General features: G+C 34.0%; 6 protein-coding genes across 7 annotated transcripts; all 6 read right to left on the bottom strand.

Annotated features, from left to right (window-relative positions):
- Positions 1-3,723: 3,723 nt before the first annotated feature.
- On the bottom strand, positions 3,724-7,583 carry LOC133700669 (squamosa promoter-binding-like protein 16). The gene is made up of 4 exons (XM_062124264.1): positions 7,050-7,583; positions 5,718-6,200; positions 4,703-4,836; positions 3,724-4,559 (listed from the first exon to the last, which is right to left on the bottom strand). Exons 2-4 carry the CDS (start codon positions 5,924-5,926, stop codon positions 3,961-3,963), a joined length of 942 nt encoding a protein of 313 aa, XP_061980248.1. The 5' UTR covers positions 5,927-6,200; positions 7,050-7,583; the 3' UTR covers positions 3,724-3,960.
- Positions 7,584-12,950: 5,367 nt separating this feature from the next.
- On the bottom strand, positions 12,951-19,101 carry LOC133700986 (probable DNA primase large subunit). Its single transcript, XM_062124732.1, has 19 exons — positions 18,857-19,101; positions 18,582-18,747; positions 18,401-18,482; positions 18,249-18,308; positions 18,058-18,115; positions 17,217-17,239; positions 17,056-17,139; positions 16,902-16,966; positions 16,592-16,640; positions 16,449-16,496; positions 16,268-16,357; positions 16,026-16,085; positions 15,688-15,747; positions 15,317-15,391; positions 14,906-14,991; positions 14,467-14,560; positions 14,271-14,378; positions 13,620-13,670; positions 12,951-13,372 (listed from the first exon to the last, which is right to left on the bottom strand). The coding sequence occupies exons 1-18, from the start codon at positions 18,996-18,998 to the stop codon at positions 13,620-13,622; spliced, it is 1,401 nt and encodes a 466-aa protein (XP_061980716.1). The 5' UTR covers positions 18,999-19,101; the 3' UTR covers positions 12,951-13,372.
- A 1,311-nt stretch (positions 19,102-20,412) lies between these two features.
- LOC133702409 (uncharacterized) lies at positions 20,413-26,982 on the bottom strand. 2 transcript variants are annotated; one of them, XM_062126760.1, is made up of 14 exons: positions 26,602-26,982; positions 25,335-25,408; positions 24,581-24,667; positions 23,887-23,962; positions 22,895-22,959; positions 22,467-22,568; positions 22,249-22,338; positions 22,097-22,171; positions 21,954-21,986; positions 21,711-21,791; positions 21,584-21,622; positions 21,207-21,269; positions 20,866-20,910; positions 20,413-20,770 (listed from the first exon to the last, which is right to left on the bottom strand). In XM_062126760.1, the coding sequence occupies exons 1-14, from the start codon at positions 26,642-26,644 to the stop codon at positions 20,588-20,590; spliced, it is 1,056 nt and encodes a 351-aa protein (XP_061982744.1). In that variant the 5' UTR covers positions 26,645-26,982; the 3' UTR covers positions 20,413-20,587. The 2 variants fall into 2 exon arrangements, with proteins under 2 accessions (XP_061982744.1, XP_061982745.1); XM_062126761.1 differs by lacking the exons at positions 25,335-25,408; positions 26,602-26,982 and adding an exon at positions 25,207-25,310.
- A 3,121-nt stretch (positions 26,983-30,103) lies between these two features.
- LOC133701385 (probable WRKY transcription factor 75) lies at positions 30,104-32,450 on the bottom strand. The gene is made up of 2 exons (XM_062125285.1): positions 31,986-32,450; positions 30,104-30,533 (listed from the first exon to the last, which is right to left on the bottom strand). The coding sequence occupies exons 1-2, from the start codon at positions 32,285-32,287 to the stop codon at positions 30,362-30,364; spliced, it is 474 nt and encodes a 157-aa protein (XP_061981269.1). The 5' UTR covers positions 32,288-32,450; the 3' UTR covers positions 30,104-30,361.
- A 13,116-nt stretch (positions 32,451-45,566) lies between these two features.
- On the bottom strand, positions 45,567-53,376 carry LOC133700396 (ABC transporter G family member 28-like). The gene is made up of 13 exons (XM_062123910.1): positions 52,836-53,376; positions 52,655-52,731; positions 51,782-52,057; positions 50,603-50,666; positions 50,362-50,508; positions 50,096-50,204; positions 48,995-49,908; positions 47,838-48,134; positions 47,195-47,674; positions 46,857-47,005; positions 46,312-46,601; positions 46,006-46,139; positions 45,567-45,903 (listed from the first exon to the last, which is right to left on the bottom strand). Exons 1-13 carry the CDS (start codon positions 53,075-53,077, stop codon positions 45,747-45,749), a joined length of 3,336 nt encoding a protein of 1,111 aa, XP_061979894.1. The 5' UTR covers positions 53,078-53,376; the 3' UTR covers positions 45,567-45,746.
- An 863-nt stretch (positions 53,377-54,239) lies between these two features.
- LOC133702184 (RNA polymerase I termination factor-like) lies at positions 54,240-57,363 on the bottom strand. Its single transcript, XM_062126443.1, has 2 exons — positions 57,142-57,363; positions 54,240-56,614 (listed from the first exon to the last, which is right to left on the bottom strand). Exon 2 carries the CDS (start codon positions 56,545-56,547, stop codon positions 54,454-54,456), a length of 2,094 nt encoding a protein of 697 aa, XP_061982427.1. The 5' UTR covers positions 56,548-56,614; positions 57,142-57,363; the 3' UTR covers positions 54,240-54,453.
- Positions 57,364-59,979: the final 2,616 nt, after the last annotated feature.

The raw sequence follows: 59,979 nt of genomic DNA, 5'->3' as shown, positions 1-59,979 counted from the left end.
AACTTAGTAATAGGATTTCATGTTAAAGATATAACATAAATGATCATGATTTTGTACTTTCTTGTTTTATTATGAGTAAATCTTAATCTAATTATATGAGCAATACATTTTTCCCCTTATCACTACACCACACTATCTAAATTTAAAAATTTAAAACATAGAGTTGGTTCAAATAATATATATAAGTACTGAATGTGTTAATCTCTGACATGAGAAGGGGCTAGCTTACCTTTTTCTTCTTAATTATGTAATTATATTTCTAGTGTCAATCTATATCGAGGACTGCAAATTTACAGATATATAAAATTATCCATAATAAGATTCATATATAGATACAAGGAAGGATGTAAGATACATAATTTATTTATTTATTTATTTCCATATAAGTATCTTTTATCTTTTTGTGAAAAAAAAAAAAACAAAACAAAACAAGTTGATCAGTATCTAACTCTGAGTGAGTGATCAAAGGGAGTAATTCATGCTTACACCTTACAATGCCTCGAAATCAGCTCTTTCAAGCTTGAATCGCTCTCGAACATAGGAAATGTAGGTTGCAGCTTTCATGTCTACATTTTCGTCACCCCCAGAGTCTGGAAAACTTCTCAACTTGGTCGTGGAAACCTTTTGGAAGGATGGAGGATTTGCGTAATAACTCTGGCGAGTCGGAAAATCTACGTGAGTACCATTTAGGGTACACGGGCTAGGAATGACCTTGCTACCAGATTGCACTGGCTTCGAAGGCTTGGTGACTCGAAACAAAGACTTGACCAGCTTACCTCTCACAAACCCACGAATTGATCCCCGGTGTTTTGCTTCCATTTCTTTTTTCTTTTGTTAAGATGGTGAAAGCTAGGAGGAATTATGTGGCTGGATATGGTAGCACTTAAGATTATAATTCTTTTGCCTACGTCCATTCCGAAGACGCATTTGAGCTATATATACAGATGGAGCAAGGGGCGTCCGAATCTAGCCATTTAAAACTTCAAATATACCCCTCCAATATCTCCAATATATGTAGATAGGATAATTGTTCCTTCTTATGATGATTTGGTGCCCCTTGATTGGGTATTAAATGACCGAAATACCGATAATTGGAGCAAATTGTAATCCAAGGGCCTCGGTGAGAATTGGAAAAGAGTGGTTTCGATAAACATGAAACATACTGTTGGCCCACCGCCCCTTACGATCCAAGATTTTGAATGGATAAATTTGAGATGCTTTAATTTGAACTGTTTTCCTGAGATACGGATGATGGATAACATAGTGTTGATACTTCCCTACCAAGGCACATAACTATTAAGAAGATACGGTTCCCTTTCTTCTTCTTTTTTTAATCTATTATCCGTGATTAAAAAAAGATATTTGAGAGTGTAATATTTACAATTATTACGGTTTAAAAAAAATTTTAATTGAAAATATATTAAAATAATATTTTTTTTATTTTTTAAAATTTATTTTTTATATCAAATCATCAAAACAATTTACAAAAAATTAAAAAAAAATAAACAAAAATAACTTTTAAATTTTTAAAAAACCTGGTTTCGACCGCCATGTTCCCAGAGACTGTGAATGTATTTGTTTATATAGCTAAAAGATATAGAAATTATGAAAGAAAATAGAGTAAATAAGACATTCTCATGTGATTGGGGGCAAGTAGGATCTTTTAAACCAAACTTTTGACCCCATTACTGTCCTCCAAATTATAAAAAGCTCCAAAAGTTATGGACATTATTACACGCTACGATGGAGCATAAACCATCCTTGGACGGTCCAAAAGACATATGAACGTGAATCAACAATACTATCAGATTTGTGTTTGGGCATGAAAAACGAATTTCTCTCTGATGTCTTTTGACTTGCAAAGTGCCAACCCAAGGACTCAGATACATGGCAAACCTTTTGTGGATCCACGGTTACTCGCTTAACCGAAAGGAGACCGCCCTCGTCTCTGCAACTGCAAGCCTTTTCTTCTTGATGATTCAAGAACCATCGCATAATATCTACCTGTTTTTCATGCTGTTTTTTAAGGTTCTTTCGTTGAAGAATTTCACAAGCGAAGAAATCATTGCCATTGCTTGTTCAAGAAAAAGAAAAGGAAGTCGCCAAGGTTTCCCGTGCTAAAATAAACCATAGTAATTGATGTACAATTTGATATAATGTGTGTATTTTTACTATAAATTAATTTTAGAATTGGCACGGTAGAATATCCTACAAAACCGAGTCTGATCTAATTGTCAAATAAAAAATTACACTTATTTTATCGTGGCTGAAGTTAACAAATGGCTGTTGCCTGTTGGGATTTCCAGGTTAATTATATCGGGCACATCTATCATGGTGGCTGAGTTAGAAGCTATCATACAAGGGAAGGGCTTATACTTGCTTGAGACTTTGGTTATCAGCAAGTTGTGAAGGAGTCGGATTCCCTCGAGGCAGCTCGCACTATTTCCTCTGGTGTTCTAAGGACCCATCCCTCCTTCAGTATCATTTTTCGATATTCAACATCTCCGTCAGAGGGACTGGTCTTTTCTTTCCATCGTGCCGCTGATTGTTTTTGTTTATGTTAAAAATAATTTTTAAAAAATAAAAAAATACTTTAAAAATAACCTTTTTTTCACAGTTACAAACATTAATTTAATCAAAGAGATTTGCTTTTGTTCTTCTTGTGAGAAGGAATTAAAACGGAAATGGATTGGATGAATGCTGTACTGTTAATTGGCCCATAGAAGTAAGGTAATAGCTTCAAAGGTTGACCCAAATGACAACTCCCTATTAAGGTTCTTGTTCTGTACGAAATGTCGGGCCAGGAGGGTCGGCTCCAGTATCATTTATAACAATCTGGAACCTCTGGAACCTCTGGATTTCTTTTTTCTTTTAATTTCAACAATATTCTCATACCAATTTTCAGACATTAGGAATAAGTTTCTCCTGTTTGAAAACTCCCATATTCATGTTAATTTTACTAAAAGAAAATTAACTTCTTAAGTTCTTTGTAAATTTTGAATTTTCTAAAACTCTGAACTTTAATAACACAGTGAAACAACTTTTGGTAGTCAAATTAAACATTAAATCCCCGTTTCTTAAAAAAAAATACTTTTTCTAAAAAACCACTTTTTTTACTTTTCAATCTTTAATAACCTGAAAAACAGTTAGTTTTTGAGAATATTTTTCAATCAAATAAAAAATTAACCTTAGAAAAAAAAAATTATTCTCTTAAAAAAAAACCTTTTGAAACTTAAAAAAAATAATGAAATTTAAAATTTTATTATTCTTCAACTTTTTTATCTATCATATTTGTTCTCTAATCTTTTAATTTTTTTTTTGAAAAAATTTTAAAAAAAATTTAATTTATTTTTCATGAAAGAGTATATTAAAGGGATGAGCTAAAAGAAAAACAAAACAAATTTTTTTGTGGCATTCGAGATGTTGATAGGATTATAATTAATGCCAAATGAATTAAAGTTTCCCTGGACAATTGGGGATGATTCATGAGGCAAAGTTGAATTACAAAGCATTCTTTGGCAAAATAAAGAGTCACAGCATTTCTATCCCATCCTTTTTATCCTTCGTTTTTTCTTTTTTATTAAGCATCTGGAGGTCTCTATAACTTCGGAATCTTTCCTTGGGTATCACATACTATACATGAGATACACACCCAGCACCTGATAAAAGGATGGCAACAATTTCATCCTCTAATGATCTCTACAAGAATGACACTGGGATAGCTCCATTGATCATGCTTTTTTGTTTTTTGGGAGGTGCATAGATTTAATTCCTATGAAGAGAACATTACATGCGTACATATTACAATATTGTAGAATCTTAAAAATCACCAGAGTTGTTTGGAGTGGTGATGCAAACAAAATGGAACATCTTAAAAGTTTCAAAATTAAAGGGCAATAAACTCTTTCATTGATCAGATTTAGATCAAGAGGGGGAGATTAGAACTAGAAATGGCATGTACTACTCCCACGAGAAGGAAAGTGTCTGGTGAGATCCATTTGCAGATGACCCATCAGGTTCGATCTGAAACATATGCTGACCATTGAGGTTGGCATTGCCACTGCTGCCATCAGATACCAAAATAGATCCTGCTGGTTCACTTTCCATTCCAAGAGCACTATAGTTCAAGCTTGGGATCAAGGACTGAGCAGGAGAGTTCAGGTCTGGCTGCATCATGTCGCTCAAACCAATCTCCCGAGTCTCAGATGGTGGAGATGACAGAAGAGAGAGAGCACGGTTGGAGTCTATGACTCGGTTTAGCCCATCAGAGAACATTTTCTGGCTGTTGCCACTGTTTCCTAACGTTGAATTGGCATCTAGATGGACAGAATCTCCAGGAATTGTGGAACTGGTGCCCTGTAAGAAAGAGAACTGCTTTCCTTCTTTATAGTTGCAAGACAAGGAGCCAGGAAAAAGATTTTTTCTGCCACCGAAGTTCATCGAGGATTGACTAGTATTCAGCATTGGATCACTCTCAGCTTTTGCAGCTCCAGTCCAAACAGCGTTCATAACACTGGTTGAAAATATTTGAGAGCTACCAAAATGTAGATATCTAGTACCTACAATAAAGTAAATTTATATGATTCAACAATATTCAAAGTTGTGGTGTCCTTTTGAACTCCTTTGATGCAAGAAGACAAACTGAATGGTGGGAAAGAGACAACTCTCCAAAACACAATTTTATTGAAGTTAGAATTCGAACCTTGGTTGGAAAATATCCTTCCAGAATTTACTGAAAGTGATTCTGGCTGGGACTTTCTTCGCCGCCGATTATGTCCGTCAAGACGTTTTCTGCAGCTTCGCTTTCCCTCATCAAACTCGCCCAATGAATGGAACCTATTTGAAGGGGCATTTAGTAGCAGTAATATTTCGCACTAGCTAAAGAGAATTGTGGCCAAAAAATTTTCTTTCTAGAATGCGTGATTGATCTGCTATATGCCTAAAAGGACATAGGCGCTATCCCCAACCTCGGGGGAAAGGAAGCGGGTAAGAAAAATCCAGCTAGAAGCCTAGAACTGTATGGGTTATTAAGCTGCCATGCACTATCGACAGCATTTTGCGAAGTCATCCAAAATAAGGAAAATCTTAGATCTTTTCCCTCATTTTTACTATATCGTATCGCAAACATTTTCCCAATCAATTAGCTAGGATCAACTACACCTTTCTCGACCAATCTGTTTTCTTCCACAACTTGCGTTCCATTTAGACCTCTTCATAACAGCAGAGTGGCATTCATTGGATCGGCTTAGACAATCATAGCAAAGCAAACTGGTTGTACCCAAACATTTTGTAAGCCAAAACTTTATTAGAAGGAAAATAGGGAGCCGATATTCTGAATTTATAGTGAATGAACCTTGTGTAATGCAAATAATGATGGACAATCAATAGAGTCTCACTTGTTGAAGATAAGAATGTGCGTTAAACCCCATGATAGTGTTGTTCCAAAGCTAATATATAGTCATGTAAGTTTATGGATTTAACAAGAGAGTCAGACTCAACAACCAAGAGCTGGAAACAAATCAAAAACAAATAGCAAGGAGAACATGCACAGAGAATTTAAACAATTCCACAGCTGTGAGCATACAGCAACTTCGACAAAAAGGATGCTGCACTCCATTTTGTTCAATTAAAAATTAATTCTAATTAGCAAAAAGCAAAAAGGTGAAGTAGCTAGAATTCAAACAACTCTCTACATTCACAAGTATGTCAGTTCTTACCTGCTGCACTGCTGGCAAAACCGTTGTTCCTGACCTTTAATAAAAACCTGACGAGACTTGGAGTGGAGCTCACATACTTTATGCCGCCTGTGGTAATCCCTACATTTGGTAAGGTCTGAAGTGCATCCATCAACCAAGCATGAGGGGACTCGGGTTGCATTTTTAAGTGTCCTGGCTCTCTTCAAAGATCCAGAAGAAGCTGATTCCATTAAAGAGTCCCTAGGATCCTTACACTTGTCCCTGAAATCACCAGAATTGCCCAAGCTTCAAGTCTACTGAACAATACCCTGTTGCCCGAGGTACTCTTAAACTGCTAGGTACAGTAATTTGAGTGAACTGAGGACTGCTTTGTTATTCCAATTCAGCTAATTCCCAAGGAGTCTTAAACATAGAGCATTCTTGTTTTGCAAATCTATTTCTCTCTTTCCCACACTACCATTAAATGCTTCTCCAAGTGATCCACCAAGTCAATCATTGCACAGTCTGCAAGAACAGCAAATAATTACCAGAATAAAGATCAAAGAAAGCAAGAACTGTCAAGCATTTTGTTTTTGAACTTAATATACCCGGACAAAGAATTAGTTGGTGTTTTGCTTGTAGATAATGCGATAGCTTACACCTCTTTATCCAAGTTACATGACAAAATATCCACATATAAATGCAGTTAATAGGATAGAGCAATAGTATCTGAAGGAAGGAAAATGAGTAAAATGGGCCACGACATTCGTTGCACTTTAATAATAAAGTGCACCCTTCGATGCTATTCAAAGACTGGATACCTGTCACATCATGGGAGTCAGCCCTCTCATCCCAGCCACAAAAGGCCTTGAACATATTTGTTTTCATGAAAAAACAATTTCCCATATCATTTTTGCTTTCAAACAACAAAAGTAAACTTAAGTTCGTTAATGAACAGAAATACCTTGTTTGAATGGGTTAGCCCGTTAACCAAGCTGATTACAGGCCAGAATGATTGCATCTAACTGGGACAATTATTGCGGGAGAGGAGCATGCCAAAAACTTTCTCTAATTTAAACAGACAATTTCTTTGCTTGGCAAAAGCTGCCACCACCCCTTTATTCCACATGTGTCACTGGAACTTTTACTGTTTACAAGTTACTATTGTAGGGTGTACCTTCTTTCACAAAAAATTATCATCATCGCAAGCGACAGAGAGAGATAGAGAGAGAGAGAGAGAGAGAGAGAGAGAGAGAGAGACACACACACACACACACTCTTAAGCTATGCAAATTATCCTATTACTGAATAAAAAATTAAGGCATAAAATGATCGGCTCAAGAGAAAAAAGAGTTGAAATTTAGAGGTGGGTACCTGAAGAAAAACCAGGCAATCAAGCATAGAAGAGGGGAAATCCAGCCTTGGTAACCCCCAGGAAGCAGAAATCTTTAAAATGAGGCGGGAAAGGAAAGAACTGCAGGTTGAAGTATAAAGAAGCCAAACTTCAGAATCTAAAGCAGCGTGGAAATAAGGAAACAAAGAGATTGGCAACGGTAGAGAAGAACAGGAAAGACGACTTCTGTTCCTGTTGACTTGATCACAGCCAACAAATCTCTAGCAAAAGTAGCATCAATAGTGTTAAAAGAGAAAGAAAGAGTTTAGCTTATACTATCTGCTAAGGCATAGAAGCAGGAGGACAAGAGAACGGATGAGAGTGACTTGGGGGAGAGGGGTGTGATTATAGGAATTATTGAAAGTAACATGGAAAGTGGATAATGTATTCAACTTTGGAAGTGCAGTGTTAAGAAAAGGAGAGGTGAGAAATGGAAAGGAGACTGCTATGAGGAGTAAAAGACTCGCCCTTTCCAAGTCTCTCTCCCTTCCTTTTTAGGCTTGTGGCCTTGTGATAAGAGTAAAGAAATATATAATAAAATAGTGTTCTGGAAAAAACAAAATCCAAAAAAAATGAGTGGTAGGGAAAGGGACAGAGTGTTGCTGCTTTCAACTTAGAGAGAGAGAGAGAGGTGTGAGTTTCTTGTGTTTCACATTCCATGATGTTCCTTCCTGGGGCCTTGGCTCCGAGTCTTGACCTGCCGAGCCAAAAACCCTTTTGATACTTGTGAGAACCCTCCCAGTCCCACACAGCTGTTTGTAGTAGCCTTCTCTTATCCGTTGGATCTTGATTTCCTTCCTTTACAAGTTTCGGATCAACCCAGATCTGGACACGTATTTTCCTCACAATTTCTCTCCTCGGCCTAACTTCTTACAGTCCTAGACTTGCACAAGGGTGCAGTACTCTTCTCTTACCGTTTGGATCTTCATTCGAAACCTTTCCTCTAGTGTTTACTTTAGATTGTGTTAGATATTTTTTAAAACTAAACAAGTTTGCAATTAAAATTCAACGTCAGTTAGGATTTAGATCTATATAAATTTAGAGTCCCCAGGAATTCTAGTATTATTAAGATTCTATAATCTTAAGAATAAATTATTTTTTTAGGGTTTAAGAGTAGTTAAGAGGTAATTAAGTGATTAGGTTTTTTTTTGTTAAGTGGAGTTCAAGTAATTGTTGACATTTACGAAACACAAGAAGTCAAGTATTTGTGGTTGGGAACAGGGGAAATTACCAAAAGATACGAACAGTAGGTATCCTACCACTAGGAATCCTTTTCTCAACACGGAGCATAATCACCCAAGGACAAAAAAGAGAGGGTAGGGTAGGGTAGGGTAGGGTAGGGTAGGGTAGGGTGGTGGGGCACATTTAAAGCATTATTCATTTTATTCAAAAATTTAAAGTTCACTTAGTAACTTGGTGTATAATCAAAGCTCGACTTTTATATTTCTTTGGGAGTGCAGCGTAAGCCTCTCTCTTTTTTTTTTAAATTAATTTTTTTATATTATCTTAATTAATGTGATAATGTAAAAAATGAATACGAAACATCTAATCTCATCTTACCAGTGGGCCCCGCAGCAGTCCAGAAGTTTCATGACCAGTTTTTTTTTTTCAAGGTTCTTTTTAGAGTGGAATATTTTTTAAAATATTTTTTATTTAAAAATATATTAAAATAATATTTTTATTTTTAAAAAAAAATTATTTTTAATATCACCATATCAAAATAATATTAAAATATTAAAATATTAAAATAAATTAACTTGAAATTAAAATTTATTCAAAAACATTTTTAAAATACAAAACCTTATATTATGGATAAAAAGGTGGGCCCTTCGCTTTATTCTACCTTTTGAGTTCGAACTCTCATCTTAAATTATTGCATATATGTCATAGAATATTGAGATCCCATCTCAGCGATGCTGCAAAATAAATAATAATGTGATGGAGAAAAATGGAAACTTTGCCTTGCTCCGGCATAGCAAAGCCTTATTTGCAGCCCGCTGAAATATGCTAAGGCACAACTTGCTACTACATTTTCTATTAATAAGAATATGAGAGCCGGAGAACCACGCCCCCCCCTCATCCTACAAGGGGCTTCATTATATTTATTCATTTTAGCCCCTATACTTTTAATCTTGGGCTTAACAACCCTCGTACTATGAGTTAATTCGCACACATGGTCCCTTCCTATAAACCATGTTCTTCAGATATAAAATGTGTGAGGATAGAAATGACCCAAAATGTCTCACGGTACAAACCGTGTTTTTAAAAAAATTATTTTTTTTTGCTAAAATTTAATATGGTTGTACATTTTGAATCGTTTTGATATGCTGATATCAAAAATATTTTTTTGAAAATAAAAAAAATTATTGGTATGCATTTCAGCACAAAATATTATTTGAAAAGCAACCGCTACCACACTGTTAAACATCCTCTAACTCTAAGACTTGAGAGACCACAAATGACCCATCTAGAAGGTCAGGAATCACTTTATATTTTCTACTGTTCACTATACTGCTCAACATGAGTATAAGAGATATAATGGTGGTCTAATTATATTTTAAGTTTTAAATTATTTTTTATATTTTTAAATTGTTTTAATGTAGTTGATATTAAAAATAAATTTAAAAAATAAAAAAATATTTTTTAAATAAAAATATTTTTAAAAATAACCTTTCGGAAAATACATAAAAAAAGCCCGGAAAAGTTCATATGTTTTCACTACAGCCATCAACTATTTCAAAGAAGATTCCAAATATATATATATATATATATTTAGAAGATACTTTTACATAACAGTGCAAAGTAGCAGTGCTATGGCAACTCTGTTGAGGAATATTCCCCTCCACTGATATTTTCTATCTGCTTTTCATTTCTTCCGTCTCTAACGTTTCCCGACCATGGAGCCGAACCATAACATAGAATCATGTCTTGTTAAAAGTACGACTTTCACCGGCCAAGACAACGCCCAATGCTGAAATAAAGAAACACATGACGTTATGGCAATTTTTTTCTTTGCTTATAAAAGATGAGTTCTTTTAGGGCAAAAAATATTTTAAAAATCAATATATTTTAAAAAGTCATAGATTATTGCGAGTTAGCAATTGCAATACCGATAATTTCAGGTTGTAAAATTTAAGTCATAAGATTTAATAAAAAAAAAGTAGAGACGAGAGAGATATAAAAGGAAAAAAAAATACGAAACTCTATGATGACGATAACAAATAAGATTTAATAAAGAAAAAGTAGAGAGAGAAAAAGAAAAAAAAGATCTCGAAAGCATATCGAAACTCACTTGTTTTTGGGCTGATCGTGTGACTTATTCCAATTATCGTTGGTGGCTTTTCTTAGTTTTGTTAGATTCATCTTATCGATGTCTTTTTAACTGTACCGATTATAAAAAAAGATGATGCACGAGGTAGACCTAGTGAGGTGTAAGATGGAAGCTTAGAAGGAATGCTACAAATCTATTATGGTTGGTATTCTTTTTTTTTTTAATTGAAACGATATATTTTAGTTTTAGAGGCTGTTTTGGAGTGGTATTGTACTAGTAGGAAAAAAATTAAAACATTTGAAAGTCAATCCAATATGACCTGATTAATTTGATAGGTTTAAAGACAACTTAGATGACCAATAAAAATATAATTTAACTAAAAAATTTTAATTTTTTTTAAAAAAAATATATTAAGATAACAGTATTATCATCTAGAACAAGTAGAATTAACAATATATTATCTAAATCCCATAAACATAGAGGCTAATTTGTGGGACTTTCCATCATATACTTGTTATGGAAACTTCCAATGAAGAAACCAAAATGGAGGACAAAGAATTAGCAATAGCAGACTAAAGAAAGCTTTAATTTAAATACATAAAAATGAAATTTATAATAGTAGCTTCGCACATGCATTTTTTTATTATGTTATAAACTTTTTAACGGTTGGATTATAGGTTAATCACAGGTTCTAGCAAGATAGTCTATTCTTTCTAGTTTGTGAGACTTATAACTTGTTATAGAAAGCCTATAACCTGCAAAACAGTTTTTTTTTGTGGGATTTGAAGACCTTCATATGATAAAGTATGTAACCTTTAAGCAAATTATTACAATAAATAAAAGAATGAGCATTTATTCTTAAAAACAAGAGTGTTTGATCTTAGTTTTGATGAGACAAATGATTTGCAATTAAGAAGATATTTTTGTTGAGAATAGAGATTCTGAACCCTTTGTCTGGGTAATTTAAAAGGTATTTATAACCCCTAAACTTTGTCGTTTTACTGAAGTTGAGTGGTTGAAGAGTCATTTCCTCTTGATAAAATTAATAAAGGATAAATATCTCTTACACAATATTAATATGAAATAGGATATCTCTGACATTAATATTAATGGGAGAATAAAGACGAATATCCTTAACATTGATATTTTGTGTTTAAAGTCATAAGAATATGTAAATAGAGTCTTATAACCCAATATAAAACCTATAATAATCTCTATCAAGCTTTTTATACTTGGTATTCTACTAAGCTCATGGTCAATGGAAATAGTAGTAAGCCAGACTCATGCTAATTTTTAGTAGTATAAATTGTTAGCTTTATCTCTCTTAATTTCTTCTACTTCTCCCTTGATTTTTCTTTAAAAATTTTGTTTGTTAAATAAAATCATTAACAAGTAGTATCAGAGTCAACAATCATTCATCAGTCTTTAAAAATTTGCATTAATCAAAGAACAAGCATGATGGAAAAACAATATGGTGAAGTCTTTGGAGGAACACAACAAGAGATTTGAAGAATAAATGTTAAAAAAATTATCTATAACTTCAAGAAATCAATGTTGTGATTCAGTAAACTAAAGTAGTCTAAGCAAAAGTCAATCATCGGGACAATCCAAGTTTAACTTCTTTTAAGGAGGGTTGCTAAAAAATGACTAAACTTTTCAAAGTTATCCATGCTCGCAACGTGAGGCATGAATTTATGAAAATGACTTGCTTCATTTGTTCAATGAAGCTTATTGTGTTTCACGTTGAAAATCAAGCTCTTCTCCAAATGCAAGATATTCCTTTAATTACCAATGCTCTCCAATACTAAATAAATATTCAACCCACTATGAAGAAAATGAATGTTTATGTTTAATTCACATCACATCAAAAACTTGCTACAATGAATCAAAATACATTCAATGAGGTAAAGTGCTTCTCTTTAACTAAATGTGAGATTAGTTTTAGAGAGAAACAAGAAATGGGTTTTTTTTTAAATAAAATAAATTTTATTTTTTAAATGAAAAGAATGTTGTTTATTATGAATTGATTTGATAAAGAGTTTTGATGTGAAAGTGCATAAAGCTGAGAATTATATAGATGATAGATGAAGGAAGAAAGAGGAGGGTGATGTTGAGGAAATGAATGAGAAAAAAGAGACTGAATCCAATATGAAGAAGATTAAGAAGGATTTTCACGGGTGACAATTCCTTAACATCATATAAGCCTATCTAGATGTGCAAGCCAATGCTTGGGAGTATTATTTGGTTGTTAAGCAATTCTCTTTTAATGGTGCTAGCTAGGGTGCTATTTTCTTTGTGCCAAAAAGAGCTCCAAGAAAATGAATAACATCGGCTTTATGACATAGGATCTTCATTATGTACAATTCATGATGAAATTCTCAAGGTTATCGGGATTAATTTCTAGATTTTTACAGAGAGTCTTGAGAACAGGACCCTCTTAAAGAAGGGGTATTGCTACAAAAGCTCAAACTACTGGACTAAGGGAACAAGCTGGAGTAGTATTAGTAATAGCAGAAGCTCGCAAATTAGTAGCAGTGATTATAGTTAAAGTTAGTTACAGTTAGCAGTCCTGAACATGTAGTAGAGGTAGTTAATGATTTTAGTCAGGTAGTAGTTAGAAACAGTTAGAGGTGCTTAGCAGCTGGAATAAAATGTATAAAAGCATTACAAATGCTCATTAAGCAGTAAGACTGGACATTTTAGCAGTGTAAACTCTTAACTCTATCCCTCAATTTCTTCTACTTCTTCAATTTTTTCGTCTAAACTTCTGTTTGTTAAGGAAACTCCTATAACACATAATACATCATCTTTCACAATTTTTCACTCGACAACAAACCATGGCCCTTCCAAGTTCCAGGTGGGATATCCTCCAGCTAAACCACCCAACCAATTTATGGAGCGAAAATGGTGGGCCAACCACTTCTGTGTTCCAATTGGTCAGTTCTTGAGAATGCAGGTGACACCGAAAAATTAGTTCAATTGAAATCCACCCTGTCTCTGCCTTTGCGTAGGCCTTGACATACCAGAACACAACTGTTGAGTAATTGGAGATAGAGGGGCATTCCATGCAACAAAAGGACAAACATAACATCTTTTAGCTACATCAACTAGTGGAAAAAGTTTGCATCTTTTTCCAAGTAGAGAGGAATATCAGGCTAGGTTTGCTTGAATGAAATCTGGATCAATGAATTAGCATTTGTGGCACGACCAGCACAACTACAGTACAAGTAATGAACTGTTCTGATGAGAAGAGGCTACCTAGGTCCAGAAAATGACAAACCTATATAGGTGATCGGTCGTCCAAAGGTTCTCCTTGTCCAGAGGGATTGTTCTGCAAGATAAACGTTAAAGTTAGCTTCCACCTTCTCTCATATAGCCTAAAAGCTATAGAAGAAGGCATCTGGATTTCTTTAATTTAGTGAACTAGGACCTCCAGACTTGGATATTTGAGGAACTGAGAAACGCATGCCTCAAGTGACAACGCTTGAGGCCACCTTTTACCGCAAGAACAGAATAGAGTAGTAAACATAACATAAGGTTTGATAGTGCCATAGACCAATACGATATACTAAAAATCAAATGGAACAAATACTAAATTCCATTGAATCAGCCATTCCAACCCCAGTGGGGTTAAGCAGGATAAAAAAATATATTCCAAGTACTTGTACACAAGTTGTTAGAATAACTACTACATAATCTCTTACTGTTGTTCGTTTCTGACCATTCAAATCGGTTTTCCATAATTCAACCAGGGCAATGCATCATCATATTAACCACAACATATTTGCGTGGACCCATTAATGGCTGGATCCCAGTTCCTTTGGGGTGGAATTTCAACATCGTATCCTCACCAAAACAACTCTAAATGTATCAAAATTTACATTCTGAGACTTGAATGGGATAAAAGTTCATAAATCATATCAGCATGTACCTTAGATTTGAAAAACTTTTGGCTGTCACTGAAATATTGGTTAGGATGATTAATCCCAGCATCATATGACGAACCATGAATAGATTCAAATGTTAACGTGCAAGCCAACTGCAGACAATTTTATACATGTAAATCCAAGTTAAAAATAGATAATACGAGAACCTGGAGGAAAATCAGAATCTAACAATCTGATAACCTGATAATGTCTGTTTCGCACTTTATCCATTACATTCTCCATTGCACCACTATTTACACCCATTCTGCTGAGTGCAGCCCTCAAGTTTTCCTCACTGTCATAACCACTAACACAACTTAAGCATACCAAAATCAAAGTCAAAATATCATGTCAGGTCAAATGAACATCATTACATAATGACAAATCAGGCAGCAAAACGAAAATGCATAAATTTTTTATAAGCATCAACTACCAAGTTTCAGGCATTGAGTACTCAATGTCAGAATTCCTGGTTTATGAAATACTCTAAATATTAATAACAAAATCAAGCAAAATAGTTATTAGGTTCGTTGAGGTAACTAGGATTTTAAAGAAACTGAACCCTTGTCGAGTGCAGAAATTATTTTGCTTTTGCCCAGTTTCATGTCATCATAAACATCACATTAGTACGAGAAGTGACCTGAAATGTCGATAGGGACAACCATGATGATCTCCGACACCAGGAGTTGATGAGATTATTTTTTGACAGGAATAAGGAGTATAATCCTGCAAAAACAAAAAAAATACATTTTTTTAGGCAGTCATGATATACTAACAAATGAACATAAATGCAAGCAGAGGAATGAAGACCAAGTTCCAAAAGAACTAAAAGAGACAAAAGACCATTTCACCAAGAATTATATCAATCAGGACATTGAATTCTAAAGCTACTAAATTTCCGAATCATATTCATTTCATAATTCTTCTTAATTGTAATATGATGCATTAATTGTAATATGATACACAATCTCAATCTAACCAGTCTAGCATGACAATGACGACGCATACAACATCTACATACTAAATGATGGTGATGGGCTAGACATCTTACTGTTCTCTTCCCTTCTCTTCCATAATTGTGGCGAATGCTGTATGCATATTCTTTGTCAAACCTCTCAGCTCCAACCTACAAAAAGGGGACAAAAGATATAAAGATGAGGAACATTATTGATTAGCATTTGATTTCCAGGCACCAAGAGATCATATGAAAAATATGGCACCTTGAAATTGTATGTTGATCTAAAATGCTAATTATGGAGAGAGATTACTAGACATCTGCTCTCCTTTTGCTAATTTATTATAAAATGCAACTTCCTAACATACAAAGTGAAATATACAAACGGCAACATCTATAAGAAATTGGTAGTTAAATTAACACCACAATTTTGCACATATTCGTGCAGATTATACTGAGCTACTAACCTTTTGGGAGAACTCTGCTTTCCAGAATGCAAGAGCGTCATCTAATTTCAATCCGACACCCTAACATGCAGATAAAGGAAACACGTTAACAATTTTCAAGTGTGGCGAAAAAGGTTAAGGAAAACATTATCGACTGCTATACAGCTCTTTCTCAGATAAATAAAAGAAACAAGACAAAGCCACAAGGGAGATTGTCTACAGCAAATTCTGCAGGTGCATGATGAGGGCAGAACCAAAACGAGGGGATAGAATGTAGGACAAGCTGGAAGAATGAGTAATGATCCTAAATCAGCTAATATGCACAAGTTTAATAAGACAGGTATAAAGTACAATACAACCTTGAGAAAGAGACCCAATTGCATCCTCCCTCCATGCTTTAAATGATGATCTTCTCTGAGCTGCACAAACATTCATGGAGAAGTAAATGAAAAAAAGAGGAAATTGTGAAGACTTGGTTGAAAACTAACGACTTTATGCAGGAAGAAAAAGATGAGCTGGAAAAGAGAAAATAAAAGATTAAAGATCCCCACTTGAAAGAGGATTGGTAAAAAAACTTGTTTGAATGATCAGAATTTCTCACTTTTTCAAACAGGTGACGCATGCACAGGGGAAATGAACTCTTAGCTACTTGGTCAATGTCTTTAATTGATACTTCAGCAAATTCTTTGGGCTGCAAATGATGTGAACCAAACTCTTCATTGTTAACTTGACCATGTGATCTAAAGGCAGCAGAAATGAGCTTATAAGAGGTAACAAAGAACCTGAGAATAGTCAGGACCCAGATAGCTTGTGCATAGGGTTTCCACGATCTAAAAGGCACCAAAATTACATGTGAAGCACTGCATTTTAAAAATAAAATAAAAATAGTGATCTAAACTTAAGACGTTCATGATTCGATACCCACAGGAGTTAGGCGATCCTTCTCTTGTTCTCTGATGGTAGATGTCCATTTTCTGCAAACAAAAAACATTCAACATAAGACTTCCATGTTAAAGAAAGCAAACCCCGTTCTATAAAAGCAAGTGCATAGCATGTATGGTGCAGCAATGGAAAGACATGTTGCAGTCATGACCTTGGACACAATATGGACATTAAACCTTTCTTTCAATACATCAAAATCTTAGTTCTTTTATTTGCATAACTAAGATCAGCGCAGATAATCAAACAAAAAATAGAAGGGAGCTTTTGGACATCAACCATTGAGAAATAACCACCTGTTTGTTAGAACAAGTGCTTTTGATAGAAGACCGCGGAACTGGGTAACAACAAGGGAAACAACCTAGAAAATGAAAGTAGAGATACATTAACAGATTGTTGATATACATTATCAAGGTGTAATGCCATGATTGAAACAAGAATTCGCTCTACCTGATTCATAGCAACATAAGCATAGCCTTTGCAGATGAAGACTCTACGACCAGCCACAAGTTCAGGAACTTCTTCAAATGGTACCTTCAGTTCAAAATAGCTAAGACTATAGTTCTTGTGTAGATTAAGTAAAGTAATCAAGCAGAGGTAAACAAACAAACCTTGTAGAATATGGCATCAGATGCTGCAAAAAGGAAAGAAAATAAAAAAAAGGATGTGGATTAGAATTGTAAATGTGAAATGAAAACAAATTGTCAGAGATGGGCTATGGTCTTAAGCCCTAAACATGTAAAACAAAAGGTAAGAAGAAACATACTTTTCTCCACCAAAAATGTTGGTTAATTTTTATTAAAATTCCAAAACAGAATAAAATGAAGTAAACCAATTATATAGACAGCCTGCCTTATTAATAGGTATTTGACAGCAAGGAGATGATGATAACAGAAATCACTCTTTGTTATCTCACCAGTGCACTTTCAACATTGCTGAATTTGGGCAAAAGAGTAGCAACATCTACTCATTCAGGAAACTGCAAGCTATGTGAACATCTAAAAGCCTTTCATTATTCAACTGGGTGTGAGTAGCATATTCCTTTGAAATTATGCCTCAACTCAGAAATTGGTGTGTTGTTGTCTATGAATGGATCTTAGTCTAGTTTGCATAGAGGTGGTAGTGAATGAATGTGCGGGGTAATAAGGCTATTATAGAAAAATGAAGTTGAGCACTGAATTCATTAAGAAAATGAATTAGATGGAAATTGGTCTCATGCATGAATTGTTTTAGCATTTTGGTTGTGCAATGAAATGTTATCATTATTAGTGATCTGCTTCACTCTCGACCATTGAGAAGAAAACTAATATCAAAGAACTTAATATATATGAAACCAACCAGACAATGATACAGTGACTTGCGGTCATTTAAAATGGTCAGCGACTGCTTACTGCAGAGATAATTAAAAAAAGGAAGGGATTACAATGAAACAAGCAACCAATCTGCTCTTACCAGTGGGTTTAAGCTGACCAGTTGATCGGGCAACTAGATGCAGTTTTTCCTTTACACCCTGTGAAGTAAAATAGGTCAAAATAACACAAAAACCAAAAATTGGTGTATTTTTAAAAAAAGCATGCAAGCAATTACAAAGAGTGACTAAAAAAAAATTAAAATGCCTTCGCATTATATTTAATTAAAATAACCTCAAATTCTGCAGTGGTAACAGGCTTGTATGGAAGATCAAACTCGGCCATAAGCAACCTCTGCAAATTCAAAACCACAAACCAATCAGTATCCGACACTAGGAACTAACTAAACTAAGAAATTAATGACCTAATGAATGGATGAATCTCACCTGAGCTTCGGGGGATAGAAGCCGAAATCTGTATCTAAAAAGTGCAATCTCATTGGAAAGGAACCATTTCCTCAGCTCCTCTCTGACAGGCAGACACACACACCAACAATAATCACAAAATTTGAAGAGAATACGTAAAGTTGGCTATAAAATAACTATATAATGAAGCAATCTTACTTACGTTCTACAATAGACGAGACGTAAAACGAAGTGAGATATGATATCTTTGTTAGTAACTTCAGATGGCAGTGGATGCCTCATATTTGCTTTCCACAAATCTTTTACTAATTTCTCCATTTCTTCCGGTCTTTTTCCGCGAGAAAGTCCGTCAGATACACCTTTTAAAACTGGAAAATCAAGAGACAATTTTATTGATTTCTGTGAGTAAATTAAACCTAGAAATTGCAATTAATTGGTTAGTTAATAATTAAGGTAACGAAAAGAAGGAAAAGTTACCGCGGAGGCGATCGATGGCGTAGAGCTCGAAATCTTCCAATCTGACTTCGAGAGGGGGAGCGGAGCGGTAGAGAGGGAGGGTGGAAACTACGTCGTTTGCAGATGGAAGAGGTTTCTTCCATTGAGGCTTGACTATCTCCATTCTCTCTCTCTCACTAGAAATCCACTTTATGTTTGTAATGGAAAATAGAAGTAGTAACTGATCTGATTTTTCTTTTTTTTTAACATCATTTTCTATTTCTTTTTTTCTCTCTCTGTGTTAGCGCGCCAAAGGAGTGCTTCATTGGCGGGAAACGAGTTATTATCCAATGAAACTCGGTTGCAGAGGGTAGACCATGGCGTGTTAACTCGTGGTCCCCAGGAAACTTGGCCCCTCGACCCAACCAGGCTTCAACACTTTAACATATTTTCCTTGTCGCTTCTCTCTTCTTACACTTTTTTTTTGTTACAAAATTGCAAACATAAAATTATATTATACTGACAATTAAAAAAAAAGTCATAATTCAGTGATTAAAATTTGAAAATAACTTGAGATTGCGAGTTTAAGACTAGGGGCGCCATATTTTTTCTAAACTAACAAAAAAAAATGGTTAATATATTATCTTAAAAGTCTTAGAACAAACTGATGTGATAATTCATCTGGTTGAAGCACAGGTACACATACAAGGTTGCAAGCTTGTCTCAGTGATTTGATTTTAAAACTTCATGTTTTTTTTCAAAAACAAAAAACAAAAGAAAGAATAAGATAAAAAAAAGATACACGCATAGGTATCACTCGAGCCACCGTTCCTGGCCTCCTTTTAGGTCAGGTCCATTATAGTGCAATTGAGTTTTTTTTCTTAGCGATATTATTTTTTAAGATTTTATTTTAATTATTATTATTTAGAAAGAGATTTTTATTCAATTTTATCTTTTAATATTAAATTGATAATAAATTATTTTTTATCATATAATAAATAAATAAAAATCAACCAAATAAAATCCATAAAATCAAGGTAAGATATTTTCACACTTTTTTTTATATATCTTTCAGTTTCTTTTGTTGCCGATTCCACCATTTAGTAGGAGATTTATTGAATTTTAGCATTTAGTAGGAGATTTATTGAATTTTAGCATTTAGTATTTAATCATAGTATTTTGTAAGATATAATAAAATAAAAAATTAATATAACCCGGTAAAGTAAGAAAAATGTTGACAACACATTTCTGGAAGATAGCTGCAAGAGACCAAATAAGCAGGATAATGTACCATTCTGGAAAGATTATTTCTATTGGTCTTCGATATCATGTTGATTGTTCCAAGGAATGAGAATGCCTAACAGTCTTAAACCAAAAACTGTCGGCCCCAACGACACACACTTCCAAGTATCAACACATCGAAAAAATGAATTCCTCGTCAAGCTCAAGGCATTGCGAGGAGAGTTCTTCCATAATTATTTGACGCAATCCTTTTACGCGGGAATTCTCATAGGTATTAAGAAGTACCTTGAACCCCTCCCCCCCCCCCCCCCCCCCCTCTAAGATTAATTATTCATACTCCTAACCTACATTGTACATATCAAAAATGATAGTTGACCTTACAAAATAAGCATCTCTACAAAATTCAGCACCATCCTGGTATTTATATTCATAGGGAGAGGCTCGTATCACCAGAACAACCAAACTTCAAGGACCTCCCAGAGTAAAGCTAATTGCCGCACAGAAATAAAATGGTTTTCAATGGAAAAACCATCACGATTGCTGTCTGCTTGAACTTGTTTGTTGCACTACACTGTTTGTTGCGCTTCGCGTTCTCATAAGAAATGCAGGTTTAAACCAGCTCGTTCTATTACTTGTTTCTTCTTCTGTAAGGATACCTTTAGAAATCCCGAGGCCGCTAGCAAGCTCAGCCACTCCTGAAATCCCGTTACTTCTCTGGAAACACGGAAATGTTTCGTTAAAAAAGTTAGATGTCAAGAAATTATATTAAAAAAAAAGATGTAAACTGCAAATTGAAGTTCAAGCTAAACCTGCTGGCTTGAGGGTGATGCAGCATTACGAGGGGGCCTTTGAACCTGATAAAGGGAAAAATCAAGGAAAGGAAATTGAGGTAATTATATTCTTAAAAGTGCTGGGAAGTGTTCCAGACAGAGAAGTTATCCTATGCTGTAAAAAACAAAACTAAAAAGGGAACATCAAGCAAGCTATTAGCATGGAATAAAAGTCACAGAGAAATTCTTTAAACTTGTAAGATGGCTATATTAGCTTATTCATGGACTGGAAAACAGGGTAAGTCGCAATATAATCTCTCATTGATGCTCGCAGAAATTTATTTTGGCCACAGACAACAAAATTTCAAAAGTAAACAAACCTCTTGAGATCCAATCGAAGCAGGAGTTGATGGTTCACTTGATGGAGCAGGCAATGCCCCGGCCTGGTAAATAACAAAACAAAAACTAGTGAAAACTGTAGGCACCAGAAACCATATTTGGAACATATGCAAGCACTTAAGCAAAGCTATTTTAAGCATGTGGCCTCTGGTTTGGGATAATAGAATGCTTCAGCCTGGGCATGTCCAGTAAAAGTAATTAAATTCCAATCTTAAACAGATCTCCCCACTAACCAAGACAGTAAAATAGACAATATCTAGTTTAGAAATATAGATATGGTGTCTCCAATAACAAGAACAACTACTTTATTTACAATGTTTTATCCAACACATGCCCTATTGCAGAAGAAAAATATTACCTTTGATGAGAATGTTAGCCGTGAACTGGATGCTGAAGTCTGCAGAATTTGTGGACCATGGTGAACGGTAAAGTTCAGTAACAGAGTATTGAAAAGGCCAAAAGGAAACAAAAAGATGATGACATGCCTGGATATTCTCTTCAAGTAAGTTGTTTTCCAAACTGGAGGCATAGTCACACAACCTCTTTACTCCTTGGGTCGTCAAATCCTAAACATAAATCAAAATCAACAACAGTTACCACAGGTGCAATAAATAAATAATTTCTGATAGCACTGCATATGATGTTGATATAAAATCAAAATTTATAACAATAACCACAGGTAGAATAACAACTGATAGCACTGTGTATGATGTTGTTATGATAATTACCTGTTTCCCTTCAATTCTGCTAATTTTTAGTTCCTAAAAGAATAAAAAAGAATATGAATCAAATAAGCATTTGATTTCACATCTAGAATGAATTTATAAAGATTGGATGGGCAAAAGGAAATATGAGTATCAAGACTGATCACCAAAGTTTCAACGGCATCACGAACATATCGAACATCATTGCCAATCCTACTTGAATCTTCTCGCAATTCAATAACCTACAGGTGTTGACATATTTTTTATGTAAGTACAGCTACTGCACCAACATATTAGCTAATAACTAGGTTAGACCCACCTTTTCTTGAGTGCTGGCTGTCAGTTCTGCAACAGCATTCAAATTTGAGTCCACACCATCGATCTTTGAAGATAAATGCCTCCTGGTACTCTACAGACCAAAAGAATTTGCATTGAGATAAGAACGCTCTATATTTTAAATTCCATAAACAACCATCGAAAAGTTCCAGCCCTTTTTTTATTAGATGGATAAAAGATACAAAAAGTTCAAAAGCTTACCCGGATTGATGCATAAACATTCTCTAGTTGCTGGGCTATAGAAGTGCAAGCATCAGATAAACTACGCCTGGTTGCAAACATCATATCTGGAAGTTTCCAACCCTGAAAGTATACAGCATTATAAAAATAAAGCACCAGTCAAACCAAAGAACAAGATGAAGCTCAAGATATATCAACAAGCAGTATAGTGATTATAATCTTAAGTATTATTTCCAATTGCTGAATTTGGTTAATACAGCACTTCAAATCTCAATGGAGGAAAGATATTTTCAGGACCTCTACAATATTATTGATAGTATTAATTATACTCTATTTTAATGTTGTAATACCAAAAAAATGAATCAGATCTTTATATATCATTTGGTTTTAGAAATTTGTGCCTGTATACACATCACGTCAAATTATCAAGCAAAATAGAAAACCATTACCTTCCACCAAACATAGCCGTATCCAACAACTACCACCACAACAACTACACCATATTTATTAGAACCTGCATATTAATATAGCGTGTCAGAGAACAGTCCAGAATAAGTGCATAATCAAAACTACAATACATTATAGGAATTTACACAGACAGGTAAGTAAAAAGTTATTGCTTATATGAAAGAACAGCACTTGATATCAAGAATTAAGAAGATAGTCTAAGATTTCTAGAGAGATTATACAGAGATGAGGTTGCAAAGAGATACAAACTCGCATTCATGCACCCAGATGTATAACAGCAAAGACAAATTTGATTGTTGGTTAAAAATGAACCAACACAACATACTATTGAGTATCCAGATATATTTCAGTTATGTACATTTCCCAAATTGGAAATTAAAAGGTAAGAAAATAAGTAAACGAAAACCCATGCGCACAACAACATGTATACAACATCATGAGACAGCTTTAATTGAAGGTCAAAACATGAAACCATCAAAGCATGCCATTGAGGAATGAGAAATCAGATACAGTTCAATTATGTACATACCATGCATTATGGAAGGTAAAAGATTGAGTAGAACAAGGATATCCATAGGCACATCAATTTTTCAGGTATATTATGACTTAGGACTGACAGCATTACAACACCACTCTCCCTCCAAGAAAAGTGGAGATTACAAGAATCGTCAATAAATTTATTCTGGTGTGCATTGCATAATAGATTTTAAGAAATTTCATTATTGCAAGAGAACATAAAATTTAACTGGAAAGGAAAATCCAACTCGACATTATATAACACACTTAAGCTTGATTTTTGAGAAAGAGCAGGAGAGACATTTATATTAGCGTATTTCATATTTTTGCAGTGTATATGGGATAAGTTCCATCTCCATCTCGATAAGTTTATTTCATATATATATGTTTAGAAAAAGATGAATGAAACATAACTCATCTCCTGTTTCAGATGCAAGAGAAGGATCAGAATCCAAACCTGTTCCATTTGCAGTTACAATTGTGACTGGTCTACTTGATGCCAACATTTGCAGCTCCTGTCGAAGGCTGTTTACCTGCAAAACATGCAATACAGTCTTCACAATCTCTAACAGACACTTCCAACATAAAGCAAATTATAATTCATTTTCCTGAAATGATGAGCACATATAATTACAAAAGACAATTTGAAGAAATTAAACTCAAACAATCAAATTAGTTCCAATAAGCAACTGTTTAACATTCAGATATTCACATTAAAAAAAATAAAGAATGCTGACAGAAATTTCATTCCTGCAGAATAAGTCATTCAAAGAGTACGAGTTGTGATGTTTCTTCGGTTGTCCAAACAAATGTCAGGAAAGAAAGTGTAAAAAGTACTATTCCAGAAATGGAAGCACAGCAAAATGAGCATTGCTACTCTTGCCCGCCACCTTATCCTGTCACGTTGAGATTTTTACTTTTGCTACCAAATGGAAAAGGAGAGGGAAAAAAAAAACAACAAGTCCATTGCATGAAAATTACTTTTTAAACAAGATTTAGTTTAGTTACTTTAAAATGCATTCATAATCATTACCAACAACACTATTAGTTACAACTGAATATGATTAAAAAAATGAAAGCACATAAAAATGTTATAAATTGAATTTCAACACAGGAGAACTTATAAAGAACCATAAAGATGACATGCAAACCTGAGCCATCAAAGAGTCGTTTGGAGGTTTGCTAGACTTGCTAACTGATGAAGTAGAATCATCCTGTTTAAGTTGCCTGAAAGCAATCTGCGATGCAAGATAAATCACTATCAATCAGCAAGAAATAGACTAAGAATAGACAAGAATTAACACTACATTTTGAATTGCATTATTGTTTCTAAAAGACATAGGTAATAAGTAAAAAAAAGTACAGCACAAAATATTTTATCCAAAGAGTTGATTAAACATCAGTTAATATGTGACAATGGATGTTACATGCAACGTGGTAAACCAAATTTGATGCGCAGCGTTCAAATAATCAAGGTGACAACATCACAATAGCTTTCAAATAGTATTGCATTCGAGGAGGTCCTACATTAATAAAAACCCAGAAATTAAACAAAAGAAAATAATTATTTGATAAATGGCATGAGATTAAACTGAATTGAAACAATGCAAGACTATTTCCAACATGCTCCACTATAGACACTGAAAAGGCCAGTTAAGACAAGCAATTGGCTTGGGAAACAAAAATATTATCCATTGCAAAGGCATGTCTAGTCTTCCCACTTAAAGAAAATACAAAGATAAGGGAAATACAGCAGATGTGATGGAACATAGTTTACCTATTAAGATATAAATAGTGGAGATACTGCAATCAGGTCTACTATCATTATTATCAATGAAGATAAACCCCAAAACATTAAATGAACTTTGTGCATCTCTAAGACTTCACAATAAGTCATATAAGTACCTTGAAAGCACCTGAAACGAAATTAGAAACATCAGGCAGCCGCCCCTCTTTAGCAAGAACTGAGCCAAGAATACCTAAAGAGCAAAAGACAACTAATTCAGTAAGAAAATTATTTCCACGGAGGATGGTTTTGATTTGGGTCAAAAAGAAACATCTGAAGGTACAAATGAGATAAATTTGCTTATCAAGGCTAGGATCACAGATGGACATTCCTATTGCAGTCTGATTAAGATACAATAGACAGCAACATTAACCATGCATAACAGAGATGAGATTTATTGACTATCACCATGGGGGCCAATGAGGTGGTAGAAATAATGGTGAAAGGTGCATGGATAGGCTTTCTATGAAAGCTTGATCAGGACCTTTGTGAGAGGTTTGGGGGTAAGGAACAAGCTGTAACAAAAAATGTGATGTCCAGTCTATTCCGTCCAACTAATTGCCGGTCACTGAAGTACCCTGAGAGAGTGTTGCTCAGTAGTCCACCTATCTGCTGTCATAGTTCTCCGACTAAATAAGACATGGCCTAAATACGATAGTTATTTATTCTAAGGCCTAGAAGTTGTTGCCCCACGAACACATATTTCAATTTCTTTAACGTCTTCTTATTCCATTTCATGACACTACAGTTATCTAGATAAATACCCAATTGCTAACTAGCCCAGCATTCTAGAATTATCCCATCAGCTTAATTAACTCCCAGTGGCAAGAAGAGTGAATTTCAAGTTTTTTTTTTTTTGCACCAAATAAAGCCAAACACTTACCTCAATTCAAAGACGAGTATCAACAAGTAGAATCAATTTTAATAACTATAAAAATAAAAGACAGTTCTAGTTAAAATGAGCTGGGTAATTAAACTGCAAATCAAGCATGACAGATGACATCAATGCAACAGAACAAAATCCCTTCACCAAACACGCTAGCTTAGAATCTCACCAATCCAATGTTGCAATTACAGTAGAGCCAAAGAAAGCAAACACACCCAAAAAATACCCAATTTTTTTTCAAGTGCCAAAGTACTAACACTGACAGGACCCCTCCTAACATTATCACACATACACAGACACTTGCTTCGCCTCAAATGTAGACCTAAAGAACAACATATTCACACACACACACTCTATACCATGGAATCTAGGGTTTACCTCCAAAAACCCTAAAACTCACTCAATGTGTTCCAAACATCCGAAATTAAAAAAAAACAATCAAATTAGTTAATAATTCAATAGATTAATTAGGAACTGAAAATCAAACAAATTGAACTGACCTGCACCGACGAGAATAGTTAACTTGCCGAGAGGAAGAGCCATGGACAGCCACTGATAACAGTAATAAATAAAAAGAGATGGAATTTTTCTAGATTTGATTTTGAATCAAAAGAGTGCGATCATGATTTTTTTTTAGGAGAGTGAAAAGCAAGCAAGCAAGGAATATAAGATCGTAGAACAAGAAAATATTTTTATTTTTTATATATAATTGTGTTTTCCGGTGTTACTAGGTTTTGCTAGATCAGGTTTATGTCTGCTCTGGTCTGGTGGCAGACGAGACTGAGACTGCATACATCAGAGAGGGCGATCAGAGACTGGGAAGCGAATCAGCTATTAATTAACGCAGCTACAACGCACCAACCAACCCTATTATTTGCTGGTGGTGTGTTGGCCGGCTAATCCACCTCTAATTTCGGTTCTTCATTTGACAAGTTTACCCCTCTACCATCGAATATGCGAAAATACCCTTCTTCTTCTTTTCTATGTTTCTTTTCTTTTAATTTTTGTCGATTTTTCTGTTTTTTCTTTCATTGGGTAGGCGGCATTGGCCAGGTCACGGTTTTTTTTATTCTAGTTTCATTATTTAAAGAAAAGGACTTCAAGTTTTCCTGTGGTTGCGCATTAGTCCCCGTGTATCTTGATATTTTGTAGTGGAATGGCCTTGTATTATTTCTTCTTCTTTTTTCACTTTCTTTCTTGCAAAATATTCTTTCATATATATTCTAGTGCTTTTTGAGTAATTATCATGATATGAAGGAAAGAAATTAAAAAAAAATCCAAAAGTAGAAGAGTATTTTTTATATGTAATCACAAATGACATAATGAAAACGTTGTCGAATTTGGCTCCATCTTTTTTTATCATCCTATTTTTTTAGGATGTATCATCTTATGAATATTAATATTCACTAATTAGAGTATTTATACTTTATGAGTGCGACGACTTGTGAGTATACACGTAATCTATCTCTTTATATTTTGAATACGATATTTTATTTTATAAAAGGTATCCTGTGAGAATATAATATTTTTTACACGGTGCTTTGTTATATTTAAAATATTAAGTGGTATTTAATATCTTGAATTTTATTTTATTTTCTCAGTGTTATGTTGTATTTCAATATGACGATGTTATGAAATTTGTAAAATAAATCCTGAGTGGAATTCCTAAAAAAAGTCAAGACGGAAAGGGAATTAATCCTTATAAAATTTTAATGAAAAAAAAGTAAAATCATTGTTTGAACAGTAGTAAAAAATAAAAGAAGAAAAAGATTTTTGAAAATTTATACTTTGTTTTATATTTTTATAGTTTCTAATATATATTGACGGTGGTGGTTCACTATTTCATAGAAAATTAGATAGGTGATCACGCTACGACAAAACTCAAGATCAAATAACTTAATATTAAAGGCTTAAGTTGAAAAAAAAATCAATTTTAATAAAAAAAACATCAAAGAAAAAAACCTTAGTCAACCCGGATTAACTTGACTAGTCCGCTACATATGAAATAAGACATGGATAAAAAAAATTAAACAATAAAAATGATGGGAAAAAAAACTAGAGTCTATCTAGGTTAACTTGACATGCCTGAAACCTAAGGTGACCCAACATAAAAGAATGTAAAAATATCACAAAACTCGGCTAACTTAACTAACTCATTACTTGGGATACAAAATCGAAATAATTCCACAAATAAAAAGCGAAACATATCACAGAGCTCAAGGCCCAATAACCCTCGAATGATAAATTTGAAAGAAAAAAAATCAATTTGTAATGAAAGACCCTAGAAAAAACTTAAATTAGGTTAATATTCAGAATTAGTGACCTCGATCATAAGATCGTGACTAACCTGTAAAAGAAAACATAAAAAAATAACAAAGCAAGATTCTCAATCATAAAAAAAATTTAAAACAAAACAAATAGCAATCAACCCAACGAGAACAAAATTTGATATAAAAACTAAATAAAAGAAAATAATCAGAGACTAAAATGAAAAAAAAATGAACTAGTAAAGGGATAAGAAATTTAGCAATGAAAATAATGAAGACCAAAATCAAATGCAAAAATTAAATGAAATAAAATTATGAGGAACAAGATTAAAAAAAATAATAAAAATAACAACAATAAAAATAACAATGATCAAATTAAATAAAATAATTTTGAGGGAATAAATTGAAAAAGAAACTTCAAAAGGCTTAAAAATCAACATACATAACAATCAAAATAATTAAAATTAAAATTAAAATAAATACAAATAAAAAACACGATTGAGTTTTGAAATATCATATGTGAATTTCAAGGTCACAAGAGAGAAAATAGCATAGTAGAAAAATAGTATGTCATCACAAAACCACCACAAATTGAATTGCACACTCCACCTTGTTGACTGCACTGTCATATGACCTTTACCTTTCTAAAGACAAGATGGTTGACTATTTTTTTGTTATCGGACTCCGCCATACTTGCTAACCATTATTTTTATAACATTTATCTGTTAAAAGAATACTTGCCTCCCTAAATAGCATGTATGGTGTTTTTTAAAGGTATTTTAGTTTTTTAATTATTTTTAAAAAGCAAAAAGACCATGAAGCCCCTATTAAGAAGTCATTTTTTTTTATTATAGGGGTAAATTAATAATTCCAATGTGCAGCAAAAAATTAAAGAGACCGATCTACCCACTTTCAATTTGAAAGTACCATTTAAAACCCATGAAAATATAATTTAGCCTTAAATTTGTTCTTTTTTGCTTGTTATTATGAAAGGCAAAAGTATCATTATATCAATTTACAGTGCAATGAGTCTCACTTTACAGAGAAACACCGAGGCTCTTTAGTTTTTTCGTCAATAGGAAAAAATAAAATTTGATTGTTTTCATATTGTTTGTCATAATATCGGGACGAAGGATTCATTTAAGAAGGACGTCAAATAAGACCCGTAAGTGAAAATTATTGAAATGATTAGAGACGACGTTGAACAAAGAAAGAGAAGGGCGGGCTCGAATGAGCCAGGGCCCAGGATCACGTGGATAGGCCTCGAACCGAGGACAACGCGTGCCTGGCTTGCGCCTGAATTGCCAAGGCGCTGGATCTGAAGAAATTATTATTATTATTATTAATAAAAATATAAATATTCAAGCTAGCATATATCTTAACTAATCTTACGAGTTTTAAAATTAATAATCATATAAACTTTTAGTAATTCTAAAATTCATAAAACTTGAACTGATAATCCCTAAAAAGTAAATTTAGGATCTGATCAGTTGAATTATACCCTTTAGATTTATTATTATTGGTGTTGTTGTTGTTGTTATTATCCAAAATTAAATTTAATTATACTGAACCGAACTACATTATTTTTATGTTCAGAATCTACCACGCGTACCTTTTTACACTTAAAACCTGCATCACAAGAGCATAATTTATTAATTATGATTATTCAGAGGGCCAATTTAGCATAATTTTGAGATGTGAAGAATTAAGCAATTATGACCCAAGTCGCAGTACATCAAGCAATATACGTGAAAGGATTCGATAAAACCACGTCTTCTTAGTATACAATGAATTGAAGTGAGATAGAATTTTCTACACCTGATGGGTTGTGAATACATAAAATCAAAATAATTAATGGAACGTTTTGTTTTTGGCGTTTTGAGGCTTAATTTGTCTATAGTTTATTGATGTAAAAGTCTACGGATATCTCGATACCATAATTTCCTTATGTAACGATGATATATAGGCCTAGCTAGGGACTTAATTAGAAGGATCAGGAGTAGATTTGCATCTGGCTCAAGATATGCTCGAAGTTATCTGGAGACTTTTCGATCTGATGAGAATGCATTCCTTCATAGGTTGTCACCACGACTCCTTCGTCTTTTGTTAATCTCTGAACCTGCTTCTTCACGTTGCACCCTTGATGTGTGCACCGATAGTAGCTTCTGCAGACACAGAAAACAAATTAAGATTTATATATGCACTCATGTTTTAAGGTAAATCAAGCTATATATGTTAGTTTAGCTGAGCAAGATGCTTCAGATATATGGAGCTCTAGGAAACCATCCAGTTTTTTTCTTTCACCAAAATGTAACGGGATCAAATTCTTGTAACTCAAGGAAGCTTAACCTAGTGATATCTTCTTCCTTAAATAATTAAAATACTTGACGTTTCCATCATCCAGATTGTTCATTATTCCAGATCATATATACCTTCATCAGATAGAATATGAATCACTTTCCTGTCGTTGGCTAGCTACTTCAACTGAGGCAAGTAAGGTGAGGAATATATTACGTGCTGACAATATTTCACTAATTCGTAATGATCAGTACGTAACCAAGCTGTCTGAGCGTGTATTTGTGATTATTTTTTAAATTATTTTTCATTTATAAATGTATATATTTTTTAAATATTTTGAAAATTAACACATATTAATTTAAAATAAAGAAAAAAATAAAAATTTTTAATTTTTTTAAAAAACACAAATATAAAAATAAACAAAGTAGTACTGCATCATGCACATGACTAATGATATTTTTCCACTGTATTTTCTAATATTAATTCGCTCCCCATTTTGAATCCTCAAATCCATTCTTTACATATGAGAGCCTCCCTTTCTACCATTATTGAAAAAAAGGGAAGTAATTATTGGATTAGCCTGTAGCAAATACACGTGGACGAATGATCCTAAAATTAACTACAGAAAGAAAAAGTCAAGCTTCAGCCATAATGTTGCGTGCACGCATATATACATCTAGATCGAATCTCTTTCGTTATTTTTTGTTTACTTTCTTGAAAAAAAAAACTAAAAAATAGAGATGCATTTCTTGGGTTTTCAGTCCTCTTAAACGAGATAAAGTGAAAGGACTTGTAAGAATATGCATGAAAGTCGAGCAGAGAAAAGAAAATAGGGGGACTAAAATGATCTTTCAAAGATTTTGTCGGCCATTGCCCCCTCAACCTCCGTTTTCGCGCAAGCCCCTAAATACCCAAAGTTTATGAGTATCCTACTTTCGTGTATACTCCAAAAATAATGGCCTTCAGGGTTTACTATAAGATTGGCAGGATAAGAGTCTCATAAATCAGGACACTACAAGTGTCCTCTCAAGTTCATTTATTTGTTTTAAAAAGGAATGGAGCCCCCCAAATCACAACAGCCGTGGCCTCAATTGCCCAAATGATGCTTGGAAGATTTTTATACCTTTTTCTCAATAATTTATAGATGTAAAAATTGTCACCTCAAAGCATATCAATATACTTTAATGTTCAACTATATCTGCTACCGCTCGAATTCTTCACAGGTTGAGAAAAAAAAATTATAATTAAGCAAATCATACATGTCGTGTTTAACAAATTAAAGAGTATAGTAGATTAGTTAGGAAAAAAGATATAGTTACCTGGGAAATTTGTTGTTCTTCACGGCCTTTTGACCATACTTTCTCCATCGATAACCATCATCAAGGATATCAACTCGGCTCCTTGTTTGAAAAGCGTACTTGGGCTTTCTTATCTTCTTTTCTCCCTTATTCTTTCCCAATTTCCCCTCAATTCCAGACCCAACAAAGCCTCTGTTTTGAGAGATGTCATCAAAATTTAAACTGGCTGGAGCTTGCATCTCTTGCATCAATCCCAGCAATCCATTTCCCCTAGTACCTTCAAAGTCGGTAGAAGCATAAGAGTTGATCATGTTCAAAGACATGAAAGAAGCAGCGGTAGCTGTTGAAGATGAAACTAAAAGGAAGAAATAGGGTGTAGTCGTCCACGAGAGAGAGAAAGAATAGAAGTAAGAGGATGTGCGAGTGTGTGGCTAGCTATAAATAAAGGTTGAATTAACAGAACTCTGAGAATATCAATAAGGCTCTCTCAAAATATCAATAAGGCGGCGGCACGCTTAATTAATTAATCGTGAGTCTAGCTTCTTTATCTTATGGTAGGTGGCGTAAACGGCACGTATAAACTTAATCGAGATTAAAAGTTTAAACTCAAAATTAATCCCAACCCATGAGGATTAATAGAAGTAGTTAATTAAAATCTTATATAAAAGAAAAACGAGAATAAAGTTCTAGACCTTGATGATAAATCCTATCTTAGGGTCTCTTTCTACGAATACAAAGGATGGTGTCATGCCATTAATTGTGCTAAATACATAGGGTGGTGTGTGTGTGTGTGTAAAAAGACGCCAGATATATAGTACCCTACTAGTTGTGTGTATATTTATAAAAAAGATTCAATAAATAAATATTGAATATAAATTATTAATTATTTTGGGTATATTGCTCTTTTATTTACTTGGAAATGGATTGATCAGTGGACGAGCAATCCATCTTATCTATTCAATATAAAAAAATTGATAGTCTAAAATTGTATGATTAGTTAAAGAAATAAAAACATCAAAGCAATTAATTCTTTAGTCTTGTTTCTATGAATATTACGTACGATATTAAATATGTTGGTTGATTTTGACCAAACTTTGATTCCGTTCAGCAGTACTCAATGGTTTAAAATATTAAGAAGCTCCATGGGTGTGAATACTGAATAATAGCATGGAGAATTAACAATTTCCCACCGAGAAAAAAAAAACAACTAGAAGAAGAAGAGGACGCCGCCCTTTAATTTCTTGGTCGCAGCACGTGTTTAGACAGACACACACACACTTCCATTCAAACACAGAATTTTCAGCATTAGATGTCGAGGAAACAGTAGTTGGTAGAGACCACACCTACAAGATACGATCCTTTTGTCATATATCTCAACGTTTTCTAGAATTTTTTTTTTTGGTATATATAAAAAATGAATGTGTAAGTAGATTAATAATATATCTGACATGTGTTGTTGTACTTTTCACATCAACACAATCTGAAGTAAATTTATTGAACTTGTATAAGATCCGAAGCTTCGATCGAGATCTCTTGTATGGGCTGCTACGTATATAGAGCTAGTTGCTAGAACTATGGTTAAATTATTTATTTGATTTTTTTCTCGGCATATAGTTATGGAGGCTTGGACTAACAACAGTACTTTCAAAGTTACATTTTCAAAATCGGTGACTCTTGACCCGTTAATCCATCCCGTAAATGTAAGCTTTTAGCCTAAAATATGATCGGTATAGTAGAGATCGTAGCTCAGTAGTATGTTTCATTTAATAAATAAATAAATAAATGTAGAATCGATATAGCATAAATCTTTGGTTAATTGTTTTAAGTGATAAAGATAATATTCGTTTAGCTTGAGGTTTTAAATTTGAGATGTACTGCCAGCTTTTTAAGATGGTGAAAGATCGGTTAAGAATATTTATGATATTCAAGCAAGCATCCTTCATGATTACGAGCTCAATTTAAATATGTTTTCTTTTTAAAACGGATATATGTATGGCAGTAGCTGGCTACCTAAGAGTATGTTGTCGACCTTGATTTTTCTAACTTTTATCATTTTTTTCCCCAGGAGTATCAAAATCTCATATGCTCAGTAATAAGATTAATATGTTTAATAATTGGTTAATGTTCAATTAATCTAATTCATTTTTTAAATATTTGATGATTTGATATGAAAAGTCTAGATTGTTGGTAATTGGTAACAAATTATGTTTAAGAAGTTAGGTTATCGGTAGTTGTTGTAGTAGCAACTTGTGATGTTTGGTAAGTCAAGTGACTAATAGTTATGGTAGTAGCAGGTGGTACTTGGTAAATTATATAACTGGTAGTTGACACTTGTAATTAAAAAGTTTATTTTGATGAATATGAAGACTTTTCAATGATAAAATCATTAATTTTATAGAGAGAAAAATGTAATAATATTCTAAAGAGAAATATTTTGAAAATATATATGTAGTAGAGAATTGAGAGATTGTGAACCTTTGACTTCAATGATTTATGTTGTATTTATAGCTTATTAATCTTATCATTTTAAGGAGAAGAAAGAGTGAAGAATAATTTTATCTTTGTGATATTTTGAGTTATATTTTACTCAAAATAATACATATTAGATCAATATAAATTATTAAGAGACCTATACGTACGTGGAGTCTCAGAAAAATCTCTGGCGAGTGTGAGGCTTAGAGGTGAGAAATGCATCCAGACGTGTGTCTGGACCCAAGCATGTTAGGTTCGGGCTTCTTGCCCGAGCCCATGCTCTCTATAGAGTTGTGTCCATGCTACAACATCCGAGTCCATCTCTCATTGTCCCCTGTTGTACTTTGGGCTTCGGATACCAAGCCCGAGCCCAATGAATATTCTTGTTATGTCTATTTTTGGAGAAAAAATTTAGTCTATTTTGAAGTTTTTTTTGTCCATTTTATTTAGTTTTATTGATTTAAAAGAAAAATAAAAAAAAATTGATAAGAATTTGAGAAATCATTTGCTTAGTTTTTGAGAGTGTAAAATATATTTTATAAAAACAGGCTATATGTATATTAGTTTTTTACTTTAATTAACATGGATTTTAAAGATAAACGTAACTTTAAATATTTTACAATTAATTAGCTTTTTTTATATATCGTTATTGACTAATATTTAATTATATATTTAAATAACCTTAAATATTTTAAAATTAATTAACCTTAACTATTTTTTAAAGTATATTAGTCCTCGTCTTGTATGTATCTTAATTAAATTGTTTAGTACTTAGAAAAATATGTAGTGTTTTGATTATTGATTCTTATAAAAGTCTTGTTCTTAATATCAGAATACAATAGTTTATTACCAAACAATTTAATGTATTTAATCTCGCAACAAAGCGTCATATGCGTAGCACAACATGGTATAGACAACAAGAGCTAAACATAACCATCTAGGTGGTGACCCAGTGATAAGAGTTTGGGACCAAGAGATTTGCTTCCTCTGTGGTCTCAGGTTCAAGCCTTGTAGTTACTCATATGATGGCCATTGGAGATTTACATGATCGTTAACTTCAGGGCCCGTGGGATTAGTCGAGGTACATGCAAGCTGATCCGGACACCCACATTAAACTAAAAAAAACACAAGAGCTAAACATGCTCAAGTGCAATTAAGACAAATACTTTTATGATTTATGATTTTCTTCTCCTTCTTTCTAGGATGACTAGACGAGGGTTTCACATATATTTTCTTCTGGGTCAATGGTTTAATTTATCTTTATATAATGGGGTATTTTTTTTCCAATTTGTTCTTACATCCCTAATGGAGCCAAGTTTATTATTAAATACACGTTAAACTTTTAATCTATAATTCTAAGTTCTAACATGATTTTTAGACTAGTTCATCAGAATTAATCCCGTGATTTATACGTGGAAAAGAATGTGGCTTAAAAAGTTAATATATATTCAAATACAAACTTATTATCATTTCTAAGGGTCTCTTTTTTTTGTGCTTTAAAAATATTTTTAAAGAATTTTAATTTTTTTTAATTTTTTTAATTTTAAATCAATATCTTTTTATGTTTTCACATCGTTTTGATATATTGACATTAAAAAAATTTAAAAATTTAAAAAATATTATTTTAATTTATTTCAAAATAAAAAATACTTTGAAAAATAATTATTACTATAATACTAAATTAGCTCTAAATCACATAACTAATTTTGATGAGTTTACCTGAAATCTCATCCAAATATATAGGTTGTGAATTTAATATATATTTAAGGGTAAAATTGGCTCAAATATTTTTTTTTTTAAAACAACTCTTTGCACGAAGACAAATCTTGCTATAATTAACCTTTTCTATTACTTTTGAAAGGGAGATGTATGTTTTATAATAAAATAATTAATTTAATTTAAAATTTTAATTATTAGATAGGATTTCAAAAATAATTTTTTTATTATTTAGTAATATATTATATAAATAAAAGCTTCTTAAATTTAAAACTTATATAAATTCATTCTATTTGTGTCGATTTTAAAAAAAAGTGATAAAATCCAAACTTATAATTATCTGATCATTAAAATTTTAATACTATAAAAATAATCATTATAACTTAAAAACTTAAATTATCATATGAAACTCAATAAATGATAATACATCATTTTAAACGAAGCTAGTTTTGCTTGGAACTTATATACCAAAACTATATTATATTTAATTTTATTAATTTAATTAAAATATTAAAACCACAAGTTGATTATCAAAATTATAATATGATATTAAAGAATCATTTTTAAAACAAAAACTGAATTTTTTTAGCAACACTACATGGATATTTTTTATATTACTCACTTAATATGTGTGTGTGTGTATAATGAACAAATGAACGTGTGGGTTTTAATATTTTTTTATGTACCTGAAAACCAAAACAAAAGTTCATTTATATGTCCAAATGCATAGTGGCATGCGGTTTGAAAAATTGACGGTCAGTATTGGACAGCGGCACGTCAACAGCTCGCGGTTGTCAATAACCTACATATATATATATATATATATATATATATATATATATATATATATATATATATATATATATATATATATATATTGTTACTTTTGGTTTCCTCCAGTTGTTTTGAATTTGACTACTGCATGCATAATGGACCCAGCAGTATTATCTTGTTTCAGCCGCCATGAAAAGTGTAACTGGCACATGAAATTGACGGGAAGGATGAAGATACAAATAGATTAAAAATATAGGGATTAATTAATTATTTTTGAAACTAAAATGACTATTTAATTTATTTTACAAAACTAAAAGGACTACAGACTCATAATCTACTCCATGTTTTTTTAATTATCCGTATTTGCTCATGTAGCTAGCTAGTGGCATCAGTCATCCCGAAACCAGATCGATTCTCCAGGCAATAGGAACCAAAACAAAGGCAGGGGGGATCGGGACCTGTCTCCTTTAAATATCTGACTAGACTCTTGATTAATCTCTTACGAGCCATTTTCTGTATCATGTTGAAAAGAATACTGAGCACAAAATTATACGCGGAGTAAGCCATGACGCGACCTATATTTTGACATATTCTTGGCGTGGTAAAACTTTCTTTTTCAGAGAATTTCAACCATATTAGTTAGTTAGCTTCCAAGTTTCAAGGTAATTTAGCTTCTGACAATTATATAGAAACAGAGATACCTGTTTCTTTTGAGTTTTAAAGGTGTTTTTTTTTAAAAAATTGAGATTTTTTATAAAAAATTTGCTTTAAATTAATTTTTTTTATATTTTTATATTTTTTTGATGTGTTAATGTAAAAAATAATTTTTTAAAAATAAAAAATTATTTTAATATATTTTTAAGAAAAAATATTTTAAAAAATAACCATTATTATATTTTCAAACTCCCTGTAAATATACAAAATTACCCAAGTTTGGCAAACAAGTGTTCACGAACACTTATTATAAAATATTATCATCGGAATCATTTGAGAAGAAACAAATTAATGTGACCTACAAACTGTGTGGAAACTACTATTATATTTGTTTTTGAGGTGGTTTTTGTAGTTGTGGTTTTAAAAAATTAAGTTTTAAAAAAGTATGGTTAGTTGGATTTTAGATACGTATTTGGTAAAAATTATGTTTGAAGTTTATGTATAACAAAAAACATGTATAAAATATTTGGTTTGTGTTTAGAAGTGTGGTTATAGTTGCTTGTAAATGTATCAAAATATATTTTTTTATTTTTTAAAAATTATTTTTGATATCAGTACATCAAAATGATCTAAAAACACAAAAAATATTAATTTGAAGTTAAGAAAAAAGAAGAAAAATTTTAATATTTTTCAAAAACGCTTTTGAAATACAAAACAAATAAAATTTAACAAAAATCAGTTAAAAATTATATAAAAATTACTTTACTAAAATTATATTTCAAACTTAATTTTTTAACAATATCTATAATATAAAACACAATTTAATTTATTATCAAATATCAATCACAAAACCAGTTCCAAAACAAACGCAGACAAGAGAGTTGTGTTGAATGTAAATGAGCATACAGAGTTTGGGCTGTCAAGTCATTCAGCTCAAACAAGGTCACTGTTCAATTGCGGTTGTCGGAATAGAAAAAGAATCCCAATCCAAAGTTTCCCACGCGCATCACACCGCCTCGAGTTTGCGTGACATATTTATTTGCACGTTTCGAGTTGAAAAGTATGTATCTGTGGATCTAGGAGAGTTCAAGGACGGCTCTAATCCTCCAAGGTTTGAAAAGTTTCTAAAATTATTGCTGAACGTATGACAATTTTTTATGCACTTTTATGAAATATTGGCTTCCCAATATAAAGATTATATTATATGCTCTTGCCATCCACTCAAGCCCGGTGATTATTATACATGTAATAAAATGAAATGTTGCTTCTAGATTGAAATAGTATAATCGTATATTTTGTCAATTTCTTATACTGTATCAATGACAAAATTATAATTTTTATTTTTTCATTTGCTAGGAAACAAGTTTTTTTTTCTAATTTTTTTCTCTTCTCAATGATTTTTTTATCATTTTACACTTAATCTATTTATCATTATTTTTTAAATTATTTTAGTTTTTTAAAAGGTTTATTATAAATTTTAGAATTATTAAAAGTTTATATAATTATTAATTTTAAAATTTTAAAAAATAAATTGAGATGTATATAAACAAGTCTAGAGATTTACAGTAAAAAAAAAAAAAAAGAGAAAATGAAAGGGATTGTTTGGGTTTGTTCACGCTGCACCTAATCAACAAAAAAACATGTTTATGGGGAATTGGAAATATATATTAAATTTGTACAAATTAAGAACGTAGGATCAAAATTAGGACTAGAAGCACATGCTTAATGTCCAATACGTCACATCGAATAATAGAAACAGCGGTGGCTGGTCAACATTAGAAAATTTGGTGGAGCATCTTATCTATCAATATTGTAATAATTCTATAAAAAGTAGTGTTTACCACTGTGATTTGTCTCTGCGATAAAATCCACGTTGAAGTTTCTTCGATCGAGAATGACTAGTCTCGTCAAATTTTGCTGACAAGTAACCCTTACCATCCGATCTTTTCTCTTTGCTTTGTTGGTTTTTCATTGGCCTTGACTCTATGGGGCTCCATGGTTCCTGCTGGCTACTGTTCTTTTTTTGCTGGAGTCTGTGCTGCCTCTACTTGTCCAGATAGTTTCTTGTCCTAGTCGCCAATGAGCTTTTGTATCTATCGCCTATCGGGTGTTTTTCCCTTTTCTTTTTAAATTTGTGTGGTTTATAAAAAAAAGAAGAAAAAAGAACAAAAATCACTTGCGATCATTGCGGCACTTTTTGCTGCTTCGGACTTAAGTTTGCTTGCAGGATAAATTATTTTAGCTGCGTTACTTTACTCCCTCCCTCCCTCCCTCTCTCTCTCTCTCTCGCTGCATGCAGTTGCTGAGGGTTAAAGACAAATTGACAGTGTTGGGTTGATAAAAAAAGAAGAAGATATTTTCAAAGGTTTTCTCGTCACAAAACACGAGCATTGTAATTTTATCATGTTTTTTAATACACCCGCACAAAAAAAATATTAGGGTGTTATTTTCTTAGAATGGAAACATGCTTTTAGAATGATAAGATAATGTTGCTCCGGAAAGTTTTCTTTTATATATATATATATATAAAAAAAAAACTAGCTAACGAGAAGAAGGTTCGTATGGCCCCTGGTTTTATAGTTTGTAAATATATCAACAGTGAAGTGAAGGATGTGTGTTTGACTCCTAATTTTTTAGTTTGTAAGTATAATTCGACTAAGTTTTCAAGACAAAAATATCAATAATATATGGCAATCAAATTGTAATAGAATATCTTGTATTTATTGTATTTATTATAGACTACAAATCAAGGATTAGAGACAGTAAATTAAAGATTATTACATGTATTTAGAGGACTGAATTCTTTCTTTATAAATCAATCAAATAGAGAACAATTTTACATTGAAATTTGATATTTGTGACATGGTATCAGAGCCAATTATTCTGATCTAAACCTTTGTTCTTCTCTTCAGTCTACAGACTAAATTCGTCAGTATTTGGTGATTTTTTTGGGTTCCTAGGATGTCTGGAGAGGTTTTTCTTACTCGATTCAATGACAAAAACTATGCCAGTTAGGAGTTTCAGTTTTGTATGTTTGTTAAAAGGAAGGAATTATAGGGGCATCTTAATGGATCTTCACCAACACCAACTGATCCGCAAGAGCTGAGTATATGGATTACCAACGATGCGAAAATTGTCTCTTGGATACTAGGGTTTTTTGAACCCCATATGATCAACAATCTTCGATCGTTTGGCCCAAGGAAGGTGATTTGGGACTACTTCAAACGCATCTATTTCCAGAACAATTCGGCTCACAAATTTCAAGTCGAAATGGGTATTGCCAATTACAAACAAGGTAATCTCTCAATTGAACAATTCTATGCTGGATTTCTAAACCTATGGAGTGAATATACTGGCATAATTTACTCTAAAATACCGAAGGAGAGTTTAAAAGCACTATACCTTGTTCATACCGAGAGCCAAAGGGACCAGTTCTTGATGAAGCTCCGGCCAGAATTTGAGGCCGTGAGAGCTAGCTTTATCAACCGAAGTCCAGTACCCCATTTGGATGAATGTTTGGGGGAACTGTTACGGGAAGAACAACAACTCGCCACTCAACACGAGTTGACTCAGGACACTGTCACAGAGATGAATATGGCTTACATGGCTCAAGGAAGGGGACGACAGAGGGGTGTGAGTGTCCAGTGTTTTAATTGCAAAGAATTAGGGCATATTGCTAGAAATTGCAACAAGAAATTCTGTAATTTTTGTAAGAAAGAGGGGCATGTAATCAAGGAATGTCATCTACAACCACAGAATCGACAAGGGTTTACTGTGCAGTTGAAATTGGGGGCTACTTCTACGGCTGCCGCAACCGTGTCCTCACCGTCGGCACCAGAATCTTTATCGTCGATGAGCTCTTCGTCGAGCACTCTCACTCTTGAGATGGTGCAGCAGATGATAGTATCTGCCTTCTCTGCACTCGGGATTTCTGGTAAGAAAAATAAACTTAACTTTCCCTTGGATTCGGCACATAATAAAAAATGGTTAATGGATTCGGCAGCGTCGAATCACATGACCATCAATGAAAATGGGTTGTATAATGTACGAAAATACATGGGTAATCAGCATATACAAGTAGAAAATGGTGATAATCTGCTGATTTTGTCGATTGGTAATTTGGGGTCTTATTTCAACAATATTTTTGTGTCACCAAACTTATCCACAAGTTTACTCTATGTTGGTCAAATGGTAGAAAATAACTGTGAAATTCACTTTGATCGTTATGGTTGTGTGCAGGATCAAGTGTCGGGGAAGGTGATCGCGAAGGGGCCTAAAGTGCGACGTTTATTTCCAATATAATTTTCTATTCCTAGTATTAATTCTTATGCTTATTCTACTGTCATTAATAATCCTCATTTTTGGCATAAGAAATTAGAGCATCCCAATTCTAATATATTGACTCATCTTATGAAACATGGATATTTGAGGAATAAAAATTCTTTTTCAACATAATTTTTGGATTGTAGTTCTTGCAAATTGGGTAAAAGCAAAGCATTATCATTTTCTTCACATGGTAGTCGTGCTTTTAAATGTTTTGAAATTATTCATACTGATGTATGAGGCATAAGCCTTGTTATCTCTCATGCTCAGTATAAATATTTTGTCACGTTTATTGATGATTTCAGTTGTTTCACTTGGATATATTTTCTCTAATCTAAGGCTGATTATTCTCAACATTTCAGGCTTTCGTTGTATTTATTGAAAATTAATTTTCTGCTTATATTAAAATACTTCGTTCTGACTTCGGGGGGGGGGGAGGGGAATATGTGCCCAATGAATTTCAGGAATATCTCAAAAACAAAGGGATTCTCTCTCAAAGATCTTGTCCTTACATTCCTCAACAAGATAGAGTTGCTGAGCGTAAGAATCGTCATCTTTTAGATGTTGTTCGCACCTTATTAATTGATTCTTTGGTACCTACTCGATTTTAGGTAGAAGCTCTGTCAACAACCGTTTATCTAATTAATCGTTTGCCTTCTTAAGTTCTAAACTTTGCATCTCCATACTTTATTTTATTTGGTGTTATTCCTAAGTATGATTCTCTCTATGTTTTTGGGTGTGTTTTTTTGTTCACTTACCATTTACTGAACGTAATAAACTTTCAGCCCAAGCTACTCGTTGTGCTTTTATAGGATACAATAATTCTCATAAAGGGTTTGTGTGTTATGATGCAAATGCTCATAAAATTTGTATCTCTCGAAATGTGATTTTCTTTGAAAATCAGAATTTTTTCCCTTCTTGTCCCTCTACAGAATCCACTCCTATCTAGCTTCCCATATTTGATGATGACAATTCATCTTATATCTTTGAACGTTTTAAGTCAATAATTGTATATCAAAGACGTCATCCACCATCTACTTTTCCCTTTCCAGACACGGAACCGACATCTGATCATTCCCCTCAACTAAGACGATCAACTAGAGTTTCACGTGCCCCAAACAGGTATGGATACTTTGCAACTACTATTGATAGTAATTTTGTGCCTAAGACTTATGCCCAGGCTTCTACCCAAGACTGTTGGCAACAGGCCATGAAAGAGGAACTTCAGGCTCTTCAGGATAATCACACATGGGATATTGTTTCTTGTCCTACCGGAAATAAACCTATTAGTTGCAAATAGGTATACACTATTAAATTCCAACCTGATGGATATGTGAAACGATATAAAGTACGATTGGTGGCTCTTAGAAATTGTCAGGCATATGGTATTAATTATGAGGAGACATTTGCACCCGTCGCTAAAATGATTACCATACGAACCATTATGGCAATTGCTGCTTCCAAGAGATGGCCACTTCGTCAAATGGATGTAAAAAATACATTTTTACATGGAGACCTGAAAGAGAATATTTATATGACTCCTTCTCCTGGTATGTTTACTCACCCATCTGATAAAGTCTGCTGGTTGAAACGATCCCTTTATGGTCTAAAACATGCACCACGGGCATGGTTTGAAAAATTTCACACTACTCTTGTGAAACTTAAATTTATTCAGAGCCAATATGATTCCTCTCTGTTTCTTCAGCAAACTACTACTGGTATTGTTGCTCTTTTGGTATATGTGGATGATATTATCATTACAGGATCTGACATTCCACTCAATGAGAATTTACAATGTTCTCTTAAAAGTGAATTTCATATGAAGGATTTGGGACACCTTCACTATTTCCTTGGTCTACAGGTGCACTCTATGTCCAATGGGATTTCTCAACATCAACACAAATACACCCAAGAGATTATTCACTTGGGTGGTCTTGAATCAGGGAATAACGTTCTTACACCTCTCGAGATTAATTTAAAACTTTGTCAGAATGATCGTGACCTATTACCTGATCCCTCCATATACAGGCAATTGGTGGGAAGTTTGAATTATCTAACCATTACTCGGCCATATATTTCTTTTGCAGTACAACAAGTCAGTCAATTTTTACAGGCTCGTCATAAACCTCATTTAGCTGTTGTCCGAAGAATTCTTCGTTATCTTAAAGGCACATATGGGTAAGGATTATTTTTTCCTGCTGATAATTCATTACAATTAACAGGTTATAGTGATGCAAATTGGGCAGGGTGCATGGATACACGTCGGTCTGTTACTGGGTGGTGTATGTTTCTTGGAAATGCTTTAATTTCATGGAAAAGTAAAAAGCAAGACTGAATCTCAAAATCTTCCACAGAATCTGAGTATCGAGCTATGTCCTCCGCATGTTCTGAAATTATATGGCTCTATGGTTTGCTACGTGAACTTGGTTTTCCTCGGCACACTCCTACACCTCTTCATGTTGATAACACAAATGCTATTAATATTGTTGCTAATCCTGTGTTTCATGAACGCACCAAACATATTGAAGTTGATTGTCACTATATTCGTGAAGCTCTTGATTATAATATTCTTACACTACCTTATATTTTCACCGAGTATCAGACAACTGATGTTTTTATGAAGGCCTTGTCTCGGCCTCGACATCAACTCATGATTGACAAATTAATGCTTCTTGATCGACCAACATCAATTTGAGGGGGGATGTCAGTGTATATTATGGCAAGAATATCAACAATATATGGCAATCAAATTGTAACAGAATATCTTGTATTTATTGTATTTATTATAGACTACAAATCAGGGATTAGAGACAGGAAATTAGGGATTATTACATGTATAGGACTGAGTTCTTCCTTCAGAAATCAATCACATGGAACATAATTTTACATTAAAATCTGATATTTGTGACACCTGAGAATAGCATATTAAAGCAGAAACATTTGCATCATAACGTGTATTACTTGCTGCCATTGCTTTCCTGAGGCCTTACTTCCGAACATACTTTTCAATACTGTTTCTTTGAACATGACGGTAGAAACAGAACACGCCACTCCACAAAACAACGTGATAATATCTGTATCTGCCGTCAATATATATCATATTTATTTCTGTTGATTTTCTATCGTATTTTTCTTTATTGTTATTGTTATATAAATGTTTAAGTCGACCTCACAAGTTATAATTGCTGTGTTCAAGGGTGGAACTACAACATAGCTCTGAGGGGCCATGGTTTTTGTCGATTACAGATTTCTTAGGGGAAAAAAAGGGGTTTAAGCACTTGTTCAGTTGGATGCAGCCATCGAAAATGGAACTAGCACTTGAGGAGTTTCTATTAAGACAATAATCATCTTACCTTGTTTACCTCAATGCTACTTTTTTTGTGTCAAAATTACTGAAGATATCATGTATAGTTACATATTTTTATATTTTACAATAGAAAACTGTCCTGTTTTTATTCAATTTATCTCACATCTACCTTGAAGTCTCTTGTATTTCAATATTCAGATGGCAAAAGAGATTATTATTTTCTTGAATGGCTGTGCAATGTATCCCTTCTATCCTGTTCATCAAACATAAAACCTGGAGGGAATTAGGCAAAGTGTAATAGATTTCTATTCCTGGTGTGTGATGTTGTAAGAAATAGGGAAGAAAAAAGGTCCATCTGTCTATACAAATCATCACGCAGAAATGAAGCAGAGGTACCTTATTATGGTTTAATTTCAACACTAATCTACACCCACATCAATGTAGCAGCGTGGCTTTAAACTCGATCCCTCTCAAATAATCTATATGAATTGGTATTTTCTTTTCTATTTTGTACAAAAAGAAAGCACAGAAAAACTTTATTTCCTGTTGACGGTAATCAAAATAAAAAAGGCAGCAACACGACTAACTATGCCAGTCAAAACGAGGAGGATTAAAGACCGATACCAATGACCTAAATCATACCCACTTTCCATGAGTGAACCGCACCTTGTTATCAGCCAAACACCATAATATCTGGATGGCACAATATTCAGAGGTTAAGGAACTGGTATATTGCATGCAAAAGACAAATTAATTTTCACATATGGAGAAGGAATAGCAAGGTCAGGCACAAACCTTTTAGCATTTGATATCACAAATGCTTCCAGCGCCCACTTAGTATAGCACAAATTAGATATATAATTCACAACGCCATCATTTTCAGTACGGGTTGCTATCAGGGTCAGAACAACCGGAAGCAGCACTGACCACTGCACGACACAAAAAATGCCTTGTTAGTGCAAGTGAAAACCATTTCTATATGTGTATGTGGATGATTTGGGTGTTTAATATACAAGGATAATGGATGATGGATTCATGTTTTGTCAACTTGATTTATGGAGATAACGAGTTCTGAATGCAAACTGTTCTTCAAATGCTCACCAGTTGGGCTGGACCTGGTTCAAAGAAAATGGCCAATGCATAGGCTATTCCAGTCACACAATACACCAGACAGATTAAGACTATGTAGTTATCGAAGACTGTTGATCTTGGATTGTTGAAGAAGTAGAACATTGACAGATAGACAAGTGGCTTGACAATTGTGCTGAAATGGTCTATTGTATCCTTTGCAAGAAAGTATGCCAAGCTGCTCATCCCAGAAGATCTCTCTCTCCAGTAATGTAGCTTATCCAGAGAAAATGACCTCAAAGCCGCGATCTTACACAGTAGTGCTGAAAGTCCGACAAAAACACTTAGACTGGTGAGAATGAATCTTGTACAAAAGTGCACTTCATAAAGGAACATAGGGAAGCTGACTTTCAATTTAAAAAGGCGAATTGGCATGTAAAGCAACAGGCACCTAACAGAGTGCAGATTTTTTTGTTACAAGTTACCCTACATTTTCAACATCAGAAGCCTAGGTCCCAAGCAAGAATATTCTAATGGAGCCTTGCATATATAAGAACTTGGAGATTTTGATCACTTACAAACTGCAATGACGGTGTATGTGTAACCAACCACCCCAAAAGTTTCATCGCTCACTTTAGCTAGTGTTCCTAAGCAGATTCCAGCTAGCAATAAAATCAAATAATCTACAGCTTGTGCCCTTGCTTCTCGTAGCCGCTGCTTTCCAACCCTGCAACAAGTCATTCAAGAAGATTATGTTAGCTTGTTATGATGAACACAAAGTCAATAAAAATAATCATCCCAAAATCAAGTTATCTCACTTGAGAGAACTTCAATTAGCACAATCGCTATTATCATTATAATAGTAGAGGGTTAGACTTTACATGCAGCACAGATAGAGAAATGAGATCGCTCTTACCTCCCCAGGAAGTATCTATACTGCTGATATACTCCAGGGCTTCTCCGTTCGGATAAGTCACCTGATTTCAAAACGTTGGGTTTCAAGTTGTCTTTCTCTGACTCAACATTAGATTTCAAATCATGCCAAAAATCTCCAGCTAAAGACCCTGTTTCAGATCCAACTTCACTTGCTCCATGAGCAGAATTTTCACCGGAGGATGCTCCCAATCCATCTGTATTCTGCAGCATATCCATTGGAACAGGGTAGCCATTGTGAAGCATCCATCTAACTGGAAGTTGCTTATAGTTCACCCCTGATTTTGGTTTCGCTATGCCCTCCAAAATATCAATGAAGTAATCTGGAGGATTCACGCGCTCAGGTACAGTAATTCCAAGGCCAGCAAAATACTCCTCGACTTTCTTGGCCGATCCGTGATATGCTGTCAAGCCACCTTTAGCTAGAAGTATCAAATCATCAAACATCCTGAATAATGTATAGCTGAAGCAACCGAGAAAGCAAAGGAAGAACAGGAAAGTTAATATTCTCTTACGGCCACTATATTACATAATCAGAAATCTCTACTTATTGGAACAGAGAAAAACTTGAAATATAGCACATCCCCAAGAAATACAACTCTTTTATCGTAATAGGAGTAAATTACCTTGGTTGGTGTACAACCATGCATATGTTTACTCCTTCAAGAGCTTCGCGTCGAAGAGCTCTAAGTAGCAACAGGGACGATGAACTGTCCAAGCCTGATGTGGGTTCATCTAATATTAGAAGTGAAGGTTCCATAACCATTTCAAGACCAACGTTGACACGTTTTCTTTGACCTCCAGAAATTCCTCGCTTTTCCACCGTCCCAACCAGAGAATCTCGCACTGCCTGCAGTCCCAAGGACTCAATAACTCTTTCAACAACTAGAACCTTTTCTGGTTTAGGTAGATCAGCAGAGAGTCTGCAATAATAATAATAATAAAAAACCAGAAAATGTATTCGCTAACTTAATCAGAAAGTTTATATAACAAAAACCCAGTAAACAAATATGCTAAAAAAGCAAGTACTATTGAACAGCCGCAGCATTTGTGACGGTGAATTTGTGAACGAGAGGGAGAGAGAAATATCTAAGCAGCATGAGCAAATCAATATATAAAGGGTATGGCTTTGAGAAAGGGAGATCTAAGCAGGTAGAGCAAATAAATACATAACAGAGAAGGAACAGAGAGGAGAGAGCAATTGCACATTCATGTTGTGTTGAAGCAAAATGCCTACATATATGAATGATGCCAAGCAGATTGAAAGAAGAAACAGAAAGGTTTTCTCTTACGAGGAAAAATATTTGGCACACCATGTCGAAACTCCAAAGTTTCAGGAAGCTCCAATGCCATCAGTTGGAATAACAGATATGTTTAGAAAAATTTAGCACAGGTAACTTCCTTTGTTTGTTAGAAACAGTATATATATGTGTGTACAATCGAAATTGACCACCTAATGCATAAAAATTTCTAGAAATGTTCATAAGTTTAAATGTTTACCAACTCAAACATCTACGAGTCTGAAATGTATTAACATGAAAATCACTTTACAGTTTCTGTTGTTAAACAGTCCCTGGAAGCCAGATTCTACTTCCCTCTGTTAGGAAATTGTATCTGTCCATGTTGGTTTAACTCCGGAAGGACTGACATTAGATGAATTTATTTTGCTGAATACATGAAAACTTGTTGGATGTCAAACATTGACTCATCATTCTGAGGGCTCCATGAATTGAGATTACCAAAACTGGGGTTAGTAATGAATGGTGAATTAATAGTTGAATACCTGCATCTTGCACTGAACCAGAGATTCTCCTCCACTGTTAGGTTTCCATGCACAATATCATCTTGAGGCACAAAACCAATGATTTTCCTGTATGCTTGGATTGGTTCCATCTTACCATTTACAAGAACCATACCAGACATGGTGCAGCCAGTTGCTTTTCCAGTCAAAGCAGAAAGAAATGTTGTTTTTCCAGCCCCAGACGGACCCATGACAGCAGAAACTCTGCCAGGTGATAATTTCCCAGTCACACATCTTAGCAGATGTTTGTGTTTAGTCGTCAAAGTGAGGGTTAAATCTTTAAAAGCAACCTCAATAGAAGGCCTTTTCCTGATTTCGGTATCGTTAGCCATTGAAATTACCCCAGAGAAGGTCAAATTCTTGTTCTGCTCCTGCATAGCTTTCTCCCTCTCGATTTGTCCATATGCATACCTGAACATTTGACTCTGAGTATGCAACTGCTTACCCCTTGGTGCATTTTTTCTGATATTTTTATCTCCAATTTCCAAATTAAAGCCTTCGTGACCCTCGGGGTTGTTCTCAATATCATCCAGCATCTGTGTGAGGTTACTCTTTCCCTTTTTCTTCCCCTTTCCAGATGATTGCTGAGATGAACTGCTTACCGGCATGGGTGGTAAAGCAGCATCCGATCCGGGTTTAGCTTGACCAAAACCTTTTAGCTGTTCTACTGGCCTTTTAGACTTTGTACGAGAAAATGTGCGTGACAGCTGGGTTTGTAATCCAATCGCACCCTTCTTGGCAATGTCTCTTGCAGATTTCCATTTTTCACGAGCTTGAGCAGTTTCTCTTACACTTTGAACTGCCTTCTCCCTTGTCTTTGCTTGTCTTCTCTCTCGAGTTGCAAGAACTTGATCAGAACAGTTATAAATAATGATAAGCAGAAAGCTTAATCCAGCCTACATTGACAAGTAAAGCGATTAGATCTGATGGTTGTGCACAAAAGATGACCTATAATGCAAACTTAGATCATGAGAATATTTCGAGTTTAAAGTATATCATCAATATTTCCCACCAACAGAACATGTAGTGCCCAATAGTGTTTCATTACTATCATGAAAGTTGGAAGGTGAATCGATGACTCACGAAAAATAAAATGCCATATGCAGTGATATTCTGATTTGCTGATTGTGTTTCACAAGTTGCCAGATTAAAACACCCTGTTTGAGACGTTGAACCAGTCCTGCAGTAATGTCTGAAAAAAGGCTACTTAGTTTAATTAGTAACAGGAAAAGCAAAACAGATGGCTGTGATATGTTTGAAGCAAAAAATGCCAACATCAAATTAAAGAAGAGGCGAGACATGCAATTCAATAGATTACTGCTGGAAGTTCAAGGATAATTTAACAATACCCACGACTGCATGGAATCTCTTGAATTGTGGACGGACAGTATGATCCTGCTGAACAGAATATCTCGCTACTACTCAAAATATCAGCCCAAATATCCGCTCCACCACAAGTATGGTTTGGCTTTCCTGGAGGCAATTGGTAATGATATCTGCAAAACATTTCTGCTAATAAATATTAATGTATGTATGATAAAGAAGAAAAAACTTGAAAACTACAAAAGCACAAAACACGAATGAACTTACGGGTCGCATATGCCAGTGGTTTTGTTCAGTTTTGCAAGGGGACAGTGAGCACCCAGTGGGCAAGCTTCAGAGACAGACAGAAAATGCCAACATATAAAGAATATTAGTTGTGGCTCAATTAGGAACATATGCACAAACAATGAATCCAAAAAACTAACTTACCAGAAAGAAATCAATGTAAACAACAATTTAAAGTTCAGAACTGAAAGCCAGAAACATTGTTAAAACAATTCAACATATATAGAACCAAATTCAGGAGAAACGGTGAATGCCTTTTATATGTGAGTCTCTAATACAATCGTTGTTGTTTTCGAAGGACACTCTTTTAAGTGGCAGTGTCACATCTCACTATTATGCATCAGACAAATTCCTAGATGTTTCAAAAAGTCCATGTCCTAGAAACAGGAGCGGTATATATATACTAAGGAGATCCATTGACTTGATACAGACTCGAGAGTTTATACTAGTACTTTCCTAGACATATCTGAATGAACACTTCGGTTAAAACGGAAAAGTGAAAAAAATAATCATCGAGGAAGCTTGGAAAGTGAGAAAACTAGACTTTTTTGTCCATTGGGTCATCTTCTATTTTCTGGTAATGCATGGACAAAATATGAAAAATAAGTGGTTTCTTCATGCTCCCTTTCCTTGGCAGAAGTTTATAAAATTGCAATTAGAGACTCAGACTAGGAAAGTTCATTTCATCAATTTTCCTTCATTAAAGGTGAAAATACTTTAGTACTTTCTTATTGCCAACGTACTAATTTCTTGCCAGTTTTTGCTCTTCAGAAAAATGGGACATGGGGGGAGCTGAAATGAGTATTCGGATGGAAAATAGAGTCTTGCATAGGATATATAAGGCCTATGATTTATCTAGATTCTGGAGTGGAGATGTGCAAACCACATCCCCGTACTCTTTTCAAGGAATATTGACATAACATTCGAAGCTATAATTTGAATGGTTTCATCATTCATGATGTGAGGTACTCACTGAGAATGAAAATACAGAGAAAAAAAGAAGTGGTCACCAGTCCAATGCACGCAGATTAAGAGAAGATCTACTCATGCTAATAAAAAACTTGTAATTAGCCCAAGGAATGCAGCAAAAATACCAAGGGCACATAACAAATGCAATTCTCAACTATTTCCATGGTTGATGATGGGTTTCCAAATACTTACGTATCATGCAAGTAATACCATGAGGGCAGAAGAAACCCTCACAACAAGCAGCACAATTTGTCGTTCTAAAAGGCATGTCCTTTGAATTTCTGAGGTCAACCTTTTCACCTTTACCAACTCCACAAGCCCATCCTGGCTCACACCCAGAAACCCATGAACTCAAATTACAGTTCTTGTTAGGTTTCAAATAATTGCTCTTCTTTGCTCCTTTTTCAAAGAGACTGTTGAAATAGAACTTTATTTCTGCTGCTGTGCACGTACGCCTTAGCATGTCTCCTGAAGCACCAAAAAAACATGAAAAATGTCGGGAACATATTACTACAGAAAGAAATTGGACTAACAAACTAAGGGGATCAGTAGCAGGTATTTCAATAATATCGTTTCTTTATGAACCAAGGCAAGTACCAAAGTATATCGATCCGAGTAAGATAGCAAACCAAGAATTTAAACTTTAATCTGTTAAATTAGGCATCATAATTTGCTTTGTAATTGAATAAAGGAAAATTAGCAGGCATGCTCTATGCTCTATACCTCAACCCTCTTTCGTTGAGGGAACTGCTATGGCTCTATGCTCTATATATCGACTTCTAAAAAAAAACTGCTATGGCTTTTTTCGTGTAGGCTTTTTATATTGCCTTCAGATACTTCCATCCGATTAAGCAAATACTCAAATCCCTCTTTCTTTCCAGCTTGTGAATTGGTTTTCCATAAGGTAAAGGGAATTCAAACAAAATATCCATTGAGCTAATTAAGTTGTGTAGCATTCATTTAAACCCCAAAAGGCAGATACCTATATAAAATACACACAAAAAAAGCAGTCTGGAACCTTAATCAAATAATCCTTGTTTTCATGGCTCCAAACTTTGTACGTACCTTTTGTCTTCTTGGCGCAATTGGATATGAATTGTGTACCTTTGGAGAAATTGAATGCCATATTCCAATCTTCATCCCTGCAAATCCAAATCAAAATAGAAAATTACCTTCTTTTAATAATCAGCTTCCATTCCTGAAATCTAACATTACATTTATACAAAAGAGTGGCTGAGTTATCTACACGTCTGTTATGCAGAAACCAAAATATTTGACAATATCTTGCTTGAACACGGAGGTAAAATTTGAGAAACTGTTGTAAACCAGCTCTGAAAATAGCTCCTGTGTGGCTGGATTGTCATCATAGCCATCGATATCTTGACAATAAGCAGGGCTCAATGATAAAGCAAATGCAACAACAAAGATGGATACAGAGAGAGAACAACAATGGTCGTGTCTTAATTTATTAAACTTCTCTCTACTCATATCTTTGTTAAGAAAAAAAATGTAACAGTTCAAGATTCAAAGATGTTAAAAGTAACTAACTGACTATATCGTAATGTATGTGGTAGAGCACATACGAGGAAATAAAGATTGTTAAGAAAATGTACAGGAAATTAAGGTTGGTAGGAGGTGGGTTTCATGAAGAGGAAGAGAGGAAGTGAAGGGATGTTGATTTTTGGAAAATAGGAGAAATAGAGGCCTCAGGATTTAGGGAGGAGGGTAAGGTTTGGTTTTTTCTCGGAGGAAGAAATGGCAGGGAGGAAGAGTAGGAGATTCAAACAGTTAAGTCTGTCTGTTGTTGTTTTAAATGGGAGGGAGACCTACCATCTATCAAATTATTTTTAACTTTGTCAAAAGAAGCTGTAGGCATCTGTGCCCCTCTTCCTCCCAAGTACAAGTTAATAATAATTAAAATAATTTTTTTCTTACGTCCTTCATGCATATTTTTTTAAAAAATATTTCATAAATTTCTCAACACATTTATGATATTTAACTTTAATCAAATATCATAACGCTCCATCCATCTAACAGGAAGATTAATTAACAGTGGTTGAACCACAAGCAAAAGAAAATGATTTTGATGAGCACTGGTATTCTTCCTGAAATAAGATTGAAATCGGTTTTTTTTTTTTTTTTTGGGGTAAGCAGCACAAGATATCAGTATTGGATTTTTTCAGAAGATTTTTCGTTTCTTGAACCACTTTTAGAAACTGATTCAAGAATCGTTTTTCGACTTTGCTTTTCCTTTTCTTTTATTTTTGGGTGGATCAAGGGAGGGGGGAACCAGACTCAGTTATACCAAGATAGGAGTCTTTATTACTAGGCTACTCCCACTTGTCCATATATTCCTTGACTTCAACACTTGGGTTTGAGATTGGAGCATATCCAAGCTATAAGTTACATCATCAATGGAAACATTTGGAGAGGCACTGCTTGTTTGTATTCACAAATAAAGATGGGCAAGGAAACTTCATCTCCTCCATGAAAACCAAAGGAACCTCGAGCTTTGGTCCTCACTGAAATTTGAGATCATTTTTTCATCTTTTGATGACGAGGTAAATTAAATTCAGGCACCTCCTCAATATCCTCTCTTGGCTGAAGAAATATGAAGACGGTAAAAAATAAAAGAGCACAAGGAGAAATATTTCAGTGGAGAACAGCATCAGTCTAGAAAGCAAAATAATAAAAAGTACTGATCTATGAATTACAATGACAAAACAGCAGCAGAAAAAGGAAAGGTAATTTAAGAAATTTCAGTTGCTTGGGAAAAAGACTTCCATGCCAACCTAACCAGGGACACCAACACTTCAGACTCGGATAAAAAAAGGAGCAATAAACCACCCAAAAGGATTGTAACCTCAAGGAACAGCAGGTTTGCTATTGTAGGCCTCTCTTGCTTCAAGCACGTCATGACAGTACCGGTTAATGAGAACATCAACTTGATCAGCAAATGACTTGTTACGATGGTCACCAAGGTGTTTGACCATTTGGTTCCATCGCTTCCGGCACAGATCTCCAGACCTGTGCTCTAGAAGATTGTCCCAATCAACATCTTCCATGCAGCAAGCATCCAAGTCGTAGAGCTCCATCAGCAGCCGATAGTCATCTGTATCAAGCCATTTACCTTCAGCTACCATAGGTGACGTTAATTGATCATACCATTTTTGGCAGCAGAGAGCATCAGTCCTAGTTTCCAACTTCTCACTAATTGCTGTCCAACTAATATTATCTCGTAACATCCCATGCTTTGTCTTCCTTTCAACAAAAGCTTTCAAGCGCAGATCCAAGTTCACCGAATCAAATAAAGACTGGTACTCATCTTGAGACCATTTCCCTTTCTTCATATTGATCAATTTTATTCTGCGCCACGTATCCTTTACATGAAACCTATGTTTGCCCAAGACTTCTGCCAGTGTCTTCCAGTCTGATCCATGTTTTTCATGAAACTTTCGGATGAGATCATACTCTTCTGGGGTCCAAGAAGAATTCTGGTCCCTTTCAAACAATATATGGGCTCGATAATAGACACTCTCACGAGGCCTCCAGGATAAGGCTGCCCCTATCTCCTTCCAGCAATGTTTAATCGCAGGGTGCTTTTTACAATTCAGCACCATGTTTAGACCGTCTGCACCTAAACCATGAACATTAATATAGTTTAAAACAGCTTCTTTAACCATCTCATCCTCCTCAAGTGAGAACCGCTTCCCTCGCACAAAGCCATCTTCCCCAACAGCCTTCTTATCACTAGGACCATCAGATGAAGGGAAAATCTCGACATCTTCACAGAAACTTACTCTCTTAGATGTCACTTTTGATAGAGATTTTTCAGATGGACGAGTGCTTTCAGCGTCTTCCTCCATTTCTGTTACTCTTTCACTACTTTTTTCTTTTGAACGATTTTCCAAAGACTTGGCCTTCTTCTTCCTTTTGTTTCCACCTTCAGCATTGACCTTTAGTTTTCCATCTCTAGCCTTATTTTTAATCGAACTTCTGTTACCTCCATCACCTTCTATTACACTGTTTTGGTTACCTGTTGTCTCAGCCATAATTTGCATTGATGCAGCCTCTAGAACAACATTGAGCCTTTTCTTCTTTTTCTTCTTCTCCTTCTTTGAAGACTCTACCTTGTCCTGAACAACTTCAATTGACTCCTCTCTTCCAGCATCTTTTCCATCAGCTACACTTTTAACTATCTCAGTATCACCACTGCCATCATCATACTTATTCTGTTTCCTCTTCTTTTCCTTCTTGCGGCCCTGTCCTTCCCTGTTATTCATGTTAGCAATATCTTCATTCCCAGGGCCTTTCTGTACCTCAAACACCTCTCCCCTTCTGTTATCATCGACGCTGTTGAGCACAGAAGAAACAGTGATAGCTTTACCTTCTCTGTTTTTCTCCTTGTGATTTTTTTTCCTATCTCTTCTCACTTCTGACTCAGAATTGCTGACAAAATCCACCTGGACATTCTTTTGCAATCCCAAATTATCATCTATTCTCATGCGGGTCTCTCCCAAAGCCTCTCTCACTTCACTCATCTTATTTTTCTTCTTGGACACCTGAGATTCTTTCTCATTATTAACATGCTCCAACTTTCTCTTCTTCTTCTTCTCCTTCTTGTCAGCAACATTATTCAAGTCTACATTACCCTCACTTAGACTAGAACTTACTAAATCATATTTCTCACTCTTCTTCTTTGTCTTCTTCTCCTTCTTCTCACCCTTGCCTGCTGCATTAACATTACCCTCACTTAGACTAGAACTTACTGCAGAATCCTCAATGCTATCCTCATGGCCCTCACTCTTCTTCTTCTTCGTCTTTTTCTTGCATTCACTATTCAGAGTTAAACCCTCCCCTCCACTCACAAGCAATGAATCTTTGGCTTTCAAGGAATCATCCTCATTCTTTGTTTTCCTTTTCTCATGCTGTTGCCTCCCTACCGTTTTGGTACCCATGTGGGTAATGAATATTGATCTCACTTGAACCTAAACAGCTACAGCTGAGCCAACCACTCATGCAAAACTGAAAACAACAGAAATTCAAAAAATAAAAGTCAGCTAACCAGTGATTTGATAGAAGCCCCTTTACCTAAAACATTCTGAAAACCAATTCAATCAGAGGGCTTATTTCCAATTTCAGCAATTTGAACTGAGCACAAATTCTGCTCAGCCGAACTCGCTTTCCTTGAAAAGCCATCCACCTAATTGTTAAATACCCAACACGATGACACTCAAAACCCCAGATAATAACTGAACCTGTCAAGATTAACGGCTCACACATCATTCTCACCCCGAATACGAGAAGGCATGCTCAGGAGCAACAGCAACAGAAATTGTGCAGCGAAGAGCGATACACACACACACACACAAATTCATTGACATAAAAAGAGATTGCATTCCATTCAATTAAAGCTCAATTAAATCAAAATGATAGTTCAATTTTCGGTAAAATCATTAAATAAAACCCAAAAACCATTATAAAAAAGACATCATTATTAAACTCTAATTCATGAATTGTCCAAATAAGGAAACAGAAAAATTGAAACTTGCCTTTGAACTTTCAAGACGAGGTGGAGTGCCGCTGCTCGAGATAGAGACTGGTGGTCTTTGGATGGGTTAGTGGCTGAGGTGGGCTTGATACCTGGAGTGTAGTTGTGATTTTTGTTAATTTGGTATAGAGAATTGGAGCCAGACAGAGAGCAAAGACCGGGGGAGCAGGAAGCAGCGCAGGAAAGAAGAAAGAAAAACACGTGCAGGTCATGTGCTGTTTATTTTAGGAATTAGGGTTATACTAAATTCGGTTTTCGGGCGGCACCGATTCAAAATTTGTACAGCCAAACCTTTTTACATTTTAAAAATGTTTTTTTAAACAAATACATTATTTTTAATTTTAAATATTTTTATATTATTTTGAGTGATAATACCAAAAATAAATTTAAAAAATAAAAAAAAATATTTAATACATTTTCTAATAATTTTTTTTAAAAAGCAACCATTACCACAACATTAAATAAACTAAAAAACTACAATAAATTCAATTTTGGTAACCAAATTTAATTAAAAATCAATATTAATTGAAAATTTGGTTTAATTTTTCAAATTCAAATAAAATATTATTGGCTCTAAGTATAATCATAGTAAATAAACTTTGCTCGTGCCGTAATTCAAGCAAAAGATCATAAGTTGATTGGAATTAATCTAAATAATAGTTGTTCTAATTTTTATTTAAAAAAGTCAAATTAAAATTTAATTAAATTGATTAAATAAAGGATTTAAACAACTGGGTTAATTCATTAAATTGACCAGATAAAGCTATATTAATTTTAAATTATTTTTTACATGTGACACATTAAGGTTGAGTTAATTACATTACAGTCAAAATATTTGTTAAAAAATTAAATTATTTTTATTTTGCTTAAATTAGCTTGTTTTAATATTTTTAAATTATTTTGATATATTAATGTAAAAAATAAATTTTTAAGAATAAAAATATATTATTTACATATATTTTTAAACAAAAAAATATTTTAAAAAACCAATCATGTTTTATGTATTTCTGGTATATTAGTATGTGCCTCGCAGTAGACTAATATTATTTTTTTTTGATATATCAAAAAAATATTAAAAATATTAGAAAATATTTTAAGCCTCTTGGCTCTAGCATGACCCAAGTAATATAGGTTTGTCAGCCAAGCCAGATTCAAAAACCTTGGGTTCGGTGGTCATGCCTTGACCTAGCACACATGAATAACTTTTAGAATAAAAAATAGAAAAGACAATACCCTTCATAATTCTTTAAACATCTAAGAATGGTCCATAATTAAAATATGTTTATAGTGTAATAAATAGAATAAACATTATATATATATATATATATATATATATATATATATATGTAGTTCTAGTACAGTATAGTTTCAGCACAATAATTTTCATACACGTTATAAAGTATATCGCCGAGCAGACGCCAAGTTTTATAACGGTGAGTAGTTAGATTTTTTGCACTGTCTTATTATCTCATTCAATTTCGTCCCAATATAAAATTTTAGCTATTGCTTCCTGATATTTCAGACATTTTTCAAGTAGATCCTTCTGTCAATATTTATTAGTATTTTTTTTTGTTTAATGCAAATATTTTATACAACACAGTGAAGCTATTGCGAAGAAGCTGCGGTGGAAAATATTAACAAATATTAAAAACACAATCCAATAAAAAATCTCTACCGACAATTAATATGTCATGCTTTACACGCCCTTCTTCTTTTCAGAGTAGTGTTTCACGTTGCAATACCGGTTGTTATTTTATTTAAAAATATATTAAAATAATATCTTTTTTATTTTTAAAATTTTATTTTTAATATTTACATACAAAAACAATCTAAAAATATTTAAAAAATCAGATTTTGGCAAAAGCATCGGCCGGCCGCTTAGCCAAACGGACGTTGGCCCAAGGTATTTTAATTATCAAACGATGATCCTCCGTGGCAAGAACTGTGATGCTCGTAACTCTGCCTTGAAACAATTTAAATTCTTTATCCCAGTTTTATCGACGGTGAAAGAAGCTCAACTTTCATTTTGTTTTTTTTTTATATGATTTTTTTTTAATTAACATGGATGTCTGGATCAGTTTGCGTGTATTTTAATTAATTTTACGGATTTTAAAATTAACAACTATGTAAACATCTAGTAGCTCTAAAGTTAATTAATTATTTATGAAAAATAAATTTAAAATTTAATCAGTTTATTTTATTACTGTTGTTTCTACTGGTTGTACAGAAAAAGACCACAGGAGAGAATCCGGTTGCTGCTGTGATTTGTGCTGAGGCATATATCAGCTGTAGATGTCGCAAGAAGGCTATTTTTCTCGACGGGGGTTTGTAAATTGTCAACAGGTGACTTAGTTTTTGATCCTTTGATTGTATTGAAATATTTAATTTATTTTTTCCTGTTATGATTTAATTTTAATATTTTCAAGTCACACTTGATTTTGATGACCGAACAAGAAAATTGATTTCACATGCTAGACAGGAAGCAGACCTTGATGGGATTTCTTCCCCCAGCAATGATAAATGAAAAGAGACAGCTCCACGTTTCAGAATCGTGTGTTCAAGGCATGATAGGGATGGTTCCATGGATTACCACTGACTCCTTTTCGGTCGATGGTCGGTTTTTCACAATTATCTCTGCGAAACCAATTCTGAAACGATTTATGCACCTACCAATATTTTCCAAATTACTATTAGCGAAACCAATGAAAAGAGACAGTTTTATCCTTTTATTCTGGTTCGTTCTGATAAGTTCTTCTTTGATTGATCTATCAACTTTGACAACTTGTAGTTGAATATTAATCTGCTGGGGAGAGTAAAATTACCATATGCAGTAAATTTC

This window comes from Populus nigra, chromosome 8, assembly GCF_951802175.1.
Source record: "Populus nigra chromosome 8, ddPopNigr1.1, whole genome shotgun sequence".
Taxonomy (NCBI): domain Eukaryota; kingdom Viridiplantae; phylum Streptophyta; class Magnoliopsida; order Malpighiales; family Salicaceae; genus Populus; species Populus nigra.
This window is presented reverse-complemented; position numbering and strand designations above follow the sequence as displayed.

Coding starts and splice junctions, on each gene's coding strand:
- LOC133700669 (XM_062124264.1), bottom strand. CDS start 5,926: ATGGAATCAGCTTCTTCTGGATCTTTGAAGAGAGCCAGGACACTTAAA. Junction 4,837..5,717: donor TTTTGCCAGCAGTGCAGCAG/GTAAGAACTGAC, acceptor CCCTTCAAATAG/GTTCCATTCATTGGGCGAGT. Junction 4,560..4,702: donor AAGGATATTTTCCAACCAAG/GTTCGAATTCTA, acceptor ACTTTATTGTAG/GTACTAGATATCTACATTTT.
- LOC133700986 (XM_062124732.1), bottom strand. CDS start 18,998: ATGGAGATAGTCAAGCCTCAATGGAAGAAACCTCTTCCATCTGCAAAC. Junction 18,309..18,400: donor TTCTATCCCCCGAAGCTCAG/GTGAGATTCATC, acceptor TTGAATTTGCAG/AGGTTGCTTATGGCCGAGTT. Junction 16,641..16,901: donor GCACTTGTTCTAACAAACAG/GTGGTTATTTCT, acceptor TTTTGTTTGCAG/AAAATGGACATCTACCATCA.
- LOC133702409 (XM_062126760.1), bottom strand. CDS start 26,644: ATGGCTCTTCCTCTCGGCAAGTTAACTATTCTCGTCGGTGCAG. Junction 21,987..22,096: donor GTGATGCCGTTGAAACTTTG/GTGATCAGTCTT, acceptor TTATTCTTTTAG/GAACTAAAAATTAGCAGAAT. Junction 20,771..20,865: donor CATCACCCTCAAGCCAGCAG/GTTTAGCTTGAA, acceptor CCGTGTTTCCAG/AGAAGTAACGGGATTTCAGG.
- LOC133701385 (XM_062125285.1), bottom strand. CDS start 32,287: ATGTCTTTGAACATGATCAACTCTTATGCTTCTACCGACTTTGAAGGT. Junction 30,534..31,985: donor AAGAACAACAAATTTCCCAG/GTAACTATATCT, acceptor CTGTGTCTGCAG/AAGCTACTATCGGTGCACAC.
- LOC133700396 (XM_062123910.1), bottom strand. CDS start 53,077: ATGAGTAGAGAGAAGTTTAATAAATTAAGACACGACCATTGTTGTTCT. Junction 50,205..50,361: donor GAGATTCCATGCAGTCGTGG/GTATTGTTAAAT, acceptor GCCTTTTTTCAG/ACATTACTGCAGGACTGGTT. Junction 46,140..46,311: donor AACCAGGTCCAGCCCAACTG/GTGAGCATTTGA, acceptor TGTGTCGTGCAG/TGGTCAGTGCTGCTTCCGGT.
- LOC133702184 (XM_062126443.1), bottom strand. CDS start 56,547: ATGGGTACCAAAACGGTAGGGAGGCAACAGCATGAGAAAAGGAAAACA.